Consider the following 72,089-nt stretch of genomic DNA (forward strand, 5'->3'; position numbering starts at 1 on the left):
TTTTAGCTGCTTTGGTGTTAATGGAATTAGCAACAGGTGCACTAGACATTGAGACAACATCCAAATTAGGAATGGCTTTACAGGTGGAGGCTACTGACATTTTTTTCTCCACTCATCTTTTCCGGCTATTTTTCACTAGTTTTCCATTTGGCTTGGGTCAGTGTCACTACTGGTAGCATGAGGCTATACATGGACCCTATAGAGGTTGCACAGGTAGTCCAACTCCTCCAGGATGGTACATCAATACGTGCCATCACCAGAAGGTTTGCTGTGTCTTCCAGCACAGTCTCAAGAGCATGGAGGAGATTTCAGGAGACAGGCAGTTACTCTATGAGAGCTGGACAGGGCCATAGAAAAGGTCCTTAACCCATCAGTAGGATTGCTATCTGCTCCTTTGTGCAAGGAGGAACAGGATGAGCACTTCCAGAGTCCTACAAAATGACCTCCAGCAGGCCACTGGTAGGAGTGTCTCTGACCAAACAATCAGAAACAGACTTCATGAGGGTGGCCTGAGGGCCCGATGTCTTCTAGTGGGCCCTGTGCTCATTTCCCAACACTGTGCTTTTCACAGATGAGAGCAGGTTCACCCTGAGCACATGTGACAAACGTGAAAGGGTCTGGAGAAGTCGTGGTGAACACTAATGCCTCGTACACACGTTCAGATAATCGTACAAAAATAATCGCTTTCGACTTGATCGCAGAATAATCTGATCGTTAGTACACAGCTTTTAACAGCCGATCACGACAGTTCGTCCAACAAAATCCGAAGGGACAAACACAAAAACTTCTGTCTTACGATAGCCTAGCGAACGACAATTGTTTAATCAGTACAGTATGCATCCGCTAACAATCGATCAACAAAGACAGCGCATGATCAGAAACACTAAAATAGCACGGAAAAAGCCTGACTGCCATTGTTTTTGTTTTGCACCATCTGATACGTAGCTACGCAACCAGGAAGCTTTTCCAGAATTGTACGAAAAAAATACTACGTTTATATGCATTGTTGAATTCTATATCATCATGCAACAAAATGCAAACGATAAGTCGTCCAATTATCTGAACGTGCGTACGAGGCATAACTGTCTGCAACATCGTTCAGCATGACCGGTTTGGTGGTAGGTCAGTGATTGTCTGGGGAGGCATATTCATGGAGGTACGCACAGACCTCTACAGGCTAGACAATGGCACCTTGACTGGCATTAGGTATCAGGATGAAATCCTTGGTCACATTGTCAAACTCTATGCTGGTTCAGTGGGTCCTGGGTTCCTCTTGGTGCACGACAATGCCTGGCCTAATGTGGCGAGAGTATGAGAGTATGCAGCCAGTTTCTGGAGGATGAAGGAATTGATACCATTGAATGGCCCCCACGCTCGCTTAACCTAAATCCAATAGAACACCTCTGGGACATTATGTTTTGGTCCATCCGACACCGCCAGGTGGCATCTCAGTCTTTTCAGGAGCTCAGTGATGCCCTGGTCCAGATCTGGGAGGAAATACCCCAGGACACCATCCGTCGTCTCATAAGGAGCATGCCCCAATGTTGTCAGTAATGCATACAAACACGTGGGGGCCATACAAAATACTGACTACCATTTTAAATTGCTGAAATGAAATTTCAGCAAAATGGACTAATCTGCTGCATAATTTTTTTTACTTTGATTTTTCTTTGAATTCAGCCCTCTGCAGGTTGATAATTTTCATTTCCATCAAACGATGTTGGATCCTTTTATTCCTAACACATTACCCAATCCATATTAGTATAGATATCCAGCATGAAATTTTTCCCCATTGAGATTTGATGGGTTTTCAAAGTGTTCCTTTAATTTTTTTGACCAGTGTACAAACAATAAGGTGCTGGATTGTTCACGCCAAAGTAAGTAAAGTGCTATTTGTGCCAAACCTACAAGGATAGTGCTAAATAAAACCTGATACTAGTTGTTCAATGTGACACATCAATACAGTATATATATATATATATATATATATATATATATATATATATATATATATATATATACACATATACAGTATATATATATATATATATATATATACAATATATATATATATATATATATATATACATATATATATATACATATATATATATATATATATATATATAGTATGTGCAATCAGGAAAATGCCAAAAAGAAGTCGTTCTGAGACATCATTATAAGTAAATATATGTTCTTGTGTCTTCTCCTTTAAGTGTGATAAATTAATTCTTGGTGCTTTTACTGCTTATATCCACCACCAGTGTGACACCGCTCTCACCTTAATTTATGGATCTGATGTGACTCAGATCAGACACGCTTTTTGACCTTTTAAGCTTAGGAAACTGTGATTTCTCCTTTGTTTCCTTATCCTACCTCTAGTGACTAGAGAACTAATCCATTGCCATCCTGGGTTATTTAAGTAGATATCCTCCTGTGTGATCCAAAAGAGAATAACATTAATAGTGCTCACCGTATACATGACTTTATTTGGCAAAGATTAAAACATGCCTGTATGCTGCATTTGGTAATCCCAATCCCAAAATGGCGTCCCGTGTACTTCCATTTGCGGCATCACCGACTCCTCCTCCTGACGTGTTACGTCACAAAGTTACGTAACCTGTGCGCTCCATTGCTACAGGATGTACAAAAGCAACAACCATTATAAGGATGACTTCAGCCTTTTTCTAAAGCCTAGTACACATGGTCTGAATGTGGAGCGGCATTGGGCAGTTGAAAAAAAAAAGATCGGCACTCGATCCATGTGTTCTACAGGCGGCCTGGCCGGCTTCTGTCGATGGGGCAAGATCAAAAAAGGTCAGCCAATCGGCTCACAATCAGAGCTCTTTGCCACTGTTGGGGGGTTGTCCCCTGTCAGAACACAATAGAACAGCAGGGGAGATTGCTGTACTAACATTGGATAGTTAGTACAGCGGCTCCTCCTGAGCTGTCAGTTTTTTTTTCGTTCATCCCTGCCAAATTATAAAAAACTACTAGTGTGTACTATACTTAATCAAGAGCCTTCTATAGTCTAAGGCCGGCCATAGAAGGTTAGAATCTTGGCTGGTTTAACAGGAACTGACTGGTATTCAAACCATTAATGGGCAGGCTGAATGTACCATTACGATCAACTTGGGTACAACCAGCCTGAAGGATTCCGGCTGCTATAGCTGCTAGTGATAATCATTGTCCCCCCCCCAGAAGACATTTGCTCGGCAGGAGGGATTCCCGCATCAACACTGTCTGTGTTGATGGAGGAATCGTGCAAACTTCTTTCACACAAACCCGTGGTTGCCGGAAGAAATTCCTAATGTCTATGGCCTGCCTAAGGCTAACATTGTCTGGAATCTCTGCCTACAGCCAGTTTTTTCCATTTCACATTTGCAGTCTGGATTTTAAAGACCACAGAAATATGGCTCTTAATTTGTTTTATTTCAAATCATTGATGCAAGAAAAAAAAAATGTCATTTCGTAAGGATTATAAATAGTATTTTCTGTAAATATGATTAAGCTTGATAATCAAATCAGACACTTCAGAAAGTAGCTTGGAAAGATTGCACTTTTGTATGCTAAGTGACCCCGCTTCTGTCTGATATGCAATTAGCACCTATTATAAAAATGACAGTCTTTATGGAATAGGTAAAATATTTGTTTGTTGTTGAAGGGAAAATTCTGCATTCTGTCTCAGAAGCACACTTAATTTGTGCAGATTAGAAGCATCTGGTATAACATTTAAAATAAATGCCTATTTTTATCTTTGAAAGGGAAAATATTTACATAGCTTTTAGTCCATTTTTCCCCCAGTAAACATTCAAACATAGTTATACACTAATTAAGCAGGGGTCTTAAAACTAAGCTCAACAGGTTTTCCTCTGTATAGTTGACCTAGTCATATAGCTTGCAGCAAAGTTCCTAAACTTTTTAGCAGCATAACGGCACGTTAACATGAGCAGCTTTGGCCTATTTATGATATCAGTAATGCCAGTGGCAGGCATAGTCACCAATAGGGATAAACTCAAAATTTCCACAAAAGTTTTGTGTTTAGAAAAATGTGATCACGAGGAACAATTATAAAACAAACAATGGAAGGTTACCGTTTAGATCAGTTTAGACAATTTTGTCATGGTCATTGTTAACCTCCTTTCCCCAGGTTTACTCAGCAAGAATCCTTTATCAAGCCAACAAAGGTTTCCTGCTTACTCAAGCCCAGTACACACGGCCCTAATGTCGGGCAGCATCAGACAAAACCGGCCGACATTTGTCTCATGTGTATCGCAGCCTGTCCGACAGAAGCCAGCTCCTGTCGAATGGGGCATGACCGAAAAAAAAATCTGCAGATTGGTTTCCGATCAGCACTCTCAGCCAATGGAGTGTTTTGGTGGGGGGGCCATCCTCCTGTCAGAACACAATAGAACAGCAGGGGAGATCGCTGTACTAACATCGCATAGTTAGTACAGCAGCTCTGACCTTAGCTGTCAGGTTTTTCATTCAGCCCGCTGGGTTGACAAAAAAACTAGTAGTGTATACAAAGCTTTAAAGTGGTTGTAAAGTCAGAAGGTTTTTTATTTTAATTGCATTCTATGTATTAAGTTATAAAGCCTTCCATGTGCAGCCCCCCTCAGCCCCCCTAATACTTACCTCAGCTGCGTCTTGATCCAGCGATGTCCACAAATGCCTGGGTCATCCAGGACTCTCCCTCCTGATTGGCTGAGACACAGAAGCGGCACCATTGGCTCCCACTGTTATCAATCAAACTCAGTTGGCCAATGAGAAAAAGGGGGCGAGGTCGAAACGCGGCTCTGTGTCTGAATGGATACACAGAGCTGCGGCTCGGCTCAGGTGCCCCATAGCAAACTGCTTGCTGTGGGGGCACTCAACAGGAGGAAGAGGCCAGGAGCTCCAGCTAGGGATCCGAGAAGAGGAGGATCCGGGCTGCTCTGTGGAAAACTACTGCACAGAGCTAGTAACCATAATATGTTTGTTATTCTATCATAAAAAACAAGATTTTAAAATATCTTAAGAGCCCATTCAGACCAGTGCGACATGACTTTGGGGGCGATCTGTGAAGTCGCGTGCACCGCTGTGCACCGTGACTTTGGCGCGACTTGCAGAGACTTCACATAATGGAAGTCTATGCAAGTCGCTCGGAGGTCGCCCCAAAGTAGTACAGGACCCTTTTTCTAAGTCGGAGTGACTTGTGTCGCTACTATTAGAACAGGTCCTGTGCTAATCAATGGACCGCGACATACCGCGACTTGTCAGGCTGACAAGTCGCCTGACAAGCCGCGCTAATGTGAATGGGCTGTTAAGGATTTACAGCAGTTATTTACTTTGTTTTGTAAATAAACCAATTCAAGGATTCAATCCAGTGTACAGTGGTCACGCAATGACGCATTTGGAGTCTGAATTTCATTGATGGGAAATCCTATTATTGGCCAGTAGTTTACACACAGGGCCATTGATTAGACACAGAAAAAAGGAGAACATGAGAAGAATGACTCTCATAAAATCATTTTATACTAGTTTAAATTAGTGATCATGGATGCAGTGAAAAAAAAATTTGGTGTGACCTTTCAGAAGGGTTTTTTTCTTCCCTCCTGGCCTTCTGCCTGGTGGGAATGCTATTTTGAAATGTCTCCTTTCTTCAGCCTTATCCCGGCAGGGGGACTTTGCTAAAGGTCTAGAGAATTTCATCTGCTCAGTTGGAGGGAATATCCAGAGAAAACAGATCAGGAAGTTGACTGCCTGTATGGAACATTTTAGGGGAGTCTTCAAAATTCTGATTCAGCCACATCTCTGGAAGTCCAGAGATGGGGAACAAAGCTAATAAGAGGGCTGGATGACCTTAATTATTAGAGACAAATACAAACATTAAAAACATATTCTCCCTGGTGAACACATGTTTAAGAGGGGATATGATCGCCATAAGCAAATCTTTGAATGGTGATTTTTAGCATTGGGAACTACCTAACCTGAGGTCTCTATGGAAGACACGTGGCAACACAATGAAGTTGGATAAAAAGTAGTTCAATCCTAAAATGTGTAAAGGATTCTTTACAGGGTGGTAAGGATGTGAAACTTCCTTCCACAGTTGGTGGTGTCAGCAGAGAGTGTAGATACATTTGAAACATTTTTAGATATGACTCTAACTTGATGTATAGGGATATGAAAAATGGTAGTGACACAAGAACATGGGCACACACACAAGTTAAACCAGATGGACTGGTGTATTTATTCAACCTGAACCAACTATGTAACTATGGGGTCTATTTACTAAAACTGGAGAGTGCAACATCTTGGTACATGGTAGCTAATCAGCTTCTAACTTCAGCTTGTTAAGCTTTGGCAAAAGACCTAGAAGCTGTATGATTTCTATGCAGTGTTGCTCCCGATTTTACACTCTCCAGTTTTAGTAAATCAACCCCTATACCACTGATGGCGAACCTTGGCAGATGTTTTAGAACTACATTTCCCATGATGCTCATGCACTCTGCAGTGTAGTTAATCATCATGGGAAATGTAGTTCCAAAACATCTGGGGTGCCAAGGTTCGCCATCACTGCCCTATACATATAACTATGTAAGTTGATATGAAAATTCCCTTTAATTTGCTCAGTGGAGGCAGATCTGTGCAGTTTGGTTATAAAAGGGTTAACATCCATAAATATGAGAAAAACAAAATATATCATTAGCTTCTTAAAAAAAATGGAATAATTACCATTATATTTGAAACAGCGAGAATTAATCATTCTATAACACGTCATAAGGCAGCTTGAAACAAACTAAGATATTGCGTGCTCAGATGTAATAAGGAAAAATCAATAATCAGTATAAGATCTGCTGTTGTCACAATATCTAGGAATCTTAGGTTAAATTATAACCATCTGTCTCTTCTTTGTACTTTGACTAATCTTCCGAGCCAAAGACGAGACGACAACTTATTTTTCATCCACTGAACGATGACAGACACAAAGTAATTAACAAAGCGTTATCTGTTTCTCATAAATTAGTGATCCTCGGAGGTCCGTGATTTGCCCTTAATGAGTTGTATTTTGTATTTCGAGATGGGACCTCTCAGCCTCCTGAGTCCCAGCTATCCTGCTGCTTGTGCCCTGCCCCAATCCATCCCTGACCAGGCCATGTACTCTGTATGGCTGCTTTACCTTTTCATTTCTACTTACCCAGACAAGTACATGAGAGTTGCTCTCACCATACGTCACTTGCTGGTACATGGCTGTGCTCACGTTACTTCTAATTATCAAACAGCGGGGCTCCTAATTAAATGGTGTGACTCTTGGAGAGTCCTGCTGGGTAACACCTGGCTAAAAAGTATTTTTCCCTTGTTTCCCTAGGTCATAATTAGTTCTATAAGACCAAGCTACTGTTTCTCCACAGGAGACACTGCTGTCACAATGAATCAGAACAGAGTCTTATTAAAGACACGGGGCCTTGGCCAGAACTCAGCAGCAGGCAGGCTCCGATGGAAAGGTCTTTTGCCCAGTATCTCTCAGAAAAAAAATGCTGCTGCCTCCCAGGCAAATCTATCATGCACATTGTTTGTTGCTTGCGAGATATTTTGTTTTTATAGAGCAAGTTCATGCATGTTGACAGTTTTATGCCAGGGCTCTTCGGGGCTTCCTCTCCTTAGAGTCCTCACATGTTCTAAACTGCACTCTGCTGTTAAATAAAGAAAGCAAACAACATTAGAATAAAAATGGATAAGGGGATTTTTCATGCTGAGAAGTTAAAAGTACGCCTAAGCCCGAGAACAAAAATGTAATATATTGCAACCTACCAGTCCTTAGATGTGGTGGCTCTTTTAGTATTCTTTTTGGGGACATTTTTTTCTTTATTTTCATCTGGTGATCCTACCAGTAACATGTTTCCAATCCTAAAGTGACAACGCTCACTCACCATACCATATATCTGAAAGAGCAGTGTTGTCATCCTAGGCTGCTCATTTTGATTACAGATTACCTCCCTACTCTATAAAATGGGGGAGGTGGTCTGTAGTGCACAGAAGTGAGCTAGGCAGGAAGATAAGCATAAAATGCATCAAACCTGTCTGCTCAATATCCCTCTGTTTGTTGAACTGTGTTTAGAAGATTTATAGTAATGGGATGGTAGGAAGGAGAAATGCTCCTCTAAAAATCATATAACCCTATACACTATACCTTATAACATGTATAACATTTTTTTTTTTTTTTAAGAAAAAAGGCACTCGGACTCCAGATTTGGATAAAACGGCCACGGCTTCTTTATTAACTGGTATCAATATAACATAACCATCTTTATAAATATCAATATAAAATAACAGACCAACCCAGTCATAAACAACTCGGGTTGTCATTCACAGTAGATCAAAACAATTGATCAACATCCACAATACATCACCAACATAAATCACCACATATAATAAAAGTACACGTCCCCCTCAAAAACAGAGGTGACCCAAACCAGTTAATTTGTTAGAAGCCACTACAAAACCAGGGGAGGGAGGGAGGGGAAATCCAGTTGAGAGGAACAGATGAAATCCAGATGAGAGGTATGAAGAGATTGAGCCCCTGAGGGGCGGGAGGCACCTTAAATATGCTTCTCCCTGAGGTAACCTCCACCTCATAGGCTGAGGTGAGCGGGCGGAGAAAGGGGCTCATTCGCTAATTTCCTTGAGAGAAACCCTAAAATGCCTGACAACTACCTATCGCCTAAGAGACCCCACTAACCTGCCTGGTAACCCTTCCTGGCGGGAAACCTAACTGAGGAGAGATATGGGCCTCATCCACTAAACACTAACCCATGCTATATTAGGTTATCCCTTCCACCATCCCATATGAAAGAGGGGCTAATTTAGCCCCCTTTCTAATATGGGATGGTAGGAAGGAGAAATGCTCCTCTAAAAATCATATAACCCTATACACTATACCTTATAACATGTATAACATTTTTTTTTTTTTTTTTAAGAAAAAAGGCACTCGGACTCCAGATTTGGATAAAACGGCCGCGGCTTCTTTATTAACTGGTATCAATATAACATAACCATCTTTATAAATATCAATATAAAATAACAGACCAACCCAGTCATAAACAACTCGGGTTGTCATTCACAGTAGATCAAAACAATTGATCAACATCCAAAAGACAGGCAATGCCTCATTGCCTGTCACCACACCCCCACAGCGCGGCCAATCCAATTAAAGAACCCAAGTTTGCATTGAATATGTCAAGTCAATACCTGAGAGGTGAACACCATCCCCCCCGGTAAAGACCATGAATACCACCCTCCAAGTCCGAGTGCCTATACGATAGTACACCAACCTGTGCCAAAAATTTTTCAAGATTGACTTGTTTTTTAATTTTACCAAATAAATGTAAACGACCAGACGACCAAACCAGCCTGTGAACGATTTCCGAAAACATAACCACCATTTCCGGGAATCTCATCTTCAGACTGTGCAGGTCATCACGGATCCGAAAAATTAAATCCAGTGTTCTCACCTTACCTATATCATTACCCCCCAAGTGCAAACCAGAATATCAGGAGGGGGTCGAGACCCAAATAGATTCTCCAGGCTAGGCAACAACTCCACCCACCTCATGCCCCTCTTACTGAACCAGGAAACTTGAAAACGTTGTTGATCCAAGCCAAGGAGTTCGGAATATATCCGTCGCCTCGCTCGTTGTTGGGCCCAGAACACAAAAGAGTGCACACCTGCAATATAAAACTTCATTATTATTAAAAGAAATCCCAGCCTAGCCACAAAAAGCTCAGGCTGCACCAAAACAGTAAAACTCTTGTAATATTAAAAAAAAAAAACTCCCAGCCTAGCCATAAAAAGCTCAGGCTGCACTATTAACTGTTAACAATATCAAACTTATTACCATACTTCACAATATTCACCAACCTACCAACCCAGTCATCAACAACTCGGGTTGTCAAATAACAGTAAAACTTCTCTATTATGAAAAGAAAAAACCCAGCCTAGCCATAAACAGCTCAGGCTGTATCCAATATATAATACTGTCTTCATTATTAAAACAATTCTTCATTCCAACACATTATATACTTGGAGGCAATTCACCTGAAAGGAGCAAAACAAGGTTAGGGCATACATAATAAATATAACAATCAGACTTCCATCCTCCCAACTTTGTGACCATCCCTACCTCCAAACCCAAGCTACCGGATACAGTTGCCGCTCCTAACCCAACGAATGAGAGGAGACCCGCAGCCGGCTAAGGCCCACTATCTGCAGACCCTTCTTAAAAACAAAGTCAAATTGAAACTTTGCAAGAACCTTACCATCCTCGTGTACCAGCAAGAGAGCAGCTTATTGGGCCCAATCTTCAAATAGCCTGAAATGAGGAAAACCGGGCACACGAGGGGACCCCCATTTTTTATCGGTTGAGGTGACCATTGACCTGCCTTGAACTGATCAGTTTTAAAATCCTTGAAACATGCTCAGGTTCGACACACCAAGGAACATCATGAAACAGAAAACTTTTTTTTTTTTTTTTTTTACGGTAAAAGCTCAGATATGCTGAGATCGGCAAAATAGCAAGGAAAAAACACCCCTAAACATGGTGGCTTCATAAGAGGAACACAAACCTCTGATAGAACCCTACACATGTCTTGCAAAATACCCAAGGTAATCATCCGCCGATCCACCAGTGAGTTAGCCTTAAAAGCCTGCTGCACTGAGAAAAAAGGAGCAGGACGGCAGAATATGCCACTTAAACAAAAAGGAAACTTCGGCTAACACTTCGTTAATGTGCGTCCAGGAATCATATCGTGCAAACAATGAATTTAAAAAAAAAAAAACAGGACCAGCTCCTTTTAAAAAAAAAAAAAATGCATCCCGAGGGCCGTCCACTGAGTCTAGGAAGGATAGCCACCCAGCGAATGCAGCTAACGAGTTCCTCACATTCCCCATCACCAGGATTATACCAGCTCCCAGAGATGTGCCGGGCAACTCATATACACTGGGTCTGCTTCTGGGAGCAGCTGAAAAGCGATCTACCTGGAACAGAGAATCCGCCAGGCCATAGTCTGTCCTAGGAACAAAAGAAGCCATACCCAGATGTAAAGTGCAAAGCACTTAAAACCAGATACCTGAACAAGAGAACGACCGGCAGAGATCTGGAGGTCAGACAGTAAGTAGCGTACAATACGCTTTATTATCAGTCCTGACTAAAAGGCGCCAAGGCCACTATAATGGGGAACGACTATAGCAAGACTACATGTCTAACATAATTACTATAAACGAAGAGTCAGTGAAAATAGGAAATCTTTGTTTAAGATAAAATCTGACCGACAAATAGCTCTCCATTGAAACGGAAAAATTGCAACCAACCAGCAAGTCTCCCCTCACATCATGAGAAACCTGCACATGATCCGAAGGAGACCAGAGGCCCGACAATGTCAGATACAATCTCCCATAGAAAGCCTTGCCTACAGGAATAACCCTGGAGGCAAAAACCAAGGAGACCCAATAAAGATCACACCTCTTTAAACATACTTTCAGCGTTTTGATAATTTGTAACAACATACCTTTGAACTTCGGAGCTTCTCCCACCTTGGTAGTCTGAATTCCGTCCATAGCGTCAATTCCTAAAAATTCTATGCAGTTAACTTTTTATTTTATTCATTTATTTATTAATGTATTTATTTTTTGCCAGGGGGATACAAACTTCTTAATAAACAAAAATCATAAATAAATTAACTATAGAATTCCCTTATAAATCACCTGCTGGTCAAGGGATATGAAACCACAACCTTGCAGTTGCCAGCCTGGTATTCTACCAGCCACGCCACCGTCAAACACTCAAGTAGTGAACTACGTTTAGAGTGTGGTCTCAAAACCCATTCAACCAAGGTGGAGAAGAATTCAAAAAATGTCAAGAAAGGAAACAGCCCATGGGCAGACACCTGTTAAATAAAAACTATCTGCAAAAAGATGCCCAGGGAGATAAAACAATATGGATGCAATGGAAGCAGTCACAAAACAGACTTTTTGACAACAAAATACCCTGTGCCAATCTTCCAAGTTTGTGAAGAGCATCCTAAACATTGCCTACTGACGCGTACCCTTATCAAATTCTACATTTTGAACATAATCGCACAGGAGTTATCAGCGACTAGTGAAGGTCCCAACCGGGATCTGAACCCGCATGCTGGGTTCGGGCGCAGAGCGCTAACCACTAACCCAGGTTACCTTATTAAACCAAGGCACTGCTGAGATGCCTCAGGATCTCCTATTACTAGAAAAGGCGCCAAAACCAACTAAGCCACAGCGCCTCAATCTGTAACTAAAAAAGATATTCTCGTAAACTGAGGGGCCAGCAGGCTGCTGCAAAGTCTACTGTAAACGCTTTCAAAGACAGGCCTGCAGGTCATAACCGACGTCCTTAGTATGCTAACTATAAAGAACCTATCAATTAATACATACTAAATGAAACTTTCAATAGGTCTTTTAAACAACTTCATATGAACAACGAACTCTGTTGCTAAATAAAAAACGTGTCAATACCGAATAGTGCCACTAGATGGCGTCTTACGTACAGATACATTTTTGTTTTTTTGTTTTTTTTTACAGGAACAGAGCAGCGTGCACACTAGAAACCTGAAAACTTTGACAACAATTTGTTTAATCAGAGAAGAACTCACCAACCCAGCGGGAACCGATGATGGGATGGACCGGGACCCCTTGGTGCCTGCACAGCGCTCCGTGAGACCTGCAGAGTAAAAGGGGGAAAGGATGGCTACCGACCTGGGAATGCAGCCACCTCTGGGGAGCAGCAGGTGACCTTCTTCCAGTCTGATGATGTCCTGATGACCGACGGATGGGCGGCCTGGAGCCCGCCAAAATGCTGCCTCTTCATTAGTGGTGGCATCCTCCGGGGTTCCCGACTCCGCTGCTCCTCCGCCTGGCTTGCTTTGGGGGTGCTGGGTGGCCGACGGTAAATACCGCCGCCTCGGTGTCCTCCTCCTCTTAGTAGGGCCGGCCGCCCCGGCAGCGCTCCGTTCCCCTCCTCCGCATCCGACGTCCGTGAACCGATGACCGGCAACAACACCCGTCGGAGGTGACGCGGTGAAGACTCCTGCGACGCCGACCTGCGGACTCCCGGCTTCCCTTACTTCTTCTTCCAAGGTGACTGCTGCAGATGAGCATCCACCGGCGCTCCATGAACAGCTTCTCAAGGTAGGTTCAAGCCTTTTCTGAAATCCAGATGAACAGATGAAATCCAGATGAGAGGAACAGATGAAATCCAGATGAGAGGTATGAAGAGATTGAGCCCCTGAGGGGCGGGAGGCACCTTAAATATGCTTCTCCCTGAGGTAACCTCCACCTCATAGGCTGAGGTGAGCGGGTGGAGAAAGGGGCTCATTCGCTGATTCCCTTGAGAGAAACCCTAAACTGCCTGACAACTACCTATCGCCTAAGAGACCCCACTAACCTGCCTGGTAACCCTTCCTGGCGGGAAACCTAACTGAGGAGAGATATGGGCCTCATCCACTAAACACTAACCCATGCTATATTAGGTTATCCCTTCCACCATCCCATATGAAAGAGGGGCTAATTTAGCCCCCTTTCTAATAAGTGTGCTTTTTAACTAATAGTCAAAGGGGTGCAGCGGTCCAGATCTTGTTTAGTTAACCAGGATGGTAATACTGCTTGGATAATGCTGCAGAGTCAAATAACAATTGAAATTGTAGTGCAAACAAATGCTAATGCACCATCTACACGAGTAGATAAATGTGAGGGTACACTTGTGTAGCATAGGTAGTTAATAACATGTTCATAAGGAGTTCATAAAAATCCCTTTGGAAGGTTGTTGTACTTCACAAGGCAGCTCCACCTGAAACAGAAACTAATCTCTGAGATACATAGCATACAAGGGTTTATTATGATTAAAAAGCCAATTGCAAACACACATAAATATAAAATCAAAGAGCTTATCTGCAGCCATGCCACATTGCAGCGTGTTGTCAGTGAGGAAACCAAGTCTGATATTCCAGGAAGTGAGGAGAGCCATTGTGGGACAAAAGGCAAGATGTGACATCACAATTGGGGTGGACTGGTTGCTATTGTAAGTTGTTTCAGAACTCAAACCATGAGAAAGGAGCCAAAAGGAGTTCCAAAACGCGTTATCATAGCAACCAGCCCGCCCCAGGTGTAACATCACATCCTGCCTTGTGTCTCACAGTGGCTTTCCTCACTTCCTGGAACATTTGACTTGGTTTTCTCACCGACAACACATTGTTTGCTATCAAAAACAGCACTTCCGATAGACAGCTACCATCCAATGTGGTATGGCTGCATATAAGCTCTTGTGGTGGTAGATACTTTGTACCAGTATCAAGGCTCAGGGCCTTGCTACAGTTCTCCAAATGTCAGAAATTAAATGGCTCATTGAACATATTCAGCTGTGGAAATTAGAAGATCCAGTGATGTGTATCTTGGTTTTATTTTACATCCGCTACAAGTAGGGGCAGGTAAACTGTGGGTGCTTGTTCTCCACTATGGTCCACTGATATCTCCCCGAACCATGTTTGCTGGTGTGTGAGTTATTGTATTGATATCTACAAAAGTTTTGGAGCAACAACACAGTGATGATGTATGCAGTATTCATAAAAAGTCTCTTGAAGGAGCCATAATTTTTTGGCAAAACATTTTGAGCTGAAGTTTACTGCATCTTATCTGTAGTTGTATGAATACTAATATGAAGTTTTTTTTTATACATTTTAATTGTTTATAATAAAGTTTTGATATTTTTATATTAAGGTGTGTTCGGTACCTTTAAAATCCCACTCCCTTTACTCTTTACCTTTTCTTAAAGCATTTTTTTTAATGTCTAGCCTAGAACAGTGTTAATATGACAGCATCATGACAAACATTCAGTTTTGATATATAATAAAAGTATAGTAATAAATCCTAATACTTGAACATATTCACACCTGTAAGGTCTTGTAGAAAAATGAAAATATATACACTTTCTTATACAATTCAGGTGCCCAATAAATCATTAAAACTGTCTTCAAAGTATTCGAAAAAATGCATGGTGTCACCAACTATAATTGCCTGATGGATTGGAAATATTCTGCTACATGATGTGTCTTACCAAAAAATGACCATGTTCCCGACTATAATTTATAATTGAAGATGCTAATAATTTATGACTCACATTAGTAGGAGTTTGTAGTTCCATTGAATTGCAAGGCTGTCAAGGTTCAGGGATTTAAATGAGTGAGTGACCAGGATCTGACATGATGATAAATTGACATGGATATTAACAAGTGTGAGAGGGCTGAAATGTAAGGCGCACGTCTTCCGAAAGGTGATGATGATACTATGAACAATTCCACCTAAACCGCGGCATGAAAAACTGAGAATTGAAAGGACAGCTATAGTTAATACTTCACTGGAGTGTGCAGAAAGAAAAATGATGTGTGGCTTTCAAAGCTGATCAACTCTAGAGCTGAATTTAAACAGGAAAAAAAAAAGCTACATTCAGACATCAAAATACAGCAAATGCCTAATATAACAATGAGGATTAACTTGTGAAAAATGACTAAAGTAATTGTATTTAAAGGGTTAGTCCATCGACCTGGTAGTCCACATACACCTACTATTCTTCCGCCCCCTCTGCTTGCTCCCTCTATCTCCGAATATGGTCCTCTCGTAGCCCCCCTCGGGAGCTCGTTCGGGGGTCGCGGACACAGTGTGTTCCCCTTGGGGGTGTCGGCCCCCCCCCGTTTGTATACCCGGGGGCCTTCTAAGTTTCCATCGCATGGACCGCATCTCTCTCTAATGCGGCCAAGGGATCCCACAGTGCCTTCTGCCTTTAGGGCACGCATTCACCCCTCAGTTCGAGTCCATCTTGTTACTCAAACGCCCCTCTCTATGGCTCATACTGCCTTAACTTCCTGGACTAGCTCACGTGCCTTTTCTCCCTTGTACGCTTCAATAGGTTCTTTGTTATTGACTGTGTGCCGCTTGTCACATGTTATTGTTACAATTATTGAGGTTTGTTTAAACTGTATTTCGGTTTTCTCTACTTTTTGTATGTGCATTCAACGTAACCCTACCTGTATGCCTATAAAATTTTCAATAAAATGTTTTAAAAAAAAAAAAAAGGGTTAGTCCATGAAAAGTTGATATTTTAGATTTATCTGCCCCCAGTCTTTACTGTATATCTGTTCTCAGTGCTGATAGTGCAATGCTGGTGTTTTTCAATGCGAGTCTACAGGCCCTGTGTACTAGTATGAATACTGTAGCTGCTAGTTACACGTGCAATTACAAAAGCTTTACAGCCATAATACTATGGCTTAAAGGAGTTGTAAAGTCTTAAGGTTTTTCACCTTAATGCATTCTATGCATTAAGGTGTAAAACCTTCTTGGTTGCAGCTGCCCCGCACGGGTGCCCCCATGGAAAGCGGCTCTCTGTGGGGGCCCCTGATAAAGAGGAGGAGCCAGAAGCGATGCCGGGGCACCCCAGAAGAGGAGGATCGGGGCTGCTCTGTGCAGAAAACAAACAAAATCCTTGCACAGAGCAGGTAAGTAGAACATGTTTGAAAAAAAGAAAAACCTTTACAATCACTTTAGGTCTGTCACTCAGCTCGGTCAGGCATTCTCAAAAAAGTGCCACTTTGTTCCTTCATGAGAAATCTGAGTCTCTATCCTGTGTAAGCTTCAGGTCAGATAATGTTGGAGATCACATAGGATTAAAGTACCGTATATGTGAACCTTCTTCTTGTAAAACAACCCATTCAGTATAAAATAAAAATGAAAGGCAAAACATTTGTGTACACTTATAAAAAACATTAATTTAAATACATTTTTGTCTTCCTTTTTTCTAAGCGATCACATACTCTCTGTTCCCAACTGCACAGGGAGCTCAAAGAGCTGGGGGAGGAGAAACAGCAGCACACTGGTCTTGCCAGTGAATGGTTGTGTGTGTGTTGGGGGGGGAGAGTAGGCTGAGTTCCCAGCACAGGAAGAAAACTAACCCTAGTATGGACATTTTTTACCAGGAAAGCAAGGGGACTGGCAGGAATATCAGGGATTTAACATAAAGGAAGTAATACAAAGAGAACAAGATACTTTTTCATACAATTACATGGTACAGCAGGAACGTATCAGGAATATGAAATGTCAGGGAAACATATTCTTTAAAGTGATGCTAAAGTCGTTTTTTTTTTTTTCTTTAAAAATACCAAACATGTTATACTTACCTGCTCTGTGCAGTGATTTTTCACAGAGCAGCCCAGATCCTCCTCTTCTCGCTGGAGATCCTGGCCCCTCCCTCCTGCCCCTACAGTAAGCAGCTTGCTATGGGGGCACCGAGCTGAGAAGTAGCTCTGTGTGTCCATTCAGACACGGAGTCGTGGTTCGGCCCTGCCCCATCTCACTCGTTATTGGCTAACTGACTTTGATTGACAATGGCACCACTGCTGTGTCACAGCCAGTCAGGAGGGAGAGTCCCAGAAGGCCAAGGCACTCGTGCACATCACTGGATCAAGATCAGGCTCAGGTAAGTATTAAGGTGGCTGCTGTTCACAGAAGGTTTTTTTATCTTAATGCAAATAATGCATTAAGATAAATAAAAAGCATCTGCATTAACAACCACTTCAACTTCTTCCTCCTCTTTGTCAAGTCAAAAATTTTGGGCCAGGTGATTGGTTGCTCAAGCCTCATCACTGAATTCTGGAAGGTTGTCACATACTCTTGCTTTCTGAGAAGTCCAGGCTATTTACCAAGGACTCTGATGGTGGAACAGCGGAGTGTGTATGTATTAGTGGGTGTTTTTTTTTACTAGAAAGTGCAAAGTGACAAATTCCCCCTTTAAAACCCAGCTTCAGCAAAAATGTTTTAATATATTTTGGATATTGCAGTAAAGGGAAGTATTAGAGCACCATGTGAGGTTTTATTGGCCATCTGCATCCCTGTTGGGGGGATTTCCATTCACTTCTTGCCAGGACAAAAAGCGGTAGGATATCCCTCAAATGGGAACGTAGACAAAAACAAAAATCAATTTTAATAGAATAATAATAATACGTTTTTTTTTATTACTGTCTGTGCCTTTCTGTCCCAGTAATGACTGCTTCTCCTATTTCTCGTATAGATGTGGCAGGGAGAGCAATTGATGGGGAATATCCCAAATTGCATCCCTGGCAATAATAAAGACTTCACTCTTTCCAAAACTGAAGAAAACCAAAAAAAAAAAAAAAATGGCTGGAGTTAGGATTTAGTAATTTCCTACTTAAACCCCAACTCAACCAAAACATTTTATATTAATTGGAGCGACGAAGGCTTGGCATTTGTATCCCTAGAGATTTCTCTTCATTTCCTATCAGATAGGCCCTGCCATCTCCATGTTGATATTGCAAGCTCTGCCAGCGTATGAGGGTTATGCTACAGCTTTGCCTTGCTGCCCTATCTTCTCAATATTTAGCTTTCTTTTGACATCCCTACACTAACCAGTACATGCCTGGGCTCGGTTCACTAACAAGTCTGATAAATCTTGTTTAAAGTTTGAATCGTGTTATTCAATTATGGCCATTTGTAGGGTTAATAAACAATCTATTGTCAAACAAAAGGTATAGGATGCCAGGCATTGGCATGGGGGACATGTATCAATGCTAAAAAATAAATGCATACAAATATATAAAAAAAAAAACAAATCTCTCCCTACATATAATTTTTTGCTTCCCTATTGGCTTGAACACACACTGAAAATATGGTTGCTGTGAGCTCAATATATTATTAAAATATGGAGTGGATATTCATTCCATAAATATTGGCTTTTGTTTCCCAGCCAAGAAAAAAAGCTATGCATTGTATTATAGGTTGTACCTTATTTCTGCTAGCAAACATGCAAAGTTTTCAGCCATGAACACATAGTGGAGGCAATCCCAAACCTCATACTCCAATGTCTTGTGCAATGGCATGTCATACAACCCCAAAAGGAGCTAACTGAACCAACCGCAGTGGGGAGCATAGGCTTTGATTAAGGAGAATTCTGTTTTCGGGCAATATGGCTTTGACTTTAGCTTTAGTTCTGTTGTTTTTGGTTCTGAAAAGATTGGTCTATGATGTAGGGAATCCTGGCACAAGAAAGATAAGTACACCTACATGACGTAGGTTCATTGTATGGTGTGTCCTAATGGTAGGACACTGTTCTTTGCACAAGATGTAAATTTGTCCAGAGGACCATTAATCCCAAACACATAAAAATTCCCCTTCAACCCATGGTAGCCACGAGCTTGAACCTCATCCCCATAACTGACATAGTGTGGAATTACTACATTTCTTAATAAGCCCTTGCACAAATAAAACGTTTGGGAATTTCCTGGTAAGGTCAGTTTGTAGAGGGACTGGTATACTGTAAACGGCACCTTGTTAATCTTGGCTGACAGAGCTGGTTGCTTCATCTTGTGAATCTTGGTTTGAATAGAGCAGAATGCTACAGATATAGTATACGGGGAGATGGATCCCAACACTGTGGTGCTTCCATGGAGAGAGAGAGACAATGCAAAAGTAAAGATGGAATAAGAGTGCTGCATGATGTGCTGCCCTCACATACAGACTGCTATGGTACGTCCACCATATCTGTGATTGACAAAGTAATACCTAGCAACTCCCGAATAGTATGTCTATGTGATGTGTCAGTGTCATCTTCTGAAGAACACCATTAAAGTTTGTAAACTATATCTTTTGTGTGAGCAGTCCTTTCTTTGAATATAAATGTCAATGCTAAGGGAAGTTGTGGAAGGCCTCTGGCAACGAGATAGGCACAAAATGGCTGAGGTAGAGGGCCTCAAGCAGGAGGATTGTTTTTTCTATCCTAAAAGAAGCAGGACAGAAAATTACACTTGTTGGAGCCAATAATCAAGCCAATCAGAAGTCCCCTTTAAGTTACACTACATATTGTCTGCATGTCTCTCCATTGTTTCCTGCACCACTAATTGTTTAGTTAAATATGTACTGCTTACTTTGCACTCCCCATTGTATTAGTTAGTGGTCCAAAGATACCTTTTATCAATTTATTAACTGAGCAGATTTACTAGTTACTGGCAGTATGACAGCTAGAGAACTGGCATTTTTCAGGGCCAGAACTCCACAACAGCAGCCTCTTTATTTCTCTCATGAGAAATGTTTTCTTTTAACCTCTTGCCACCCTTATAACACATATCTGTGACGGGAAAAGGGTGGGCTTTAGCATCCACACACCACACATACTGAATGCTTCAATGGATGGCCAAGGTTTCTGAGCTGTCAAAGATAGTTCTTAGTTCCCGCTAACAATAGATAGCCAGCAGGACCAGCTCCGTCCTGATCATGTGACCACTGTGGCAGCCAATCACGGTGCTCACATGATCGCTAATCCTTCCCGGTCCAAAAAGTACAGACCCTGTTAAAGGGATGGCGGGGCTGGGTGGGAAGGGGTTAAATGTATCTAAGCTCAAGAACAAAATGAAAAAGTTTTATTCTTGAGCTTAGCAATGCATAGATGTAGTTGTTGCAACTTTTTTTTTTTTGCAAACGACGTGCATTTTGTGCAAGTACAGAAGAAATGCAGTGTTTTTGTAACTCCCTATGTGTTAGATAGATATCTCAAACAATGTTATCAGCCTTCCCTATTATCTTCTGTAAACCACAGAACACTTTCCCTCTATGCTATGGAGATAAGAATAGAGGGGGAATGTTAGTAGTCCAAATCAGAGGTAGGGTGACAACGTTGCTCCTCCCTAGATACTACACTGTGAATGAGTGTTGTCACTCTAAGACAGGAAGGATGTTACAGACAGGAATACCAAGTAAAAATCAAAGACAAAAAAAGCCTACTTCTAAGGACTGGTAATCTGCAACATTCTACATTTTTGTTCTTGATTTTAGTTGCCCTTTAATTAGGTTCAGAAATTTAAAAAATGATGTTGCTTGCTGCATAGTCACATACACCACGTACTATATGAAAAGTTAACTCCCTTAGCGGTAACCCTGAGAGTGACTCGGGGTGGTTTTTTCATGCTAGGATCGGTATCCCCGAGTCACACTCGGGGTAGATGTGCAGAGCCTGCAGCGGGGTTCCTTACCTTCTCCTGGCGATCCAGCGATGATCTCCCATTGCTGCGTCCGTCGCTCTGATGACTTCCTGGTTCTGTTCCCTGCAGCAGCAATGGTGCATGGGAGCGGAACTGGGAGGGAAATTCAAATGTTGCACAAACACATAAAAAGGAGGCGATACAATGTAATCTGAGAGGATTACACTGTATCACCTTAGTATCAGAAAAATATAATATATTGTAAATTATAAATTATATTATTAATATATATTATATATATTTTATATATATATATATATATATATATATATATATATATATATATATATATATATATATATTATAATATTTATATTTTATAATATATTTATTATTAATATAATATTTAATGTTGTATAATATATATATATATATATATATATATATATATATATATATATATATATATATATATATATATTATAAATATCAAAAAATTGTACAGCCTTTGGTACATAATTCCTGACATAATCATATTGCCAGGGAGGTTAATGGAACACGCTAATAAAGAACCGGAGAAGTGGTATTGTCTCAGTATTTTGCACTTGGCCAATTTTGAAAACAATGTACATTAGAAAGGACTAAAATGTGAGTTGACAAATCTTTGAAGTCTTAGTCTGTCCCTGGGAATTTAGAACACTAGGCAACTATGCATGGAGATGTCACTGTCTGGAAAAATAATAATTTATTTCCTACCAAGGGATTTGTTGTTCATTATACCGAGAATGAAGAAAAGGTGTCTTTTTTTTTTAAGAAGAAGAAGAAGTGTTCTAGATCTGTTTCTTTTACACTTGTTTAAAGATCTCGGTATGTAAATATTAACTGAATAATTTACCAGACATAATTTTTGCTCGGCTGTCTGCAGGCAGCACACTCTGTTTGACAAGTAATTAGAAACTGGGGAAAGATCCTTGTCTGTTCCCTCTGCCTGATATCAGTTTGCATGTATGTGCTGCCACAGGCTTTATAAGGAACTCCATCCCTGAAGGTTAAGGACATGTTTTTGATAGGCTGTGTCTGCAGAAAGAAAGTGTCTGTTCCCTGCCAGTAACTCTAAAAAAGCATAAGCTAAAAGGGGTTAAAAAACAGATGGCAGGACGGTTTAGTTTTTTTTTTTTGCCCATCGCTGTTAATAAGGCAGTAGCTCTTGCAGTCTCCTTCTTTCAAGAGAAGTAATTTTCGTAAGGATTTCTTGGAGTCATTTTTCATTTAATCCTATCACATTTTATAGTGAAAATACTGACATAGCCCCTGTTGCTAGAATTAGCTCTTAATAATGAATACCATGGGGAATGTTGATGAAAACTGAAGAACTAGATAAAAGGGTGTTAAAACTGCGGCAACCAATCCGTTATTCTCGTTATTTCTTTCCTCAACAGCTTATGTTGCTGATTTTTTTAATAACTCAATTTTTTTTGTGCCGATAGACATTCAAAAGCACTCCAAGAAAACAGTTATATACACAACTGAAAAATGTACATGTGACTGTCTTATTTATTATGAGTTTGAATTCTGTTTAGTTTGGGATAGAGACAATTCTGAGAGACACTGCTGACTCTACAGAGCACACTGCAGTCAGGCAGTATTGCAGATCCATAACCCAACCCTATCCATCAGTGGACAATTTTGGAGCAGCAATATGCATTTATTCCCCTTTCTTAAAACATTCTCCCAGCAATATGCCTGACTGGCTCAAAATGCTTACACTTTCTTTCCTAGTCTGGGTGCAGCTGTACAGTGGATGACAGAAGGCCAAGATAAAAAAAACAGGTTTGGTATTGCCAGTGACACACCTCCATCCCTTAGGCCTCATGCACACGGGGCATTTTTACAGCCGCTGTAAGTAGCGTCAGGCGTTTTTTTTTTTTTTTTGCAGCTTAAAAACGCCCCTCCATGTTATTCTATGACCAGATGAAGATTTTTAATAAACTTTCCAAAACGTCTCCTGTCATTATTTACATACACTGCCTTTTATGGGGTGAATGGGCAGGGGTACAGTGTACCCCATACCCATTCACATAGGGAGGGGGTCCGGGATCTGTGGGGCCCCCTTGTTAAAGGGGGCCTCCAGATACCGATAAGCCCCCTGCCCGCAGACCCCCACAACCACCGGCCAGGGTTGTGGGAAAGAGGCCGTTGTCCTCATCAACATGGGGGCAAAGTGCTTTGGGGTGGGGGGTGCAGAGTTCCCCCTGCCCCAAAGCACCAACGGCCCCCCATGTTGAGGGCATGTGGCCTGGTATGGTCCAGGGGGGGTGGGGCCGCTCGCTCATCCCCTCCCCCTTCCTGCCCTACCGGGCTGCATGCTCAGATAAGGGTCTGGTATGGATTTGGGGGGAACCCCATGCCGTTTTTTTTTCCATTTTGGCGTGGAGTTCCCCCTCAAGATTCTCACAGCGCAAGTCGCACACGCAAGTCGGATCATCCTGATCCGACTTGCGATGCGCCCTCCATTCAAATCAATAGGCTCCCATAGGGAACCATTGATTTTGAACGGAGGCAGAAAAAAACGCTGCCAAAAGCGACGTGGCCAAATGTGCAATAACGCCAATGGAAAAAGCTACTGAAAGCACGTTTTTACAGCTGATTTTTCAGGCGTCAGAACTAGCTTTGCAGCATGTTTTTTCTAACGCCCCGTGTGCATGAGGTCTATACATACAAGCAATTTTGCCCTGGGACTTTAAATGAGGTGTACACAGTTGTTCAACAGTAATGAGGTAGATGGTTGTAAATGTATTGAGCAAAAATATACTCTGCTATATTTCATTATGATTTACTACAACTTTTTACTTTGATTTACTTTATTTCATTTTTTTTTTTAATTCATTTTATCTTTTTTCTTTCTTCCACATCACTTTAATCACCAATTCTTCACTTTTTCTTTGATCCCATGCCCAATGGGTTGCACTACTTTCACTTCTTAACCTCTTTCACCCGGTTGGCCTCTCTTTCCCCCTGCTTTCCCATCTTTGTTTTTGCTACATTGTAACATTATATACATTTATATGGATACTATTTACTTTCTACTATCACATAGAAACATAGAAACATAGAAACATAGAATGTGTCGGCAGATAAGAACCATTTGGCCCATCTAGTCTGCCCAATATATCTGAATCCTATGAATAGTCCTTGGCCCTATCTTATATGAAGGATAGCCTTATGCCTATCCCATGCATGCTTAAACTCCTTCACTGTATTTGCAGCTACCACTTCTGCAGGAAGGTTATTCCATGCATCCACTACTCTCTCAGTAAAGTAATACTTCCTCATATTACTTTTAAACCTTTGCCCCTCTAGTTTAAAACGGTGTCCTCTTGTGGTAGTATTTCTTCTTTTAAATATGCTCTCCTCCTTTACCGAGTTGATTCCCTTTATGTATTTAAAGGTTTCTATCATATCCCCTCTGTCTCTTCTTTCTTCCAAGCTATACATGTTAAGGTCCTTTAACCTTTCCTGGTAAGTTTTTTCCTGTAATCCATGTACTAGTTTAGTAGCTCTTCTCTGAACTCTCTCTAGAGTATCTATATCCTTCTGGAGATATGGCCTCCAGTACTGCGCACAATACTCCAAGTGAGGTCTCACCAGTGTTCTGTACAGCGGCATAAGCACTTCCCTCTTTCTACTGCTTATACCTCTCCCTATACATCCAAGCATTCTGCTGGCATTTCGTGCTGCTCTATTACATTGTCCTCCCACCTTTAAGTCTTCTGAAATAATTACTCCTAAATCCCTTTCCTCAGATACTGAGGTCAGGACTGTGTCAAATATTCTATATTCTGCCCTTGGGTTTTTATGCCCCAGGTGCATTATCTTGCACTTATCCACATTAAATTTCAGTTGCCAGAGTTCTGACCATTCTTCTAGTTTTCCTAAATCCTTTTCCATTTGGCATTTCCCTCCAGGAACATCAACCCTGTTACATATCTTTGTGTCATCAGCAAAAAGACAAACCTTACCATCGAGGCCTTTTGCAATATCACTTATGAAGATATTAAACAAAATTGGTCCCAGTACAGATCCCTGAGGTACCCCACTGGTAACATGACCTTGTTCTGAATGTTCTCCATTGACTACAACCCTCTGTTGTCTGTCACTCAGCCACTGCCTAATCCACTCAACAATATGGGAGTCCATGTTCAATGACTGTAGTTTATTGATAAGTCTTCTATGTGGGACAGTGTCAAAAGCCTTACTAAAATCTAGATATGCAATGTCTACTGCACCTCCACCGTCTATTATTTTAGTCACCCAGTCAAAAAAATCTATAAGATTTGTTTGACATGATCTCCCTGAAGTAAACCCATGTTGTTTTTCATCTTGCAATCCATGGGATTTAAGATGTTCCACAATTCTATCCTTTAATAGGGTTTCCATTAATTTGCCTACTATTGATGTCAGACTCACTGGTCTATAGTTGCTCGATTCCTCCCTACTACCTTTTTTGTGAATGGGCACGACATTTGCCAATTTCCAATCTTCCGGGACGACTCCTGTTACTAATGATTGGTTAAATAAATCTGTTAATGGTTTTGCCAGCTCACCACTAAGCTCTTTTAATAATTTTGGGTGTATCTCATCAGGACCCTGTGACTTATTTGTCTTCACTTTAGACAGCAATCTTAGAACGTCTTCCTCTGTAAAGACACATGCATCAAACGATTCATTAGTCATCCTTTCAAGTGGAGGTCCTTCTCCTTTTTCTTCTGTAAAAACTGAACAGAAGTATTCATTAAGGCAGTCGGCTAGCCCTTTATTCTCTTCTACATACCTTCCGTCCTTTGTTTTTAATTTAGTTATTCCTTGTTTTAATTTCCTTTTTTCATTTATATATCTGAAGAATGTCTTATCCCCCTTTTTCATAGACTGAGCTAGTTTTTCTTCTGCCTGCGCTTTAGAAGTTCTTATAACTTGCTTGGCCTTTTTCTGCCTAATCTTGTAGATTTCCTTATCTTCATTGCTCTGGGTTTTTTTATAATTACAAAATGCTAGCTTTTTATTTTTAATGATTTGGGCCACTTCTGCTGAGTACCACAGTGGTCTCTTCCTTTTTTTGCTTTTACTGACAAGTCTAATGCAATTTTCTGTTGCCTTCAATAGTGCACCTTTTAAGTAGTCCCATTTCTCCTGGACTCCATGTAATCCGTTCCAGTCTGATAAGGACTCATTTATGACTAATTTCATTTTTGAAAAGTCTGTTTTTCTAAAATCTAAAACTTTTGTTTTTGTGTGGTGTGATTCTTTCACTGTTCTTATATTAAACCACACTGACTGGTGATCACTAGATCCCAAGGTTTCGCCTACAATGACATCATATACCGAATCCCCATTTGTGAATACCAAATCCAAAATGGCCTCCCTCCGGGTTGGCTCCTCAACCACTTGTTGCAGAGACAACCCCAGTAGGGAATTTAGAATATCTGTACTCCTGGTAGAACTTGCTATTTTGGTTTTCCAGTTTATATCTGGAAGATTGAAATCTCCCATAATGATAACTTCTCCTTTCATTGTCATTTTAGCTATTTCTTCAACTAGTAGATCATCTAGTTCTTTAACTTGACCAGGTGGTCTATATATCACACCTACACGAGTTACTGCATGATTAGCAAACTGCAACGTAACCCAAACTGACTCTATGTTGGCCTCACCAACTTGTATTAGGTTAGATTTAATGCTATCTTTCACATACAGGGCCACTCCTCCTCCTTTCTTGCCTTCTCTGTCTCTTCTGTATAAAGAGTATCCTGGTATGGTTATGTCCCAGTCATTTCTTTCATTAAACCATGTTTCCGTAACAGCCACTAAATCTACATTCTCAGATGCCATTATTGACCCAAGTTCATTGATTTTTTTACCTAAACTGCGAGCATTTGTAGACAGGACTCTGAGCTTATCATTTCTTAACCTCTGTGCTTCTGACCTGTTCTGGCATTGTTTCGGGGGGCAATTGGACTCTTGTATTTTCACTCTTTTGCCCCCCCTTCCTAGTTTAAATAATCTTTCGCAAATTTTTGGAGTTGTTCACTAAGTATATTTGTTCCTTTGAGAGAAAGATGCAAACCATCTTTTTTGTACAGTTCCTTTCTATTCCAAGTAGAGCTATCATGAGAAACAAAGCCAAATCCTTGCTCTTGACACCATTTACTAAGCCATATGTTGAACTCCTTTATGCGCCTCTGCCTATCATTCTGAACATTATGCACAGGCAGAACTTCAGAAAATGAGATGGTGGATGCAAAATCCTGTATGTCATTTCCAAGTGTGATAAAAGATTTTTTCACCTCTGACACTTCATTGCAAGCCAGGTCATTTGTCCCTAGATGGACAAGAACGTCCACGTCCCCTTCCTGCTTTGCTTGCTTAACAATATTAATAATACGTCTTCTATCTCGCCTAGCAGTAGCACCAGGGAGACATCTCACAAAACCATTTTCTTTAAGCTCCACACTTCTTATGATTGAATCACCCAGCAACAGCTGCTTCCTTTGAGACTTCACTTTATCTTTTTTGTCCTTGGCTGCAGTCTTGCATACATTAGACATAGGAGTCGATGGTTTCTCACCCTCTGTGCTTGAGTCCATATCCATGTTGTCCTTACATTCTGAGAGTGCTGCAAATGAATTTTGGAGAACCACCGACTGTGGGACATGTCTTCTATCCACCACTCTAAGTCTTCCAGAACCTGCAGTAACCCATCTGCCATTTCTGGGGGTCCTCTGTGGCAGTGGCATTGCAGCAGTCCCAGCTGGAGTTTGTTTAACAGATAATTTAAATATCTCTGATTTCAAAAATGCAATTTCCTGCTGCAGTAAGGAGAATTGCCTACAGATCTGACAGCATCCGAATCTCCAAAGAGTGGAACATGAAATAAATGCACAACAATTCCTGCACTGAACCAAGTCTGCCATTTTAATGACACACAATATGTGATGCAGTTTTTGTCATTTTATACTCATTTCTACATTATATATTTTGTCTCAGCAAGGGATGGGCTTGTCAAGGGTGATTTCTATATTCACACACCTATCACTTCTATTCCCCATGCGTCCCCTGGTGGGGAGTGTTTGGTCCCGACACCTTCAACTCCCGGGCCAGACCACTGGCCGCCACCAGACATTTGCTTTATCCTTTTATATTATGTAAGTATGGTTTCCCCTATACAGGGTTCTCCATTTGTTTCCATTCCTTACTGGCTATATTATTCTTTATACATTCTATAATTGACATTATGTATTTTTTAAAATTATTTATACCTATCTACTCCTGAAGAGGGAGCAATTGACTCACGAAACGCGTTGAGTTAGAAAGATGCTTCTAGTTCACCATTGAATGTCATTACTGCTATGCGCAAGCATGTATACCATCTATTATGTCCTTTATTATGTACTGTCATTATGTCTGCATTTCACACATGCATTTGCATATATGTTGATGATTTTTTTTTATACTCAATATATTTACAACCATCTACCTCATTACTATTGACCAACTGTGTATACCTTATTTAAAGTCCCAGGGCAAAGTTTTCCTTTGTTTGAAGGCCAAGATAAAGACAGATTCAGGTTCTTATGCTAGCAACTTACAAAAACATATGATAAAAAAAACAAATCAAAAATTGATCAAACGGTATGATATATTAGCTTGTTGTTCATTTTTAATGTACATTGGTCATTTGGCAAATAGCCAAAAATTCCTACTGCAATCACATACAAGCATTAGGTGGTACTTACATATACAGTATGTTCTTTTCAAGTGCCCTGAAAGTCTCATATTCTGGAGGCCTCCTGTCAGGCACTACCTATAAGGGTTGGAGACTAATCTACCAGTAGCAGCCTCCTAGGTAGGGTCTAGTGAGAGAGTATAGTTTTTGGCTCTGTCTGCCTATCAGAGGAGCAGCAGGCAAATCTATATTGCTCTCTGCCTATATGAGAGCATGATCTGTTAACGAGGTCTGCTCATTGTGCTCAGTATGTAATTCATTATGTCTAGAGAGTGTTTCACACTGGTCCAATAGGGAGGAATGTTGGACAGTTGGAGGAAACTTGACAAATAAATGCATAGGCTTTGGTACAGTCCTGGTGATTGGCAGGGGCAGGTTACCTCGGTGCATTCTGGAATACTGTATAAAAGCCAGGAGCACATGTGCTGCAAGGTCTTTGGCTGGAGAGCAGAGTCCCGGAGGGAGGGGGAGGCTGCCTCATTCTCTGTAGCACTGGCACGTGGTCGCAGGAGGTCGTCCTGAAGGCCGGTGGAATGGATAAGAGGAGCTGAACCCAGAGGTCAAGGAGAGCTGACTGAAGGGGGGACACTGGAGACCCTGGAAAAACAGTATTGTGAGTTCAGGGGCTCGTGTCAAGAGGCCTGACCTGAGGGGGGCTACCCCATGTGTAGGATAGTTAAAGGACGGGTGTCAACAGTAAAGAGAGAGAGCAGATGCTGAGGAGAGCGTCCTGAAGACAATCAATAGTTCACCAAGTCATCTCAGGAAAGAGACTAAATTCTAATTCACCTTTATTGGCAGGGCTGTACCTGAAGATAGGAGTCCTCAACCAATTGTGCATAGTTAATTTGTGGTATCCCACTATTCCCTTCTTCCATCCCTAATTTATCAAATAAAATACAAGACAACTACATACCCCTGGACAGATTGTTGACTGAGCCAAGAAGTAAAGTGATAGATTGTGAATGTCAAAGTTGCCATTGGTAACCCAGGGGGACCCGTAAGTGTGAGATCCAGCAGTCCTCAAAGGGACAGTGCTATATACCCCTTCCTGCTTTCTTGCATTTTATATAGTACAGCCTATCTTTACCCGAGTTTTATGGCAATCTGGGGTTCCTCTAGAGGTTGCTAGGAGTTCCTTGGCCAGTAGTCAATTCATTTCCTATCTCATAGTGCCTGTATAGTTCCAAGGTCTACTGAGCAGAGTCAGTGGGCAGGCACTAGAGGAGCCCTCTATCTTTTCTCCTAGATATTAACAAACAGGACATAAATGATCTTTTTAGCTGTCTTGAAGAATGACATTCTTCACAATGACCACCAATGTAAGGGGGATTCATCCTTCCACTGAACCCAAATGTAAAGCCTGGTACACACAGGAAGGTTTTTTTTTTTTTTCAACCAAGCAGTCTGAACAAAAATAAACTGAGGAGCTTGCTGTACTAACTATGCAATGTTAGTACAGCAATCTCCCTGCTATGCTATTGTGTTCTGACAGGGGGACTGCCCCTCCACAACACACCTGTCAGTGCTTGCAGCCATTGGCTGCAAGTGCTGATTGGATGCCAATCGGCTGCTGTTTTTCCAGCATGTTCGTTTGACAGAAGCCAGTCATGAGACTAGCTTCTGTCGGACAATGAGCTGTGCACACAGGCCGAAAGCCAGCGTTAACTGCTGAACCGACCCTTTTTGGGCGATTTTCGTCCCGTCTGTACCTGGCATTTGGGAGGGGGGCTTCTCCTATGGGCCTAAGAGTCAGGGCACCCTTCTTTACTGACCACCAACAGCCATCCCTGTAAGAGGACACTACGTTTTTGATTGTCCTTGTTTATTTTGTGGTCTTCTTTTTATTTTTTTTATCTTACTTATAAAGTAGGGGTTGTTAAAAAATGAGTTGCGTTGGATATCAAGTATTATAACTAATGTGTAAGGAGTTGTATATTTCTTCGTTTTTAAAAGGGGTTTCCGGAGACCTTAAAAGTATTTAAAGGATTTCTCCAGCATAAAAAGGCTGAGAAGGACTGCTATAGTCCAAAGTACTTTCTCCACATAGAGGTGAGCCAAATGGAAGGTGCAGAAGGGGCAGGAAGTAAGTTAACCCTTAGCGTTGAAGAAAATTGTGTATTAAAGTGTACAGAGCTACCAGAACAGAAAAATTCAGAAGATATTTAAAGGTTTTGTCTGGTGTAGTTTAAAAACACCCTCACAATGCATATTTTCAAAAGATAAATAATCTTGGCCTATATTATATTTCTTGCTTTTGCTCTTATTTACTTTTCTCCTTCCCCTTTGTGATGTTAAAGTTGTATTACATGACTCTCCTCCGACCAGCAGGAGGATATCCGAGTTTAGTGAACCTATAGACCTCAATGCAGAGTGCCTGGAATCCCTAGAGGTGTAGTCTTAGGTATGGCCTTGCATTGATGCAATTGACTGTAAATTAAAGGCCCAGATAAACAATAAAGTGTGAGTAGGAGGTGCTAGGGAGAGCTTTTTATTGAAATGTCCAGAAAAGCCCACTGTCTTGTCAATGTGGGAATCCACACATCCCAAATTTTCTGTGTCAGCAGGAGACAGAGCCAGTCCTTTAAAGCTTGAGGTTTAAAGTGAAATTGTCAGGTAATCAGCAGCACTGTCAGCCTTATTGACCTTGCAGGATTGCCGCTGAAAGATTTGAGCATTAACTAGATTCCCCACTCTGCCTGTTTGAGTTGCAGTCTCACCAGAACAGGACCAAAGGAGCCCCTTCCACTGCAAGAGCCTACTGCCACCTCAGGTAGTTGGGGAGAGGGCCGCTGGCCCACTTTGTACTGTTAGCAGTAGCCAAGCTGCTGAGAAGACAATTATAGCACCCAATTAGCATACCACACCATTACCAATGGTATTACAGTTGTATTGCACCATTGTTATCTCTAGCCTACTCCTTTTTCACCTTGCACTGAATTGTATTGCACCTGTTGTCATCTTACTGCATGTAGCTTTAAAGGACCACCATAAGCACACTAACACTTATTTAAAGACCCCAACATTACCCTGTACAAGATGAACTTTAACCACTTGGCCTCTAGAAAGTTTTATGACCAGGGCATTTTTTGCTATTCAGCACTGTGCTACTTTAAATAGCAATTGTTTAATCATAAAAGAAGTGTAACCCAATCAGCGCAACCTCTTCTACTCAAATTATAAATCAATATGTGACTCTAACAATAACGTAGCAAAAACAATGCAAATACATAAAGTGCCTAATCATAAAGTAAACTGCTGCTGGTACTCTTCAGTGTACATACACCCAAGTTCGTATAAATTATATATATATATATATATATATATATATATATATATATATATATATTAAAAAAGAATAGCGCGCAAATGCAAAAGAAATAACTACCAAATCTGAAGACAATCCATAAATAAAAATGGGGGTTTGGTCCCACCATATGGCCATATCGTGCTCAAGCCCACTACTGCGTCAAAGTACCCCATTATCAGTGGGTCCTACACTATCCATGAAAAAGAGATAAATCCAGCCTTTCTAACCCTTGGAGATAATACTCCTTGCTGGGAAGGATGTGCAAATGCACTACAGGGGACTCCTCCTATATCCACTTGATGGTGGACACTGATTGAGTACAGGTGTGTGTGGGGGGGTGGGGAGGGTTGCTCAACCTCGATAGTCTGGTCAGACCGAATACATAATAAACAGGCAAAAAATTTGGGGGAGCATACCCATGTATTTCTAAAGCTGCTGCAGCTATGAACCAAAAGACATGTATATTAAAAAAGAATAGCGCGCAAATGCAAAATAAATAACTACCAAATCTGAAGACAATCCATAAATAAAAATGGGGGTTTGGTCCCACCATATGGCCATATCGTGCTCAAGCCCACTACTGCGTCAAAGTACCCCATTATCAGTGGGTCCTACACTATCCATGAAAAAGAGATGAATCCAGCCTTTCTTTTTTTTTTTTTTTTCCAAAAAGTTTATTGAAGAAACATGGTACAACAATAACAAAACATTGCAGTGTGAGCATTGAAATAAGTACAGTAGGTAATGTTCATGTACATACATGTAGTAACACTTGAGACATATCAAGAGGGAATAATAAAATTGCAGATTACAGCTTCCAAAATAAGATAGAGTGAAGATGGGGGGGGGGGGTAGAGGGGAAAAACGTATTACCCTTATGACCAGCATAAGGGGGGGGGGGGGAGGAGGGGGAAGGAGAGGATCAAAATCTGACATTACAAAAGCTGGATATTTCAAATGATGAAACACTGAAAAGGGTAAGCAGTCAGTTTATGGTATTGCAGTAACCAAATAATAGAAGAGTAATCAATGCAGAGATACATCAGTCAATTTTTGAAAATCAGAAGAGTTACGAAAAGAGATCCAATCTTTCCAGATATTCGAATAGCGGGAAGGATTATCCTGGGCGGTGGCAATCAATTCCTCCATTTCGGAAATTCGCTCGATTTGGAGCAACCAATTTTGCAAAGAGGGGATTTTAGAGGTACCCCAAAGTCTTGGGATACACATCTTAGCTGCATTAATCATTATCATGGATAATGATCTAAAGTATTTAGGTGGTGGAGTAGCAAAATGATGCAGGAGGAAATGAGCTGGTAGCAGATCTATTGTTTGCTTCGTAATTTTTTCAATGTGTTGACGAACCACGTTCCAGAATGGTTTGATGGACGGACATTCCCACCAAATGTGGATCAAATCTGCATGATGCGCACCACAGCGCCAACAAGAGTCAGGCACCTTATTATCAAACTTATTCAAAAGATGGGGGGTGCGGTACCACTTTGTGAGAATTTTGTAATTATTTTCCTGAATGGACACATTAATTGAGCCTCTGAGGACGTTTCTGTATATTTTTTCCCAATGGTGATCCTGGATTTCTATGTTTAATGTTTCCCTCCAATCATCACTCAGCCTGTCAAGGTGCGCAGGACATGAGTCCCACAAAAGGGCGTGAATTTTGGAGAGTAGGTGCTGTTGTGGAGAAGCTGTAGAGCACAACTTTTCAAACTTCGTGAAGATTGATGGGAGAGATTTAGATTTGTTGAGAAGGGGGGTGATGAAGTGATGTAGTTGTGTGTATTCCCAGAATGATAAGGAGTTATTGTGGAGATATTCTTTTAGTTCGGGGTATGGTAACAATTTCCCATTTTGTAATAGGTGAAATATCCTTAAACCCATTGTACATGGAGTCTTGCAAAGCGAATGACGTGTCTGTCCTGGGGGAAATAGAGGGTTATGTATAATCGGGGTCAAGGGACCAAGTTGTCTAGTTAGAGATTGATCAGCGTTAGAGGAATGGAAGCAGCGTAGTGTAGGGCCGATAAGAGGGTGTCGTTTTAGTGAGTTTGTCAGATCAGGGTATGGGATCCACGGTAGACACTGTATTGGAAGGTCAGAAAAAGAGTTCTCTAACGTTACCCAATCTTTATTTTGTATTTGTGTGTGCCAGTCAACCACACGAAGGAGGTGCGACGCTCTATAGTAAAGAAGGAAGTCAGGGATTCCCATACCCCCTTTTGATTTGGGTCTCGTTAGCGTGGTATATTTTATGCGTGGGGATTTATGTTGCCAAATAAATGCTCTAGTTGCTTTTTTGATGGATAAGAAAAAACTAGCGGGGAGTTGGATGGGAATGGTTTGAAACAGATAAAGTATGCGAGGTAGAATATTCATTTTAACTATGGCAGCTCTGCCAAACCAAGAAAAATGTGCTTGATGCCACTTGTTGAGATCTTGAAGAATTGATTGTGATTTGGTTAAGTGATTCAGTTTATATAGATCTTTTAGTTTGTGTGGGATTTCAATCCCTAAATAGGTGATGGCGTTTGGTTTCCATGTGAAGGGAAATGATTGTTTGCACTGGGTAACTTGTGAGTCAGTAAGAGAAATATTCAAAGCTTCACATTTCGATTTATTAATCTTGAAGTTAGCAATATATTGGAAGATTTGAAGTTCTTTTTGTAAATTTGGGAGGGAGATAGCCGGATTAGAGAGAAATACCAGAATATCATCGGCGTATGCCGCTAATTTGTAGTGTCGCGAGGGGGTTTTGATGCCCGTAATGTCAGGGTTTTTCCTTATTGAATTTAGAAGTGGTTCTAGTGTGAGGATAAATAATAGGGGAGAGAGGGGGCAACCCTGGCGAGTCCCATTGCCAATTGTAAAAGGTTTAGAGAGTGAACCATTAATCCGGACCCTAGCAGAAGGGCGAGAGTACAGGGACAACACAAGACCAACCAGCCTGGGTCCCAAGCCTATGGACTCGAGGATTGCTCCTAAATAATCCCAGGCTAGCCTGTCAAATGCCTTTTCAGCATCGAGAGAGAGCATAAAGCCTTTCTGTTTTGTCGATGTGATAAGGTGGTGTATGTTCAAGGCCTTGATTGTGTTGTCCCTGGCCTCCCGCCCCGGAACAAAGCCCACCTGGTCCTTGTTGATTAAGGAAGGTATAAAGTCAATTATTCTATTGGCCAACATTTTAGCAAAAATTTTCAGGTCAACATTAAGTAAGGATATTGGGCGATAGTTTTGTACTAGTGATGGATCTTTCCCTGGTTTCGGGATCACTGAAATGTGAGCCTCCAATAGACTTGCATGATTCGAATTGCTATTATTTAAATTGTTAAATGTTCGTAAGAATGGTTCCGCCAGAATGGTAGAGAACATTCTGTAGTATGCTAGTGAGAAACCATCGGGTCCTGGACTTTTCCCGGGTTTCATTTGTTGTAATACAGTTAGGAATTCTTCTTTTGTAAGCGGACCATCTATTTTGTCTGATTGTTGTTTTGATAAGGGTTTGAATCCATTATCTCTGATATAATCTTCAACAATTTTGGATCTAGAGCTAGATTTGGGAAACGGGTTCTGTTCAGGGGGAAGATTGTATAATTTTTCATAATATGTAGTGAATTCATGAGCAATGTCCGAATATGAATGTTTTTTTTTCCCAGTCGGGTCAGTAATGTTATGAATAGTATTTTGACTTTTTTGAGTAGCAAGAGCTCTGGCCAGAAACTTCCCGCTCTTATTACTGAACTCATAAAATAGTTTTTTGGAGAGTACATATCGTTTCTTATTTTTTTTACCAATTATGTCCCGAATTTCACTTCTTATTTCCTCCAACTCTGCTAGATGTGTTTGGGCCAGGGATGATTTGTGGGTGAGCTCCAATTTTTTGGCTCGTGAGTAGAGGTCGGCCAAGGTTTTTTGGGTTAGACGTTTTCTGGTAGCAGCCATCCTGAGTAACGAACCCCTGATCACGCATTTATGCGCTTCCCATGTAGAGGTAGGTCCTATGTCTGGGGTATTATTTAGTAAAAAATAATCTTTAAGTTCTTGGTCTAGTTGTTTCGCGTTCTGGGTGTTCATAATCAATGACGAATCTAACCGCCAGATTTTTTCACATGTACCCTCGTGGGGGATATTTAAAGATAAAGAGATTGCATTATGATCAGATAGGCACATTGGCTCAATCGTGGCATATTCCAGAAGTGGGATATCTTTTTGAGATATAAATAGATAATCTATTCTGGAGTAGCGGTTGTGTGGTGCTGAGAAAAAGGTGTAATCTCTCGTGTCTGGATGCAGGATACGCCAAGTGTCATGTAATGATAAATCTTGTAGTTGGATTTTTATTTGTTTTAATGCCTTAAAGGGCATAGAAGAATGACCAGTTGAGGTGTCCTCCAAGGGATTAAGTGCAACATTGAAGTCGCCACCGCAGATGGTGCAACCCTCTTGAAATGCTGCTAGCGTTGAGGCAATGTGTCTGAAAAAAGTGACTTGGGCAGAGTTTGGACTATAAATGTTGATGAATGTGAAAGGTGTGCTCCACAGTTTCCCTTTGAGGGCCACAAACCTTCCATCTTCATCAATTAGAGAATCTGATATGTCAAGGGAAATGCGTTTTGAGATAAGGATTGAGGTACCTTTTGTTTTTGCAAGACTGTTGGAAGAGTGGAACATCACTGGATATTCTTTGGCTTTCCATGTTGGAACGTGGTCCGTCTTGAAGTGAGTTTCCTGTATAAAGGCAATATCTGCTTTAAGAGAATGTAAATACAATATTAGTTTGGATCTCTTTTCGGGTAGGTTCAAACCTTTGGCATTCAATGAGACAATCTTTAACCTTTTGGAATCATAAGTTTGTGCGTTTTGTAGCATGTTGAGAGAACGTCACTCAGTAGATATATTGAGGAGATCAATATTATTTTTTAGGTATACTGAAGCAAAGAAAAGAAAACCGTATGTGTGTTCTTAGATGTATCTATTTTCCGATTAGGGTACTAAGCGGAGGAGGAGGGAGGGGGAGAAAAAGAGGGGGAGGATAGGTAGGTTAGGTGTAACCAACTACAGTGAAGGACCTGCCGACACTGTTCTAGGGGGAAGTCGTTGGTGAGTGTCAGTACAAAAATTGTACTGTGTGGGTTCGTGGCAAGTATCTGCGGACAAAAATGCAAAAAAGAGAAAGAACTAGTTCTGAGTGGCAGAACAAAAACCGTAAGGTATGACTATAGTCATTGAAAAATGCCAACCGACACTCCCTTACCATGCACTAACGATAATTAGAAACCTCATGTAATAACTCTGTGCGGAGATATTCAGAAAAATTGCAAGTTGTAATTTATATTAAATCAGAACAGCCAGGTCAGTGAATATTAAAAATAAGGCCTGTCTTATGTCTAACTTTATGAGAGAAAACCATTCAAGAAAAATATCAACTTGACTCTAAGCCGGAGAACCAGAGAAACCACATGTCAAATAAGAAAGCAATCAAACACTTATGTGGAATTGTTATATAACAAGAAAATCTGTAACAAAACCTTATATCACATATTACTCTCTCAATTGTTACCTTTCTTCATCCCCTTTCCTTACAGGAATCTAGCGCCATCTAGTGGTCAAACATAGGAAAGTTAACCTATTTCCATAAGAATTAATCTAACCAAAGTTCCATAGCAAGAGTGGTTCAACGCAGGCAGCTGTCTTCCTCATTTTGATGTGGTGGAGTGGCTTCTATCCCATGTTTACCACTATTCAAGAGAGCATTGATGAATATATCATCTCTTGATGAATCATCTAGATGTCTCTTAGAATGCTATCAGTCCACCTCCGCCTGAGATGGGAATTGTGAGAAATATGGGCAAAAATACAGAGTAATAGGATGCAATGTAGTGAGTACTGTAAATTATCTTTACTGGAGGAGAATAGTGGTAAGAAGTATCGTGTGGATCTTCTGATAGGTCAACGACATTTGGAGGGTACAACATTAGAAAAGCGCAGTCTTAGGAGATGTTAGACGTTATATCTCAAAGTATGCGGGGTTTCCTGTGAGCAGGGGAGGTAGGTACACTACCTTGTCTCGGTGGAAATCCCTCACGTGAAGTAGAGGGGCGATAAGGAGATAAGTTACGTCGTTTCGGACTCGTAAAGTTGCTTGATTGGTGCACATCCATTTCTTCAACTTGATGAGGATGAGATGATCTATCAATGTGAGACCAGCCTGGGATCTCCAATGGTGGCAAGCCCAGGGTATCACAAAACGCTGCTGTGTCTTCCGGGTATCTCAGCGAAGCGAAACGGCCCCTAGAGCCGGCAAAGAGACAGAATGGAAACTTCCATTTATACGGGATCTCTCTCTCCCTTAACACTGATAGTAATGGGCGGAGTTCTTTCCGTTTCTGCAAAGTTATTTGAGAGAGATCCTGGAAGAGCTTTACCTCCACACCTTGAAACAAGATTCTTCCCCTGATCCTTGCATTGTGTAGGATTTCTTCTTTCAGTTTAAAGTTTACAAGGCATCCAATTATATCTCTGGGGGGCTCATTCTCTCTGCCTTTCGGCCGTAATGCTCTGTGTAGCCTCTCTATTTCAATTGGGGTATCCAGGGGTCTCCCCAAGAGATCATTAAAAATTGCTAGTGCGGATCGGGTAAGTTGTGGCGGCTCAATGGATTCTGGCAGGCCTCTTATGCGTATATTATGCCTGCGGCCTCTGTTCTCAAGATCCTCTACGTGTCTCTGTAAGTCTCTCAATTGAGTATTGTGAGACGATAGTTCTCTCTGAGCATCCAATATTTCAGTGTCATGCCTATCAGTTAGCTCTTCAACCTCCTCCAACCTGGATGACACGTTGTGCATTTCTTTTTTAAGATCCTCTATTGCCGCTGACATTGCCGCTGACAGGGTTTTTTTTATGTCATCCGCAACTTCTTTTAATTCCCTCAAAGACACTGAAGGAGTAGAAGGAAGCTGGAGAGGGGTGTTAGAATTTAATAGGCTGGGTGCAGCAAGATTTGCCTGATCACTGGTTTCTTTTATAGATGACGCAGCCTGTGGTAACACTTGAGCTTGTGAGATTGTGTCATTCAACCCCATCTTGAACATCTCAGGTATATGGGGTGAAGAATGAGCCCCCGGGTCCCTTGGGGATCGTGAGCGGGATGAGGAGTTGGACCGGTCAGATTTGCTCATAGTTTTTGCTGAGTGTAGTGCTGATGTGTATCTAATATAAAGGCAGTATTTGGCACAGATTGATCACATAAGAAGGGGGTCGGCTGGCATTGAAGGGGTGTTACATCCTCATGTGTGCAGCAGGGTAAGGTAGCATGGGAGAAACAACTTCAGTTGTGGTCTTACCAGTGTCCGGGTGCCGCTTTTTAGGCGAGTCCGTGGCTTTAGGCCTTCCCCAGCCTTGATCTGGAACGATCTCCCGGCGCTTTAAAACAGCCAAAAAAACCGTTGAGAGGGTCCCCCACAGCTGCTGGGAGCCCCACCTGGTGTGTCTGAGTTGGTGCCAGGCCGGAAGGAGGAGAATTGCGGCGTCCGGGTCACGGATCGCGGTCGGTTGCCGCACTCAGGCGAGACCGCGGCTTTTGGGCCTACCTAGGCCTCGAATTAGAATGCGCTCCCGGCGTTTAAAAAGTCAAAATAAGCGGTGGAAAAGATCCCCTACCGCTGCGGGAAGCCGGTCCTGGTAAGGATGGACGTGTAACCTGGAGGATGAGAGAGGATTGCAAGGGATTTAGGTTACAGTCGGCGGAGCTCTTCTCTCCTGCGTCCGCCACGTTCCGCTGCCGGCCACGCCCCTCCAGCCTTTCTAACCCTTGGAGATAATACTCCTTGCTGGGAAGGATGTGCAAATGCACTACAGGGGACTCCTCCTATATCCACTTGATGGTGGACACTGATTGAGTACAGGTGTGTGTGGGGGGGTGGGGAGGGTTGCTCAACCTCGATAGTCTGGTCAGACCGAATACATAATAAACAGGCAAAAAATTTGGGGGAGCATACCCATGTATTTCTAAAGCTGCTGCAGCTATGAACCAAAAGACATGTATATTAAAAAAGAATAGCGCGCAAATGCAAAAGAAATAACTACCAAATCTGAAGACAATCCATAAATAAAAATGGAGGTTTGGTCCCACCATATGGCCATATCGTGCTCAAGCCCACTACTTAATATATATATATATATATCAAAAAATCGTGGGAAACAAATAGTGCAGCGCTAACATGAGGGGTAAACGTGAAGGTAAAATTGAAAAAAACTTGTGATCATGAATAATACACAAAAAATGATATATCACAAATCTAATAAATCACAAATGATTGGTGCAACTCTAAATGAAAAGTGACCAAAAGTGCATATATTGACAATATTCAATGTGCATATAGAGTAAAAGTCTAAAAAAGAAACTTCCAGAGTGCATGTTTGTTTCCAAAGTGGATAATAGATGGAGAGGAGGTTGAGATCCCAAGGAGATGTTATAGCTGGAGTACACCCGTGACAAATGTGTAATTTGGGCTGCTTACCAGAAAAATACGGCCCCCAAATCAATGGTCAGGCCACACACGCTGAGATGGGTTGTCTGTAAACTCCTTTCTATGGAATCCTATGCAGGGAAATCTATCTCCTCCAGACCAAGTTAGCACCGATCCAAGCACATACATATCATGTATATGGGAAAAGAGACAAGGAGACCCATAGCGTAATCCAGTAAAATATATTCAGTAAAATTTATTCAAGGTTGCACCTACATAGTGTAGGTAAAAGAATCACTTCAATGGAAACACATGAAATCGGCGGCGTCCCGCGTATAGTGAGCCAGGTGTCTAAGGGGCGTGATGGTTGAGCGTCAGGTACCGCCCGACCGGTTTCATCATACGTGATGTCGTCCGGGGCGTCACGTTTGACGAAACCAGTCAAAAAATATAAAAACCGGTAAAATACTGTATATAAACAGTGTACGCAATTTATTCATGTAACATAACTCATATATCCTACCATACAGCTAATGAGTAATAAAAGTTTTTCTTAGTTTCTTGACTTTTACTATTATGATCAGCGATTGGCTACAGCTAATTACATAGTACAGGTACCATGTGATAGCTGTGGGCCAATCATAGCATCACAATAGTAAGCAAGCAGTTATGAATGAATATCTCGGCCACTCATAGCGGCTGGGTACTGAGCACTGTGATATGCTGTGCCTCCCTGCCCCAAAGCGTTAATGGAAACAAGTGCCTCTTTCCGACAACCCTGGGCAGTGGTTAAGTGGGCTTAAACAAGGGGGCCCCTAGATCCTGCACCCCTATAATGAATATGGGGTACAACTCATTCACAAAGAAAGTGTAAAAAATAAATAAATGGAGGCAGTTTTTGACAGTTCTTTAATTAAAAAAACAATGTCCCCTGATGTAGAGTCACCGTCAATCACGGCGCCCTCCGCACCACTGTACCCAAAATAAAAAAACTCTCTGCCCGTGACAAAGGCTTACCGTCAAATGCCTGCTCTTTTGTCTGACAGTTCTAAAATAGGTAAGGGGCGGTGCCACAAGGTGACGTCATTAGGTGGCCCTGTCCCTTACCTATTTAGCAACTGTCACATGTAGGAGCTGTCATTTTGCGGTTAGCCTTCGGCGTGGGAGGATCATTTTTTTTCCTGGTTCCAGCGGAGCAGCAGGCATCGTGATTGATGATGGATCTACATCACAGGACAAAGCACACATCCCCATGTTGAAGGCATGTGGCCTAGTATGGTTTAGGAGGAGAGCGCTCGCTCATCCCCCCCCCCTTTTCCTGGCCTGCCAGGCTGCATGCTCGGATAAGGGTCTGGTATGGATTTGGGGGGGGGGGGGGCCCCACGTCATCTTTTTAATTTTGGCATGGGGCTTCCTTAAAATCAATACCAGAAATTTTTTACATTTTTTTTTTAAATTGTGGGCAATAACTTGCAGCTGTGATAATCAATTTAAATGTCTTTTTTTCTTTTCTTTATATATGTCAGTTTTGATGCAGCAGGTTCTATACATGGCACAGATGTTCCACTTTTCAGGCAGACTAAGGGGACACCCCAGGCACTATAATTAAAGGAATTTTTCATTTGTATTGTTTCTATTTAGCGTCTGTGGTAGTGAGCCCTTGTAGATTGCCAACTCGGGGTTCCCCAGGGCGCGGAGCCTAAGCCCCAGCCTACATCTCCCCCAGAGCTGGGGTGGTGTCAGGGATGGACTTGCAGTAAGCTGGAACCAGGTCCTGGCCCCCCAGGTACATCCAGCTGAGGTTTGGGAGACCACACACATGTGCAGAGTACAGTACAAGCAGTAGGAGACAACAGGAAATCCAGGAGACAAGCCTAAGTCAGTGCAGACAGCAAACAAGCATAGATGGTAAAAAAAAAACTGGGGTCGGTACATGTGTAGTCAGGCAAAGAATATGCAGGTAACGAGCGAACGGGAGCTCAGAGAACTGTAAAGTTGCTCAGGCAAGTGGGTTACACTGAGCATATCTTATATAGGCATGCAAACTGGGAGGCGGGCCAGCAAGTGATGGAACGGAAGCAAATAAAAGCCCACAGAATAGCAGGTAACGCCCATAGCTGAGCACAGCCAAACCACACATGTGAAAGGAATCAGAGTAGAGAAGCACTGTACCAAGGAGAACACATAAGAAGGAAACTGCAGGCTAGCTTGTGACTGTTTCACTTTAAGCATCAATAAATTCACTGCTCCTTTAAAAACTCTTAAAAAAAAAATACTATCAAGGCAAACTTTTTTTTTTATATTGTAGTGATGCTTAAAGTGAAACAATAAAAATGAAAAATTCCTTTAAAAATAGTGCCTGGGGAGCCCCCTTAGTCTGCCTGTAAAATGGCATGCCTGTATCATGTGTAGAACATGCCGTAGCAAAACTGACATTACTAAATAAAAAAAAATTACATTTTAAATTGATTTTTCTGGCTGCAAAAAAAAAAAAAGAAATTGCCGGCAATAGAAAAAAAAAACCGGACTGTGACATCACCAGGTGGCCCCACCCCTTACCTATTTAACCACGTAAGCCCCGGAGGACTTTCCTGCTAAACGACCAGGGGGTATTTTGCGATTCGGCACTGCGTGACTTTAACGGATAATTGCGCGGTCGCGCGACACTGTACCTAAACGAATTTGACGTCCTTTTTTTCCCACAAACAGAGCTTTATTTTGGTGGTATTTGATCACCTGTGCGCTTTTTACTTTTTGCGCTATAAACAAAAAAAGAGCGTACATTTTGCAAAAATAACAATATTTTTCACATTTTTTATATGAAATTCCCCAAAAAAAAATGTAAAAATCAAAATTTTTTAACATTTTCGGCCAATTTGTTTTATGCTACATATGTTTGGTAAAAAAAATCGCAAAAAGCGTATTTTTATTGGTTTGCGCAAAAGTTATCGCGTTTACGAACAAAGGGAAAGATTTTTTTTTGCGGTACTGCGACATTGGGGCGGACAGATCGGACCCTTGACTGACATTTTTGACACTTTTGGGGTTACCAGTGACATTTCTACAGTAATCAGTGCTATACATATGCACTGTTACTGTAAAAATACACTGGTAGTGAAGGGGTTAACTTTATTTGGGAGGGAGGGGCTGTGTGTGTCCCTAGGGGCGTGCTTTCTACTGTGATTGGCTGTGGCTTGAGCTGTAAGGACACTGATCAACGGATCTACATAGTAGATCCGTGTGATCAGTGTCTTTACACCGAGGAGAATGACAGGCAGCTTGTTTACACAAGCCGCCTGACTTTCTCCCTCTCCCCCGACGTGACCGGCGGACATCGGGTCCGCCAGTCACACGCGCAGGGGGGTCCGTGACCGCGCGGGAGCGGGAGCGCGCCTCCGTGGGCGCGCGCTCGCTCCCCAGAGCCTCACAGGCTAGCGACGTAGACCTACGTCACTCTGTCTGTGAGGGGCTGACTGCCGCAGTAAATATACTGTGAGCAGTCGTCAAGCGGTTAAGATACTGTCACACAACAGAGAAAGTATTTAGCAGTTAGTTAGTTGAGGGCAGAGCTTTTTTTTATTTCCGTGTCTTTGGGGTGCGTAATTGACGATGGATCTACATCGGGGGACATTGTTTTTTTTTTTTTTTTAATAAAGGAATTGTGAAATACTGCCTCCTGTTTTTATTTACTTTATTTACTTTTTTTTGGTGAATGAGTAGGAGTACAATTTACCCCATACTCATTCACATAAGGGGGCCGGGATCTGGGGGGCCCTCTTGTTAAAGGGGGCTTCCAGATTCTGATAAGCTTCCTGCTCGCAGACCCTCACAACCCTGAGTGGTTGGGGACAAGGTGCTTTATGGGGGGTGCCCCAAAGAACCATTCATGTTGAGGGCATGTGGTCTGGTATAGTTTAGGAGGGGGGCACTTGATCATCCCCACCTTTCCTGGCCTGCCAGGCTGCATGCTCAGATAAGGGTCTTGTATGGATTTTAGAAGGGACCCCACTCCATTTTTTTTTCTTTTGGCATAGAGATGGATTGGGGGGACCCCCATGCATTTTTTTTTTGTAATTGCCGGCAAATTCAGGCAATGTTTATTTTTCATTCAACTGTCAGCAGGAAAGCCCGCTGACAGCTGATGACTCATGCATCATTAAGGACGGGGTGGCTTATTTGTTAACAAAGTTTGAAATATCCAATAAATGTCATTCCACTTCATGATTGTGTCCCACTTGTTGTTGATTCTTCACAAAAAAATTCAGTTTTATATCTTTATGTTTGAAGCCTGAAATGTGGCAAAAGGTCGCAAAGTTCAAGGGGGCCGAATACTTTTGCAAGGCACTGTATATGTTTTGGTGTTAACCACTTGCCGACCGCCGCACGACTATCTACGTCGGCGGTCAGCCCCTCACAGGCAAACTAACGTAGGGCTACGTTGCTTGCTTGTGAGGGTCTAGGGAGCGAGCGCGCGCCCCCGGAGGCGCGCTCCCGCTCCCGCGTGGTCACGGACCCCCCCGCGCGTGTGACCAGCGGACCCGATGTCCGCCGGCCACTCGGCGATCGGCGGGGGAGAGGGAGAATGTCAGGCAGCTTGTGTAAACAAACTGCCTGTCATTCTCCTCGCTGCAAAGACACTGATAAAACGGATCTGGTATGTAGATCCGTTGATCAGTGTCCTTACAGCTAGAGCCACAGCCAATCACAGTAGAAACCACGCCCCTAGGGACACACACAGCCCCTCCCTTCCAAATAAAGTTAACCCCTTCACTACCAGTGTATTTTTACAGTAACAGTGCATATGTATAGCACTGATTACTGTAGAAATGTCACTGGTAACCCCAAAAGTGTCAAAAATGTCAGTCAAGGGTCCGATCTGTCCGCCGCAATGTCGCAGTACCGCAAAAAAAAATCGCAGATCGCCGCCATTACGCGTTAAAAAAAAAAAACAACAAAAATGACAAAAATCTTACCCTTTGTTAGTAAACGCGATAACTTTTGCGCAAACCAATCAAAATACGCTTTTTGCGATTTTTTTTACCAAACATAGGTAGCATAAAACAAATTGGCCGAAAATTTTTAAAAATTTGGATTTTTACATTTTTTTGGGGGGAATTTCATATAAAAAAATGTGAAAAATATTGCTATTTTTGCAAAATTGACGCTCTTTTTTTGTTTATAGCGCGTGATCAAAAAATCGCACAGGTGATCAAATACCACCAAAAGAAAGCTCTGTTTGTGGGAAAAAAAGGACGTCAAATTCGTTTAGGTACAGCGTCGCACGACCGCGCAATTGTGCGTTAAATTCACGCAGTGCCGAATCGCAAAATACCCCCTGGTCGGAATGGGGGTAAAATCTTCCGGGGCTTAAGTGGTTAATAAAGTGGTTAGTTTGGGCTCCTTGGCCAAGCAATACAAAGTATTGTTATTCCCACAATTTTTAAATTTATTTATTTGAATAAAAGTCCGTGGTCATTTTATATCAATGCAAGTAGAAGTGTCCGTGTGAATTCATTAAAAAAAAAAATAGAAATTGTAGTAAATAATTTATAAAAAAAAAAAAAAAAGGGGGGGTTTTAATCTTTGTCTTTAGAGTTCTGCCTACGGCACCATAAATCACCAGAAATTATATAGACACTTCACCACTGACCAGTGACCACTAATGTAAGATGATACATTTCCACTATTCAAAAGCATAAGAGGTCACTTCTCACCTAACCACTAATGTATTGACCACCAACAGAAGATTTCACTTCTCAACTGACCACTAATATAAGGCACACTAGATTGACCACCAGTATAAGGATGCGCTAACTACCAATGCAACCAACAAAGAAGCACTTTACCACTGTCTAGTGATAGAACGGTATAATAGCAGTCTGTATCTGTAGTTAAGGTATAGTTATGGTCTTAAAGGGCATGGTATACTTTGGCATAACATTCTGCCTATAGCTACTATATATATGATAAAAAGCGTAAATGTAAAGGATGAGATACTTTATGAGCCAAACAAGAAAACTGCTGCTCTAAATGACATGGACACACTCACCTAACTAAAACACTAAACAAAATGTCATGCCCTCGTCACAAAAATCCTCATCATTCGGCTTTTTTACACATGAACAGAACACATCTTCCAACTGTCAACTGTACATTGACAATTCTTGCTGTTTTATATAGAAAATGTGCCACAGGAAAGTGTCTTTTCCTAAGCACCTAACCACCTACACAGAGAAAAGAGAAATTGGTAAAAGTGCTTTCTCCAACATTTCCACTGTTAAAAATTAGTACAATTATTATATTATTGATGTACTAATTTTTTAAACAATAAAGTGTAATAGTAAATCTTTGCTGTAAATATAAACCATAACAAAGGCTAAAACAAAGTCAACATAAATACTAACTAAGCACGATTGGGCAAAAACCTGTATTATATTTTAAAGCCACCAAATATGGCTTTTTACCAAAAATTTCAGCCTGATATCCACAAGAAAACATAAAAAGTAATGATTTTAGTGTATCAGGGAATATAGAGCTGAATTGATGTGTATCTTTTATATCTATCTGGTGTTCAGCTCCAAGTGACAGTTTTTATGTTTCCTTTTTTGCCTTCATTGACTGGCAAGAGAACCTCCAGGTCTCAATGGCTTGTGTGGCTACTAGGATGCATGAACCATGGTGTCTTAACGTGATACTAAAGTCTCTTTTTTTTTTGTTAAAAATAACAAACGTTATACTTACCTGTTCTATTCAGTGGTTTGGCACAGAGCAGCCCAGATCCTCCTCTTCTCGGGTCCCTCTTCCCCGCTCCTGGCCCCTCCCTCCTGTTGAGTGCCCCCACAGCAAGCAGCTTGCTATAGGGGCACCCGAGCCGCAGCTCCCTGTGTCCATTCAGACACGGAGACTTGGCCTGGCCCTGGCCCCACCCCCTAGCTCTCCTCATTGGCTCACTGACCTTGATTGACAGCAGCAGGAGCAAATGCATTATGATAAAAAAAAAAAAAAACTTCTGCCTTTACAACCACTTTAAGCTTTTATTTATTTATTTATTTTTTATGACTGTATTCCCCATTCCTAGTGCTGCACTTATTTTCTTTAACCTAATCACTTTCAATGTCAATTCTCTCCTGCTGCTTTAAACTTACCCAAACTCTGCCTCCTCCACCACAGCATGCTCCTTGCTATCCTCGACAATGCTACTAAAATGCTACCCCATGATCCTGTGCAATAACAACCTATTTCCCAAATTCCTTTCTATGTTTTCTCTCAGTCATAACTGATCCCTGGTTTTCACCTACATCCTAGTTCGCATTCACTGATCAAAATTAGGTTATGCTGCCTCCTCTATCTACTCCTATCTTGCTCTATTGTTTCTGATTCTCAAAAGCCCCCTCTACATTCAGCTTTGTGGTCATATTGGCTTCCTTATCTCTCACCCTTTCTCTTTATTGTACTTTTACATTCCTTTCTGCCTTAATTGATCCTTATTGCTTGTTTTTCTTTCCTGCACTATAATTTCTGATCCCCATAGACTCCTCTCCCATCAGGTTCCACATTCAGACATGTGCTGAACAACCCCCCCCCCCCCCCCCGATTTAGTTCACAGCAGAACTTTCGAACATCAGGAAAGTTCAGAGCCGAATAATGAACCCCGTTAAAGTCTATAGGACCTGAACTGGAAACATTAAAAGTGCCCATTTTGAGGGCTTATATGCAAGTTATTTGGCATACAAAGGTTATGGGGGTCCAGATACTTACATAGTTACATAGTAGTTGAGGTTGACTAAAGACTATAGTCCATCCAGTTCAACCTGTGTAGGTGTGTGTGGCCGTAATCATTTCACATACCCCTGAATGTTCTGATACTGCCCTGGGAGGTATGTATTAATGAAAACATTTGTTAAATGAGCAGTGATTTACTGATGCTTAAAGTGAAACAATAAAATGAAATCTTTTAAGTATAGTGCCTAGGGGGCCCTTTAGGGTGCCTGTAAAGTGGCACATCTGTACCATGTATAGAACCTGCTGCAGCAATAATAATATAATTTTTCCCTGCAAGCATTCTTCATTTTGTAAACAATGGCTTGAAGAGCCAGTCTGTATGATGAGGCCACAATTTAGTGCACTCTGGGTTAGGGCTTTGGCAGAAGTAGCTGTGGACAAAGAGGCAGAATAAGCCACTCTGGCAGCTGCGGTTGACTGCGCACTAGTCTCTGCTTGGATGATAAAGGATGAGGAGGATGAGGATGGTTCTCCTCCAATGTGTTAGCTCCCAGTGTGTCTTTATTAGGCTCAAAAGCAAGAATTTATTAAAATCAGTGTCACTCACATGCGATGGGTGCTTACATACTAGACCTAAGAGGTTAAATAGGGCATCCCACTGCAGGAACAGATCATTGATCTTACCCAGACCTGCCATGAAAAAAGTGTAAAAAAGTCAGTTTTAAAAAAATTGCAAGCAGTTTAATTAAAAAAAAAAAAAAAAAACTCCACATTAATTCCCCAGGTCCCAGCAAATACGTCAGATACTCTGGATGACATTTGCGTTTACAGCGTGAGCATCAAACACTCACATAAGCAAATGTACTGTCATTTGAAATTTTGACAACAGCAAACCTGTGAAAATGTCACCACTGTGCTAATTGCTTTCTGTGTAAACCCAACTTGATTTTATCTTACGTTACACTTACAATTTACACAAACAGATTTTTTTTTTCTGTATGCAGTGAGATGTAACAAGAAAGTAAAAAAGTAAAGCAAACTTTGGCTTTGAGCACAACCATGTAATATAAGAAGGCCTTTTTTGTGCCAGAACACATCGGTACTGTGTACCAGCACCTGACTTCTGAGCTGACTTCATAAACGCTATCTGACCTTCTTAGTGTTAAGAGGTATTTTTTCATGGTGGTGAGCAGTTTCCTATAGTGTTGTCCACATTTTACCTTGGGCTATAGCCCAAGGCACTTCAGTTGCTTGGCATGCGTAGAGTTTTTAAGTGGTTGTAAAGTCTCAAGGTTCTTTACCTTCATGCAAAAAACCTTGTCTGTGCAGCGGCCCCTCCAGCCCCCCCCCAATACTTAGCCCCCCAGCCCCATCACAATCCAGCGATGTGCACAACAGCCTCAGCTCTCTGGGGACTCTAACTTCTCATTGACTGAGGCAGCAGCGGGAGCCGTTGGCACACCCAGTGAGTCAATGAGAAGAGAGAGGGGGCAAGCCCGAGCCGTGGCTCTGTGTGTGAATAGACACACAGAGCAGTGGCTTGGGAGTGATCATGCTCAGGTACCCCCACAGCAAGCAGGAGGGAGGGACCTTTAAAAAAACAAACAAAAAAAAAATAACAGCAAGCCTTTAATATCACTTTAATATATGTAAATTCAAAACTTTCTGCCCAAAGCCTTTAAAAGAGAAAAACACATGACAAGAATAGAGAAATAACATTGAAGTGCTTCTGAATTTACTTTCGAAAGCACTGTATAGTTCTTATATTTTGTTTTACTGCATTCCATTTTATTATTAAAATATCTAGAAAAGTTACTTACTGTACGTATATAGAATGATGTAGATAGCTACCAGGTAATTGGTTACCATAATCCCGTCATAAATTGAAAAAGAAACCCCCTTAGGTTTATGGGACTTTAAAGGTAACAGTAAAGGCTCTCTCAGGAGAAATTTTTACGTGTAATAAAGATAAAATTTATTTAGAAAAGGTGTAGATATAACAAATAATCATCATAAACTGTACATATTTATAATCATAGACTCGAAAAAAGCATGAATGATACAATACAGTTATAGGTACATAGCAGAGTCCAACTCGTTTTCAAACCGTTTGTTTAGTACTTTAGTACTTTAGTACTGTATTGTATCATTCATGCTTTTTTCGAGTCTATGATTATAAATATGTACAGTTTATGATGATTATTTGTTATATCTACACCTTTTCTAAATAAATTTTATCTTTATTACACGTAAAAATTTCTCCTGAGAGAGCCTTTACTGTTAACTTTAAAGTCCCATAAACCTAAGGGGGTTTCTTTTTCAACTTACTGTACGTATTACCACAAAACTATTCTTGGTTTTATTTTCTATAAAAAGAGAGGGTCCCGGAAATTAGGTAAAGGGCAGAAATAAGGGTGGCCCAGGGAGGGGAATAGTGAGTATTTGCACCTATTCTCTGGCATAAAAAAGCTCTGAATAATGATTTAGCATTTATGTAATATGCTTTTACTCCCAGTCTGTAGGTGGTAATATTTTAAGGTGAACATCTGCAGCTGTTCAAATTATATAAAAGTTGTATTAGGAAAAATTGTGTTTTTTAAATTGAATTGTTTCCTTATATCTACCTACTTAATGAGACATGGTCACCATCTTAAAAAAATGTAAGGAAAAGGAACAGAAATATCAAAAATTGAAAATGCTTACTTGCAGCATTTTGCCTTTCCAGAAACAAACTATATTGTGCCTTAAAAAGTGCTACCCAATTGTTGTTAAGAGGAGGACTGGGGGGGGGGGGGTGGGGTGGCTTGAATGGCAGCTCTGCATTTGCTGACTGACTTTTAATATGGTGCCCAGCTGCGGTCTCATGGTTATTTGATGTCTAAGCAATGGATACTTTAACAGGTAAATAACATACATAAAATGATGTATGTTAAATGCATATTGTGAGGGACTAGCTCGGTGGCGGGTGTGGATGACCCCTGTTCGTTACACAGGGAGATAGCCGAGACGTGGTTGCAAACAACAGTGTATTGTTTTATTCTTGCAATTTTTCTTCACACAAGTGCAAGCATCAAAACATCAAAAATAAAATAAAACACAAAATAAATCCTTGCCACTGTGGGCTGCTACCTTCTCACCCACAGGAACCTACGTAAGGAGTCTGTCCCCAACCTACTGTTGGGCAGACTTTGCTGATCCTACAGCAAACCATCAATAGTCCATTTATTTTCTCTTCACATAGAAATAGTTCATTTTCTCTTCACATAGAAAAACTTCCATTGGTTTTTCTCTTCACATAGAAAATGTTCATTGACCTCTTCACATAGAAAACATTCCTTTGTTTTTCTCTTCACATAGAAAACAATCCAAGACCTCACCTTGAGAAATCTTCAGTCTTTTTATCCTCCTCAGCGCACATCGCTTCAGAAGGCATTCATCTGACTGCTCTCCTATCCCCAGCTCACACAGCTTCAGGAGGCAGCCCTCAATAGACTTCCTCTGGACAAATTATAGAGGCCTTGATTTCCTCATCCTGAATAGCTGTAGGTTTTTCAACTTCCTCAAACCTCCCTGGCTACCTTTGCAGCCGACACCCTATAGTAATTGGTGAATTGTCTAAACCAAGCAGAAGTGTATCTCCCATCTGTGACAACACTCACAGATTTACCTGACTTCCTGTCACATACCCCCCCCCCCCTCTTGTCTCAAACCTAGGGTTGGGACACAGTTTTCCAGGCACGCATGTGTCAGGCACTGCTCTTGACTCTCACTGATAAGCCTCCCAGTCCCAGAGATACATCCTTCTGAGCAATCTGCTTTGCTTTCCATCAGCCACTGTCTTTCATGCTGATATGAATTTATTTCCCTCCCCAGTTCATGAACAACTGCTAACCTTTTTTGAAATGCTCATCCTGAATAGCTGTAGGTTTTTCAACTTCCTCAAACCTCCCTGGCTACCTTTGCAGCCGACACCCTATAGTAATTGGTGAATTGTCTAAACCAAGCAGAAGTGTATCTCCCATCTGTGACAACACTCACAGATTTACCTGACTTCCTGTCACATACCCCCCCCCCTCTTGTCTCAAACCTAGGGTTGGGACACAGTTTTCCAGGCACGCATGTGTCAGGCACTGCTCTTGACTCTCACTGATAAGCCTCCCAGTCCCAGAGATACATCCTTCTGAGCAATCTGCTTTGCTTTCCATCAGCCACTGTCTTTCATGCTGATATGAATTTATTTCCCTCCCCAGTTCATGAACAACTGCTAACCTTTTTTGAAATGCTCATCCTGAATAGCTGTAGGTTTTTCAACTTCCTCAAACCTCCCTGGCTACCTTTGCAGCCGACACCCTATAGTAATTGGTGAATTGTCTAAACCAAGCAGAAGTGTATCTCCCATCTGTGACAACACTCACAGATTTACCTGACTTCCTGTCACAATATACAGTATCTCACAAAAGTGAGTACACCCCTCACATTTTTGCAAACATTTTATTGTATCTTTTCATGTGACAACACTGAAGAAATTACACTTTGCTACAATGTAAAGTAGTGAGTGTACAGCTTGTATAACAGTGTAAAATTGCTGTCCCCTCAAAATAACTCAACACACAGCCTTTAATGTCTAAACCGCTGGCAACAAAAGTGAGTACACCCTTAAGTGAAAAGGTCCAAATTGGGCATAATTAGCCATTTCCCCTCCCCGGTGTCATGTGACTCGTTAGTGTTGCAATGTCTCAGGGGTGAATGGGGAGTAGGTGTGTTAAATTTGGTGTTATCGCTCTCACTCTCTCATATTGATCACTGGAAGTGCAACATGGTGCCTCTTGGCAAAGAACTCTCTGAAGGATCTGAAAAAAAGATTTGTTGCTCTACATAAAGATGGCATAGGTTATAAGAAGATTGCCAAGACCCTGAAACTGAGCTGCAGCATGGTGGCCAATACCATACAGCGGTTTAACAGGGCCGGTTCCACTCAGAACAGGCCTCGCCATGGCCGACCTAAGAAGTTGAGTGCACGTGCTCATGTGCACGTGTCATATCCAGAGGTTGTCTTTGGGAAATAGATATATGAGTGCTGCCAGCATTGCTGCAGAGGTGGAAGGGGTGGGGGGTCAGCCTTTCAGTTCTCAGACCATACGCCACACACTGCATTAAATTGGTCTGCATGGCTGCCATCCCAGAAGGAAGCCTCTTCTAAAGATAATGCACAAGAAATCCCGCAAACAGTTTGCTGAAGACAAGCAGACTAAGGACATGGATTACTGGAACCATGCCCAGTGTTCTGATGAGACCAAGATAAACTTTTTTAGTTCAGATGGTGTCAAGCGTGTGTGGCGGCATCCAGGTGAGGAGTACAAAGAAAAGTGTGTCTTGCCTACAGTCAAGCATGGTGGTGGGAGTGTTATGGTCTGGGGCTGCATGAGTGCTGCCGGAACTGGGGTGTGACAGTTCATTGAGATTGACATGAATGCCAACATGTACTGTGACATACTGAAGCAGAGCATGATCCCCTCCCTTGGGAGACTGGGCCGCAGGGCAGTATTCCAACATGATAACGACCCCAAACACAACTCCAAGGTGACCACTGCCTTGCTAAAGAAGCTGAGGGTAAAGGTGATGGACTGGCCAAGCATGTCTCCAGACCTAAACCCTATTAAGCATCTGTGGGGCATCCTCAAATGGAAGGTGGAGGAGAGCAAGGTCTCTGACATCCACCAGCTCCATGATGTCATCATGGAGGAGTGGAAGAGGACTCCAGTTGCAACCTGTGAAGCTCTGGTGAACTCCATGCACAAGAGGGTTAAGGCAGTGCTGGAAAACAATGGTGGCCATACAAAATATTGACATTTTGGGCCCAATTTGGGCATTTTAACTTAGGGGTGTACTCACTTTTGTTGCAAGCGGTTTACACGTTAATGGCTGTGTGTTGAGTTATTTTGAGGGAACAGCAAATGTACACTGTTATACAAGCTCTACACTTACTACTTTACATTGTAGCACAGTGTCATTTCTTCTCTGTTGTCACATGAAAAGAAAATTTTACAAAAATGTGAGGGGTGTACTCACTTTTGTAAGATACTGTATAGTCTTGCAAGGAGATTGTTGTTGAGATTAATCTGGAGACAGGGTATAAAAATATACCAAATTCAAGTTGTCAGCCTTGAAAATGTTAAGATAATAATAAATATAAATTCTAAGCTGTGGGAAAAAAAAAAAAAACATTCTACAGATCAACTCAAAGGTGGAAAGAGTGGGTAAAGTAGATCTAAACTCTATTGGGATTGCTAAAGTAAACAAGTAAGCTTTTTTTTTTAAATACTGTTTTATTTTTTATCCTTTTTTGCATCTCAGTGCTGCTGATCTCCTCCAGTCACTTTTAGACACATACTGTCTACATGTACTTACTTTAGTGCCAGCTGCAAATCATTGCCTTGGGCAAGCCGTCTGATATTGTTAACAGTGGACCATGTCTGTACAATGTTTTTTGAAATAGTTGTTTTTAGCCCATATTAGGGGCTTGTGACAGGCTAAAAAATGGGGACAAAACTGGGAGACAGTTATCAGTAACACCATAATAGGAAATGCCTGAACAAGGACCATCATGGCAGGGTCACTAAGTGTCCTTCCAGGCCCCGTTCACATATTGCGCTTTATAATTTAAAGGGAGACAATACACCAACAGTACAATTCAAAACAAGAGGGTTAGAAGGGCCCTGCTCTTGTGAGTTTACAATCTAAGAGAGAGGGGCTGGTGAAATGTGAGGGACAAACTGATGAGGGAAGTATAAGATTTGATTGTTAGCTGAAGGCGGGTTGGCCTGCCTGAAGAGATGAGTTTTCAGGGATCCCCTAAAAGTGGACAGTTTAGGAGATAACTGGACGGATTGGGGTAGTGAGTTCCAGAGGATGGGATAGGCTCTGGTGATGTCCCGGAGACAAGCATGGGAGGAGGAGACAAGGGAGCTAGAGAGCAGAAGGTCTTGGGAGGAGCAGAGAGGATGGTTTTGGTGATATTTGGAGTTAAGGTTGGTGATGTAGCTCATGGCAGAATTGTAAATGGCTTTGTATGTTATTGTTAGAATTTTGAATTTTATTCATTGGACAATGGGAAGCCAGTGGAGGGATTGGCAGAGAGGAATGACAGACAATGAATGGTTGGTAAGGTTGATGAGTCTGGAAGCGGCATTCAAGTGGATAGCTTGCGGAGAGGTAGGCCAATGAGGAGGGAGTTACAATAGTCAAGGCAAGAGAGAACAAGGGAGTGAATAAGTTGCTTAGTGGTGTCAACAGTTAGAAAGGGGCGTATTTTGTAGATGTTTCGGAGATTAAGTTTGCATGATTTGGATAGTGGATATATACAGGGCTGAAAGGACAGGTCAGAGTCCAGGATTACACCTAGTACTCTGACATGAGGAGAGGGACTGATGGTTGCATTTATGAACTTGATGAAGAAGTCGGGAGGGGTGGGGGGTTTTGGGCACAGGCAGGAGGAAAATTGTGAGCTCAGTCTTACAAAGATTGAGTTTGGGGGAACATCCATGCTGATATGTCAGTTAGTGAGTTAGTAATGTGAGAGGAGACGTAAGCAGTACAGAGAAAGATTTGTCAGCATAGAGGTGACACTGGAAGCCATGGGAGTTTATTAACAGACCAAGGGAGAAGGTGTAAATGGAGAAGAGAAGGGGTCAGAGGACAGAACCTTTAGGCACCCCTACAGAAAGAGGAAGCAGGGAGGAGGAAAAAGAGTTATAGGTCACACTGAAGGGGCGCTGTGATAGGTAGGAGGAGAGCCAGGAAAGAGCAGAGTCTTGAAGGCCATGAGAGTGGAGTTTTTTTGAGGAGGAGGGGATGGTCAACAGTATCAAAAGCTGCTGAGAGGTCGAGGAGTAGTACGAGTACGTAGTGGTGGCCATTAGTTTTAGCAGTTAGTAGGTCATTAGTGTGTTTGGGTAGGGCAGTTGAGTGTAGCAAGCGAAACCCGGAAGTCAAGAAGGTTGTTTTCAGTGAGGCTAAATCGCTTGTAGACTAAGCAGTCTAAAAGTTGTGATGCAAACAGTAGCAAGGGAATGGGTCTTAAGTTGTTCAGGCTGGTGGGGTCCAGTGAGGGATTTTTAAGTATGAGGGGGATCAGGGAATGTTTTAGAGGGGATGGAAGGTGCCAGTAGAGAAGGAGAGATTGAAGATGTGAGTGAGGTGGCATAAGATAGAAGAGGATGGGGACAATAGAAGATGTGAGGGAACAGGACCCAGGGGACAAGTGGTAAGGAGAGCTTCTGAGAAAACTTTAGTGACCTCTTTGGTAATAGCAAGGTCAAAATAGGAGAGTGTTGAGAGCGGATATGTACAGGGTATGTTAAGTGGGTTAGATGAGTGTGCAGTGTCCCCACAAATTGCATCAATCTTGTTTTTTAAGTGAGCAGTGAGCGAGTTATTGGGTAGAGATGGTGCTAGAGAAAGCAGAGAGTTAGAAGTAGAGAAGAGTCCTATGAGTGTTTCTCTCATCAAAGAAGCTCAGGGACCAACATTTGGTCCTGAGCCAGGTGCGATTCTACACATGTGGTTTGAAAGATTCTCGTGTGTTTTGTCAATCAACAATTGTGGCACAATCCCACTTGAATTTGGGATGTTGTTCTTCCAGATCTGATTCTGCCATAATCGCCCAAATATGGACCCCGCCTTAATGAAAGCTGCAGATCTTGAAAGATTGAAAGCAACTTTTGAAATTACATTAAAGCGGTTGTAAACCCATTCAATTAAGTTTATGTTAAATTAATCCTTGCAGGCTATTGTACTGTGTGCATGGCTTTCTACCTGCTGGTTTCCATGTAATACTTTGTTTTGTTTGTAATGACGTCACCGGTGTATGTGCGGTTAGTCCTATTTTTCCCGCAGCTCTTTGTGCAGGAAAATTGTGTTTACATGCTGGGGCTGCAACATTTCCTTAGGTTGGCATCAGCCCCGAGATCCTACAATACTCCTTCCCCATTCTAAAACTGAACCTCGATTATGGAGTAATGTAGCAGCAGGATTGGCTCCTATTCGCTATACACGATTGCCATGGTAAAATAAGAACGAAAACGAGGCCTGGCTTCAGGAAATAATGCGCACCCGCGGAATTATGGCCACAGAGACTGAGTGAGGGTGGAAATAAAATGCTATTTAGATGAGGAAGACAGGGGTTATAATGGCAGCCACTACATACAAGCAGAAGCTTTCAGAAAAAGTTTTTTCTTTCAAGCAAGGACGTTCTATTTGCCTTCGATATGCGGCGCATAGCTTCTAAACAGCAACATGCAATTCCATATTTATTATTTGCGGTAAAATTATCTGAGTTTACTACCGCTTTACAATATAAAGCTTAGATGATATTTTAGTGAGTGGGCTTAGCTCTAATTTAAGTAATTATCCAATGGGCAATGACAGAATGCACCAAAGCTCCATTTAAAATGAAAACGCACCAAATTTGTTTCTTGCCTTGAAAAGAAACAAAGGAACCGCGCTGTTATATCATAAAATACATATCACTATAGTGAGTTAACAATAGTGAATAGACAAATAAATAAAAAAAATAAATACATGTTCATTTAAATTATGGAAAATACTTAAAAATTGTGAAGTCCAGTTATGATCCCACACGCAAATAACGTCCTCAGTGAGTAGAGGAAAGCTTCCTCTCCACCAGCATGCAGACACACTATACACTCACCAGACTTGATTGACCCCTATTACAGGGAATCAAATTGCGCATATGGGAAAATCTGGGATGTCATACATGAGGTCACTGGAATTAATTCAAACCACTACTGTCATCCATTCAATGTATATAAATAGCGTATTCAAAGCTCCTGTATTGCCATATAGAGAAGGAGAGGAAGGAACAGTCTCATTGTGCAATATTTCAAATCATTTATTAAAAAAAGAAGGTTGTATTGCACTTATATCAAAGAAGACAGGGATCAGCATGTATTGTATAGGAATGGCAGGTTTGTGCTCCATCTGCATTCCAGCTGACCGGAAATTATGTATTTCAAACAACCCCCATGGCAGTTTTGTCAGTCAATGTCTGACATCATCAGCAGGGGTTTGTCAGACATAGACTGACGAAACTGCATTTGGTGGTGTTTGAGATGTGTCATTTCCAGGCAGCTGGAACGCAGGTGGAGCGCAAACCAGCGATTTTGCTTATTTACTGTGGTGATATGTATTTTATGATATAAGAGCAAGGTTACTTTTTCTTTTCGCAGTATTGCTGTTTTTTATACACTTTACAACAGGCAGCTCTTTATTGTAGTTTATTTTTTTTTTGCTTATTGATTGGGTTCCTATATTTTCTTTTGTTACTTGTCTGGTCAATTTTTGTGTGCATAATAATAATGTGCATGTGCAAAAATGTTCATGTGTATGTACTTACACCAGTCCTAGTGTACAGCAAAAAAAAAAAAAAAGCACACACACCCTAGAAAATCATGAGACCCAAAGGAAGGCATGGGTCTTACAGGAAGTTGTAAAAACAGTGCATAAATGGCCAGTGAGCAGTGAACATACAAATTTCTTGCCATGATATTAACCAATAGCAGTTCCCTAAGAATAGCTAGTAATAGTAAGTCAACTTCAGCTAGACTTGTTATGTAATGTTGCACTAAGGAAGATACTTGCATGTGTGGTGATCACCATTAAAGAATAGGTCCAGTTAAATGTGACCAACTACTAACTATATAATGACCTGGGTACACTAGAACGATTAGAAGCATTTCCCCTAAGAATGTTTTTATCCTCAGCCTAAAAAAAATGTTTAATAATATGTCGGGGTTCACCCATAAAATCGTTTTTGCAGGAACTGAAACCGACTTGTAGTAAACACACAAGTGTCCCAAAAGTTCTCATTAAGATATTAACTACAAAGTATATGTACAGCAGAGTTGAGGGTACTATTTACTTTTGTTACTAGTATAGAAACATTTTTTTCTTTTTGTATTTTCTGGAGGTAGACATTCATCTATATTGAGGGATAGCTCTGTTTCTTTTTTGAGGAAACTTGTTTGTGCTGAAGGCTACACTTGCCATGAATAACCCCTGCCAAACCCTTTACTCCCCCATGACTCAAACAGTCACTATTATTTTTATAACTGAAAATGACAAATATTGAAAATAAAACCAACATTACAAAAGGGAGAAATTATCAGTGTAACCCTTAGAGGAGACAATATATTTTGCAGAGTTTTTTTTTTTTTTTATGGGATGCATGATGTTACCATAAAGCTAACAATATGTTTACTTAACCACTTTACCACCGGAGGATTTTGCTGTCCTACGTCCAGGCTACTTTTTGCGATTCGGCACTGTACGACTTTAACTGACAATTGCGCGGTCATGCAACGCCGTACCCAAACAAAATTTTCGTCCTTTTTTTTCCCACAAACATAGCTTTCTTTTGGGGGTATTTGATCACCTGTGCGATTTTTATTTTTTGCGATATTAATAAAAAAAGCGACAATTTTGAAAAAATAACAATATTTGTCTACTTTGACAGTTAAAAAATATCCAATATATTAAATTTTTGTCATATATTTAGGCCAAAATTTATTTAGCTACATGTCTTTGACAAAAAAATTCTCAATGAGCGCATTTTTAACTGCTTTAAGACCGGAAGATTTTACCCCATTCCTGACCAGGCCATATTTTGTGATTCGGCACTGCGTTATTTTAACGGACAATTGCGTGGTCGTGAAATGCTGTACCCAAATTAAATGTATGTAATTTTTTCCCCACAAATAGAGCTTTCTTTTGGTGGTATTTGATCCCCTGTGCGATTTTTACTTTTTGCGCTATAAACAAAAAAAGAGCGACAATTTAGAAAAAACTACAATATTTGTCACATTTTTTTATATGAAATTCCCCCCCAAAAAAATGTAAAAATCTAAATTTTTTAACATTTTAGGCCAATTTGTTTTCTGCTACATATTTTTGGTAAAAAAAATCACAATAAGCGCATTTTGATTGGTTTGCGCAAAAGTTATCGCAGCTACTAACTACGGGAAATTTATGTCATTTTTATTGTTTTTTTTTTTTTAACTAGTAATGGCGGCAATCTGTTGGCGATCTGCTATTTTTTTGCGGGACTGCGACATTGCGGCGGACAGATCGGACCCTTGACTGACATTTTTGACACTTTTGGGGGTACCAGTGACATTACTACAGTAATCAGTGCTATAGATATGCACTGTTACTGTAAAAATGACACTGGCAGGGAAGGGGTTAACTTTATTGGAGAGGGAGGGGTTAATGTATGCCTGGTGCTTACTAACGTGTGTGGGGGGAGGGGACTGTGTGACACAGGCACAGATCACAGGTTCAGCTATGCTGAATCCTGCAATCTGTCACTGTTTGTCACTTAGGAGATCCGCCCACTTTGTTTACACCAGTGTTTCTCAACTCCGGTCCTCAGGGCACACTAACAGGCCAGGTTTGCAAGAAAACGGAAATACATCACAGGTGATATCATTTGCTGCTCAGTGATTTCAGTATTCTAGTCTGCATCTCCCCAAGGTAATACTTAAAATCTGGCCTGTTAGTGTGCCCTGAGGACCGGAGTTGAGAAACACTGGTTTACACAAGCAGGCGGATCTCCACACTCGATCCCCGACGATCGGAGAAGAGCGGCGGTGATCACCGCCGCTCCTCCCCTGGCCCGACTCCCGCTGTGACTGAATACAGTGGGAGAGAGCCTCCAGCGGCGCGCACGCGCCGACCACAAGGGGAGGAGTCCAACGACGTACGTCTACGTCGCTGGACGATATCGAGCCACTTTGCCGCAGTACGGTCAACATGAGCGGTCGGCAAGTGGTTAAACTATAGTGGCAATATCAAGTTTTGTAGAGGACTGTAGTACGGTGAAAATGGTTGACAAAATAATTATGTACAATAGCCTTCATTTGAACAGGTATATAATTAAACTGAATATGTTATTTTTGTTTGTGTTACCTTTTGTATTGTCTATTTTCTAGTTCATGTTCACACCTGTAGGCATCATTCTGCACAATCACAAATCTTACCTCGGGAGTACGATCCTCTTAATTGGACTTATGCTCTCATTTTAAGGTCACTGGATCAGTGGGCTCTTAATAGGGATTATTTAGAGGTCCACACATGACACTCTCACCAAAATACTCCATCAAGTGTAAGCTACTAAACATATAAAAACAAACATTGTGCCTAAGAGCCTGCTTTATGCATTCACCATTCCTACTATAATAACTTTTAAAGCGGAGTTCCACCCAAATGTGGAACTTCCACTTATTTGCTCCCCCCCCCTCCAGTGCAACATTTGGTACCTTTCAAGACAAACGTCTGTGATAATGCCCTGGAGGAGGGCGAAACGCGTCAACGCAGTTTCTGGCTTGCGCTTGGGGCACACGTCACTTCCGGTCATGGTGGAACGCTGGTGGAACGCAGGCCGGGACCGGCGCAGCCCGTGCGAACACTGATAGCCCGGAAGCTTCTCTCTGTATAGGCGATCGTTGTTTTACAAGGCACTATTATCATGTCTAAAATGTGAGTGTTATTTTATCTTTATTTAATAAATGTTTAAAAATGGGATTACACTATTCTGAGTCCTTCCTTCCTATGGTCTCATGCATACTGGCCCACCAAGGAAAGATTGACCACTGAAGTCTGAAAAACCAGCACCACAAGAAAGATCCCATTCCACACCGGACTAAGTGTGTTTGACCCACATGCAATATTGCTAAGGGGTCCAGTCAGTCTGGTAAGTGGAAGTATTTTAGGGGAGTGGATCCTTGCACCATTGCACCTTATTTTTGGCACGGATCGTCACTTATATGGAATAAGGAGCACCTAAGCACATTTGCACTTTTCACTGGCAACTTGCTTAAAGGACTACATTTTGTTTGGGACTTATATATTTATTATTTATTTGTTGCATTTCTTCACTGGCAACTTGCTTGAAGTATATGGAATAAGAAGCACCCAAGCACATTGCACTTTTCACTGGCAACTTACTTAAAGGACTATATTTTGTGTGGGACTTATATATATATATATATATTTTATTCATTTATTTCATTTTTCACTGGCAACTTGCTTGATGTATTGAACCATTTTGGATTTTATTTATTTATTATTTAAGGAAATATATGTATGCACTATTTGGAGGTTTACTAATTGCAATTATACACCGTTTTATTTGCTTTTGAAGCACTTTATTTTCATCACATATTTATGGTGGCAATTCATTGCAATTTTGCACATTTGCACTATTGCACTTATCTATCTATTTATTTATTTATTAATGTACACATTTTCAGCACCAATTATAATATCTCTTTGGAAAATTTCTTGATACATCCCTATTTGCGCTGTGCACCCCCCCCCCTTTTTTTTTTGTCATTTCACGTGCCAGAAATTTAACTATTTTTTGAAACGGTTAAATGGATGGGTTTACTTCCGCTTTAAAAAGACAAGATGGTTGGAATTTTAAGGCACTCAAGTTACTCAAATAGTTTTGCTCAAAAACACAACATTCTTTATTTATTACATATTCACTCTAAAGGAGAAGTATAGCCAAAGCTATTTTGGCTATACCTCTCCTATGGGTAACAGAAGTGCAGTACGTTCTGCACTCCTTTGACCCATCTTCAGCCAACACTGAGCTGAAGCCTGCTGTCAGCTGACGTGACTCAGTCTGTCCAGGCTAGGGAAAGATCTCGACTTTACTGTCGGGATCAACTCAGATGCCTGGACCAGAATCTGGCTCAGCCTTTCAGCAAGCTGCTGAAAGCCTGAGCCTGCTGCTCCCACCCACTCTACTGCCTAGCACTCCAGTGAGCACTGAAAGGGCAGAGCAGAGAGTCGGTGATTGACAGTCACCAGCTCTCCACAGGCTGAAGACCAAGAACTGAGCGATCAGCAGTCTTTGATTGTTTAGCTCTCTGTCTTAGAGGCGACAGCTCTCTAGGTGAGTATGACTGTTTATTTATTTATTAAGTCATGCTTCTTTTTAAAAGCATGTACACAAAAAGGCCTATAAAAACTCTTTAACAATTGATCACTTTATCATCTACTACAGTAGCTCAAAATATTCAGATTGGATGAAACCAGTTTATTTTTTCATTGGACTGGGGTAAATGGTAAAGATAGGCAGTGGTATATTTGACACATTTCTTTCTCTGTATGCTTGTTCTGCTTCTTCTGGAGTATTGGGGTCAATACCATAAAAATTACATTAAAACATATTCACATTTGTTTTCTATTATAAAATAACAAGGTCTATCAATTCAACAAAAAATGCATTATTATACATACTCTCAGAAGGTGTCCTCATGCTACCAGATTGATATAAAAGCTGCCCTAGCCCCACAGCCTACATTGGGAATTGGAAATGCAAAAAGTGGAGAGCTTTAAAAGTTTAAAAGTCCAACTATTTTTTTTTTTTTGTTTGTTTTAAGTTTTATTCCTTAAATATAGCATATGGCACTAGAATTTCAGTTTCCATAATTCCCAGTATAATGTTGAAGCAAAGATGATAATTTGTATTTCTAAAAATGTGCAAAAACATCACACAACACAATATTCATCTATGCAAAACCACAAACAAAGGCATTTGTGAGCTTTCAATACATACGCAAATACTGGATTTAAGTCAAAATATTCCAAGAAATGTTCATAAACTTTGAGGTTTGCTCTGTATTTATAAGAACATAGATCGTCTTACTTTCTGTTGCAAGATAACTCCTGCAACAGAAAGTAAAAGAATCCTTTTTCACTATCTATTAGACTTTAATTTCACCACCACACTACACTGCAAGGGGAAATTAGAAAAGAAGAAAAAAAAAAAAAAGACAATACAAGCAATTTTGCAGTAAGTGGGGAGTTTGATAGAAAACTTTTTTTGCTCCATGAACTGGACTAAATAAGGTATTTTCTGTCTCTTTAAATACAATGGTCATGCAGTGTTTGCACTGTCATTGCCATCCCCCCTACACAGCAAAAAAATGACAAAATGTTCTAATGCTTGCCAATCATGGCTTAGTGAGGTGAATGAAAAAAAAAAAGATTAAATGATTCATTTGAGGTGTATGTGGGAATCATCCCCATGTGTCACTGTATTGTGACAGCAGAGGAGTCAGCTGGTCTCCTCAACTGTCAGAATGCACAGATCAGTGCTGCAGCTCATTGATCAAAGTCTTCCAAGAAAGCCTGTCTGTGAGCATTTGATTAGTAAATGACTGCTTTTGAACTGGACTAGGCATAGATAGATTGAAATTTGGACGGTTCCTGCTGAACATGTGTATATTTTTCGTTCCATCTATGACCGAAGTGTACATTGACAATACGAAGAGTCACTCACTGTGTCTTGCTTTTGCCTTCTTAATGTGTAAACAGTAAATTATCTTTACTATTTAGCTCACTGATAAAAAAAAAAAATATCAATGGATTTCTTTAACAATCAATCTTTTTTATTTATTTATTTATTTTTTCTATCAATATGCTTTAAAAAGAAGAGAACTAAATAACACTCTGAAAAGCTAAAATGAGGACACTATACATTGAGCTTAATGAATGGGTTTTTATAAATAGAAAAAACTATTCACTCAGTAAAAAAAGGACAAATAGAAATTAGAAATCAATATAATATTATATTCTTTATATTTTGTGTATTTTTGATAATTTTTGTTGTTGTCTTTTTAGACAGTACAAAAAAAAAAAAAAGAGTCCAAATAGCATCATAGAGAGACAATAAAACAGTGTTAAAGGTGAAAATGTTGCTGTTTTTCCCCAAATCTTTTCTTTTAATTTATCTCTTTGAAATGTGCTATTAGCAAACTATGAATTTAGGTATCTGCAGCAGAGCTGGGTAAAATACCTCTAAAGATTGTGGAGCCATGTTGAAATGCTTACAGCAGCAGCCAAGTATATTTACAACTCAACAGATTAGTTTTTTTTTTTTTTTTTTTGTCTCAATAAATTTTTATTCGAGGATAACAAGTACAAGCAATAACGAAAATGGTACAGAAACAAAAACGAATCCACAACAAGTGGTGAGTGAAACATGAAGTACAGCATAATGGGGTGGGTAAACAGCTGACAATGCATATATATAGTATCAAGCAAATGGAACCATATTTTGACCCGGGAAACCAAGAGAAAAAAAGAAAAAAAAAAAAAGGGGGGGGTGGATACCAGCTAATGGGTGACTGAGGCCACAACGGTAGGGCACCTCCCTCGAGACACCCCAAAGGGAACTAACTGTGCCTCGAAGGAAGTGCTCCCAACCTCAATTAATGAACCAAATGGTATCCCAAACACGAGGATTCCCATGGAGAACTGGTAAGAGGAAAGAAATAAAAATTCCCAGGCCAAACCTAACCTAGCTAGAGACCTGTACTCCAGTTTGTAAACAAGAACAGTAAAAGGGAGAAAAAAAAAAATCACAATGCAAAAACCCATCCCAAGTGATTGGTGGGGGCTCCGGGTCCGAACCGAGAGACCCTACTAGGTAGAGTCAGCGACAAAGCACTATAAGTACAGCAATACCAATAAGAGAGCAAGAAGAGGAAAGAGAAGAAAAAGAGAAGGGCAGAGGGGACAGAAAAGGAGACTGACATGCAGTAAGTAGTTTTTTTTTTATATTATTTATTTTAACAAACACAATATTGCTAGAAGCAATGCTACACTTTAAAAAAATAATGTCAGAATGTTCTATTTACAACAAACTGTTTTAATTGTAAAACTGTCAAAAAGAGTAAAACGCATCTTTTCGCCTGAAAAATTGCATTGTCTTTACATGCTAAGGTTTCTATTTATGAATTGTCAAAAAGGCACTTTAACCAGATTTTGAAAAGCTTTTCTGGCATGCTATGTTTACTTCCTTATATGTTCACATCTTTATTCAGCCTTTTTAAAAAGGTTGCTTCCTCAGTTTATTTTGGCATTTGAAATAATCAATTTATTTTATTGTTCAGTTCGCTGTTCAGGAAGCCTGCACTCTATTTTATTTTCTCATGGCCCAATTTGATGAAATTAGTATATCAAATTTACTGCAAACAAACATGTCTATCCATAAGAGAGCTTTGGGGGGACAACACTTACTGGATAACACTTAATAATTAATGTGACTAAAAAACTACAATTTAATGAGTTTTCTCTGAGAATGGAAATGGAGGGTGGGTCAAAATGTACCCGCCCTACATATATGGGGCCATGGCATGACAATAGCTGTTAAAAAAAAAAAATGATTACAGTTAAATTGTTGTTAGTAATACTTACCCAGGATTGATCAAACTTGAAATGAATGGTCATCTTGACACAAGTGTTCCCCCTATAAAAAGGACAGAAAATACGTTTAAAGAGGAAGGAAGAGGAAGAAAGTTCATCCCTCTCTCCCGCCCTTATTTCTTTTGTCGCAGTCTTTATTGGGTATAGTGGGAATATTTGCTTAATTTTGGGTAGTTCAAGCTTTTTGGCTGTACTACATGTATACGTTTTTGGTGTGTAAAATTTAGTGTCTATTAAAGATTTTTGTAATTTTTGTTGTTTTTTTTTTAACGCGTAATGGCGGCGATGTGCAATTTTTTTGCGGTACTGCGACATTGCGGTGGACAGATCGGACCCTTGACTGACATTTTTGACACTTTTGGGGTTACCAGTGACATTTCTACAGTAATCAGTGCTATACATAAGCACTGTTACTGTAAAATTACATTGGCAATGAAGGGGTTAACTTTTTTGAGAGGGAGGGGTTATGTGTGTCCCTAGGGGCATGATTCTAACTGTGATTGGCTGTGGCTTGAGGTGTATGAACAGTGATCAACGGTCCTACATAGTAGAACCGTATGATCACCATTCATACACAGGGGAGAATGACAGGCGGCTTGTTTACATTAGCCGCCTGCCTTTCTCCCTCTGCACCGACGATCGCCAAGTGACCGGCGGACATCGGGTCCGCCGGTCACATGCGCGGGGGGGGTCCGTGACCGCGCGGGAGCAGGAGCGCGCCTCCGGGGGCGTGCGCTCGCTCCCTAGACCCTCACAGGCTAGCGACGTAGTACTACATCGCTCTGCCTGTGAGGTGCTGACCACCGCAGTAAATAGTCGTGCGGCGGTCGGCAAGTGGTTAATAAGAAGCAAAAGTATATTACAATTTTTGTTAGGTAATTGTTCTGCCTACGGCACCATTATTAAAGTATTACTATAGAAGTAGCCAATAAATCCTGGGAGATTCATGTGGTCCACTTTCCAAGGCCTGACTGGTTAAAGGAAACCTGTACTTTTGTATTTAGAATGTGTAGGCTGCCATTGATTACCTTTCCTTATGAATGCTAGTTTTATAGCTGGCATCATATTCCTAATGACTTTAGCACTGTCTGAGACATTAAACTGGAACAAATAGGAGGATCAGGAATTCTAAAAGTAAAGCCAAGGACAGCTCACTGGTCGAAGACTACTGAACCTTTAATATGATCAGCAGACCCTCTGACCAACATACAGGTTTAGACCAAATTTGACTTTTATAGTAAAAGCTGATTTAACTTCATCTGATTCTACTACTGGATCCCCAGTGTGTATAATGCTGCAAAGATGGTTGTTCTTCTGGAAAGTTCTCCTCTCTCCACAGAGAAATGCTAGAGCTCTGTCAGAGTGATCATCAGGTTCTTGTTCACCTCCCTGACTAAGGCCCTTCTCCACTGATCACTTAGTTTAGCCGGGAGGCCCGCTCCAGGAAGAGTCCTGGTGGTTCCAAGCTTCTTCCATTTAAGGATGATGGAGACCTTTGTGCTCATTGGGACCTTCAATGCTGCAGAAATGTTTCTGTACCCTTCCTCAGATGTATGCCTCGATACAATTCTGTCTCGGAGTTCTACATAATCTTAATATAGACAGGTGTGTTCCTTTCCAAATCATGTCCAATCAACTGAATCAACTCCAGTAAAGTTGTAGAAACAACTCAAGGAAGTTCTGTGAAAACAGGATGCACCTGAGCTCAATTTTGAGTGTCATGGTAAAGGCTGTGAATACCTATGTACAAGTATACTTGTTTTTTTAATAAATTTGCAAAGATTTCAAACAAACTTCTTTCACATTGTCGCTATGGGGTATTGTTTGTAGAATTTTGAGGAAAATAGTGAATTTAATACATTTTGGAATAGGGCTGTAACATAAAAAAATGTGGAAAAAGTTAAGCGCTGTGAATACTTTACGGATGCACTGTAGCTTATTTTTAATAGCAGTGTTATGGGTGAGAGCACACACATGTATTGATGCGCAGCCATGCATTGATTACATCACCATTTAAAGGGATGTACAGTATTGCCTGTTAAGGTATCTGTTCTCTCCAGGTGCCCTTCGTATATTATGCTGTATGACCTATGTTGCTGACCTAGTTTTCTTACTAACCTCTTCTCCCCCTTGATTGCCACTAGCCTTAATTACTATATTTTTCCTTACCTGGCCCCACTTCCAACTAGGTACCTTGATTCTTAGGCTTACAGATCTTTGACCTGATCTGGACTATGATTTTGTCTAGGGCGTTCTACCTGGGTTTTTCTGATCTGTCAATTACTACCAGGGAAGTTGTTGTCAGAGTCTAATGAATGCCACACAAGGTCCAACAACATCCTCAATGGCTCAGATAAAGACGAGGTACAATTTTCCCGACATCTGCACAGATCCTGTATCCAGGTGAATGACCCTATAGACATAAAGTCCTCCCTAAAGCTAATCCCCTGAAATCGTGCAATCGCATAAAATGTATTAGGACAGGAGTTACACGTGGATGTCTTGTCACCACTTCCATGCTTTGAACTGGTGGCTCCATTTTATCAAGCAAACCTTATAACTGTCCCTAATGATGAGAAGCAGTACTAGGGGGTGTCCCCCGTTGAGAGAATGGAGCTGGCTGACCACGTGTGAAGGATCCTGTTGACACAAAGGCTCATCTTGCTGCTTTCCTCTGGCATTTTTGATGTCAGTGAGTGCATTTTAGCTCTGTTGCTTACGTGTGGTGGAGAGGATTTTCCTCTCCACCACATTTAGTTGACAGAAGACACTTTCTTTGTGGTGATACCTTTTACATATGTTGGACTCTTTTGCACTGTACTTTATTTAAACTGATTTTTTTTTTTATTATCATGTTAAAATATTATGGAATTTTTTTGCACATTATGAATGTTGTGTTGATAGGACATGCTTTAGACCCCGTTCACACTGGGGCGGCTTGTCAGGCGACCTGGTCACCTGACAAGTCGCCGTGGGTCGCCTGCCATAGAGTAGCACAGGACCCATTCTAATAGGAGCGACACAAGTCGCTCCGACTTAGAAAAAGGATCATGAGCTTCTTTGGGGCAACCGGGAGCGACCTGCATTGACTTCAATGATATGAAGTCCGTGCCGGCCGCGCCTGAAGTGAACCGGCTCTTAAAGTGATACCAAAGTCTTATTTTTTATTTATTTTTTGTTTAAAAAAATAAACATGTTATACTTACCTGCCCTGATCAGTGGTTTTGCACAGAGCAGCTCAAATCCTCCTCTTCTTGGGTCCCTCTTCGCCACCTCTTGCCACTTCCTCCTGCTGAGTGCCCCACAGCAAGCAGCTTGCCATAGGGGCAACCGAGCCACTGCTTTGTGTGTCCATTCAGACACGGAGCTGCAGCTTGGCCTCACTCTCTCTCTCTCCTCATTGGCTCTCTGACAATGGCACCTGCTGCTGTGTCTCAGACAATCAGAAGGGAGAGTGCTCAGACTCTCTCATGGCTCTTGTACAACATCACTGGATCGAACGCGAGCTCAGGTACGTATTAGGGGGGCTGCTGCATATAATACATTAAGATAAAAAACCTTCTGTCTTTAGAACCACTTTAAGCTTTTAATATTATATATTTGGAGGTGCTGCATTATTTTTTTTGTTAATCTCTCTTCATGCATTTTATCACCATGTGCTCAGTCTGCATTGCTTAGATTTTTGACTGTTATCTTTTTAAGAGCAGTTACACTATTTTAAGAATAGTTTACCCAGTTCACTGTTAGCCAATTTATAAATATGACATAAAGCCAATAGTATATTTACTTAAATTAATGGTGCACTAAAAATAAGGTGATTGTGTATATTTGCAATTTATACAAATAAAAAAGACTCTAAGATGAAGCAAAAAACAAGTACCTGGTTTCCCAAATAGAAGAATACATGCATGGCCTTTGTAGATGAATTAAGTCAGTTTAAGATACTGTCAGGGGAAAGAAATGCATTAACCGATGCTAATTCACTACAGCTTTCAATTCAAAAGGCAAAAGCAACTCAAAAGAGTTTAAATTAACAAAGCATTTAGAACATCACATATCTCCCACTAGAGTGTTAAATTGTTCAAGTGCAATTTACTTTAACAAAACAAAAGCTAACCAATGTGTTTAAAATGATCCCTGGAAGTTTGAAGTATCCCAGAACACTTCAACAGTTGTAGAGTTGCTAACTATATACAAAGCTTTTACACACCAACACAATAGTGGAAAAACTGAGAGGGAATGTTGCACCAAGTACAAATCTTTACTCCTAAATCTTTGGATACAAATATATATTTCAGCATAAGACCAGTGTATCTCTGCAATGCTCATGTTCCAGGATGCAGGTTTAATAAAGAACAGCCTTGTAATTTTGCTAAGGGGATTGATTTACGAAAAGGAAAATACCATAGACTGTGAACATTTGCAAGTGAATTTGCCCTCTGCAGGTGCAGTTGCTCCGGTGCTTAGTAAATGAGGGGGAGCTCTGCTGACTTCCATCATCCAATCATGGGCAAGCAAAAATTATGTTTTTTTATTTTTCCTTGAATGTGGTTGGGTATTCTTTGTAATGTGAAGCTTCAACTTATTTACTAAGATGTGGAGAAACTGTATTTGCAGAGTTCATAGTCTATTTGCCTTTAGTATATCAATCCCATTGTCTTCAGTGTGCTGCAAGCAGAAGGAAGCATTTTCTCATTCTCTTCTCCTCCAGTGACATTATTTCAGTATTGTAACTTTGTAGCAAGTCGTAAGGTAAGAAACTGCAGCAGAGGGCTAATCTATGTCCCAGTTTTTGGATTAATCAATACTGTAGAGCCCTTCCTGTCTCAAAAGATGCCCCTTCTACTTCTGGTCTTGTTGCCCTTTTATATTTTTCTGTTTAGAGTTCAGTGGGGGTGTACATATAGACTTGTATATTTATTTCACATAACTATATTCCTATATTTTTGTTCAATAAGCAGACACCTCCAGTCCCATCTTTATTTAGGTAAAACAATTGTAATAGAAAACTCAAAACTCCCACTCTTTTCTTGTTATAATCTTCGAGTGCTCATCAATCAAATGATTATCACATCATTATTTCCAGGACTTGGGGATAGAGAGAAGCTATTTCCTCACATCTGGAAAATGGTGCTGCCTTGCAATCAAAACTTCTGAAGGCATCTGCTAATACAGTGCCAAGTATACACTGTAGAGAAAAGGAGGACTAATAACTTAAGACCATTGTTCTTTTTACTAATCAGAGATGATGCTGAAAGAGGGAAAAAGACCATTGGTCATTGCGTATAGCACCAAGGAAATCAAGGCAATGGAAAATTCTGTTCCAGTTTGGCAATCTTTCCCTAATTATGAACAACTGGCCAGAGGTATCTGCTAAAATCTTAAGATGTTGTTAATGTTTTAGTGTGTCAAGGATGGTTGGGACAACAGGTAGAGTAATAGCCCATTTGAAGGT

This window comes from Pelophylax lessonae (genome assembly GCF_965119305.1).
Source record: "Pelophylax lessonae genome assembly, chromosome: 4".
Taxonomy (NCBI): domain Eukaryota; kingdom Metazoa; phylum Chordata; class Amphibia; order Anura; family Ranidae; genus Pelophylax; species Pelophylax lessonae.